The following is a 68,356-nucleotide window of genomic DNA, read 5'->3' on the forward strand; positions in this document are numbered from 1 at the left end:
TGGGAGGGACATTTCAATCGTATGTGAAATATCCTCTTTGGGGGTATAGAACCACTCTGTGCACCCCACTTCTTGGGTGCCCTTTCTTCCTGCAGGAAGAAAGGCCCTGGGCCATGGTTCCTCATAAAGCTTTGTTTAATTTTCTCTTGCTTTTCTGTCTCATGTGAATTTAATTCGTTCTCCGGCCAGACGAGTCCACATTTAGGTAGAGGATGTCTTCCTCCCCTACATTTTTTTTTTCTGCTTTATCTCCCCAAACCCCCCTGTACATACTTGCATATTGTAGTTGCAGGTCCTCCTAGTTGTGGGATGTGGCACGCCACCCCAACGTGGCCTGACAAGCGGAACGCGCGAACTTAACCACTCAGCCACACAGCTGGCCCTGAGAACAAAGTTTTAATTTCTTTCCAGAAAAATATTCCATTGTGTGAAATATTTGGGGATAGCGGAGGAATGGGATTGGCAAGGGGAGGGAAGGGGGTCCAGGAAACAGTGAGAGTGACACAGGCCATGCTTATTTACTGTGGAATGTGGGTAGACACACGGAGGAGCACAGCACGCACCCCGCCCAGGATAAAGAGCGTGACTCAGACACCACGTGTTCCCTCCACGGTAGCCCACGTGCTGATCTTCTTGCTGACCTTTCCTTGCTTTTCTTCTGGTTTTATCACATGTGTATGTGTGCCTGTGTGTATTCTTAAAAACACATGGTCTAGTTGTGAAAAGCAAAGTGGCCAATGCAGATGTCACCGGGTGAGGAAAGGGCACTGTGGCCACTGTGGGGTGGAGACTCCCAGAGAGGGGCAGTGGAACGGTCCCTGGGCACAGTCTGGCCCATCTCCCTGAGAGCTGACGGCAGTGGATGCCTGCTGCTGTGTGACACTGTACCCCAAAACCTGAGGCCTGAAACAGCAACGGACACTTAGCATCTCAGGGTTTCTGACGGCCGGGCTTTGGGAGTGGCTCTGCTGGGTGGTTCTGGTTCAGGATCTCTCATGAGGTTGCAGTCAAGAGATTGGCAGGGGCTGCATTGTCTGAAGGCTCCACTGGGGCTGGGTGGCGCACTCATGTGGCTGTTAGTGGGAGGCCTCAGCGCCTCACCTCAGGGGTCTCGCCACGGGGCTGCTTGGGCGTCCTCACGACTTGGCAGCTGGTTTCCACCAGAGCGAGCAATCCAAGGAGAAAGCTTCAAGGCTTCTGATGACCAGATCTCAGGAGTCACACAGGGCCCTTCCAGCACATTCTATTCATGAAAAGCAAGTTGCTAAGTTCAACACACTCTCAAGGGTTGAGGAGTAAACTGCCACCTCTTGAAGAGATGGATATGAAAGAACGTGCTGACATGTTTTAAATCTGCCACCAGCCCTGCTGGGGTCCTGGGAAAGGCACTGTGGTCAGGGTCCCTGGTGGGGCTGCGGTTGGGCAGGGCCTAGACATTAGGTAGGTGTATAGTTGAGGGGGTGGGCAGAAGCTCTGAACACGACATGGCCTCACAGTGTGGAACCTTGCTGTAGGATGAGCTCGCTGGGCCTTTTGTTGGGCAACCCCCCAGGACCAGGACCCTTGTCCTTCTAGATTGGTCAGATTCAACAGAAGAATCTTCCCATCTCTTGTCTGGAGAAGAAGATGGGGCTCGAGCTGAAGAGGGGTGGGCCCCTGCATGCAGCTTTCTGCCTGTGGGGACCCAGCCACGTGCATCCCGTGTGGGACCCTGCTCAACTGTGGCACTCCTGGGCCCAGATGCTCTCCTTGCCCCCCCTGGAGAATAGACCTCTGACCTCGGCTGGGGTGAAGGAGGGGTTACAGGGATCCACCTGCTTCTCAGCCGGCCTGCCCTGCCCCTCCCCTCCTGCTCCTGGCTCCACCACTGCACGTCAGCCCCTGGACCTCGGGACCAGGCACGAGGCCTGAGCAGCAGGCAACGCTTGACCAGAGCGAGCCTGTGTTTGTGCCCAGGGTTCTTCTGCAAGGTTAGCTTGCATCTTGGGAGGCCCTCGTCCGCCTGCCCCGGCCTGGAACTTGCCCAATCTGGTCATCTGTGCCGGCTGCAGCAGTGTCCCAGATGCCTGCCCATCACCCATGAGGAAGCCCTCTTTCCCGGATCCCACCACAGCCTCGTCTGTCTGCTCCCAGCTCCCGGTCTGCAGGGAGAAGAACAGGGAGCGCAAACTACACAAAAGACGGTGACAGAGGAGACAGTGCACTGAACTCATGGAGAGGAGCCGAGGGCGAGAACCGGGAGCTCACCTGAGAACAGACGCATCGTTCATGTCATCACATTCCAGAACGGGCTTCCTCTGTCGGGTATTTCTCTGCCAGAGGGCAGGAGGCCTCAGCTGGGCCACATGGAGCACCTGGCTGCGGACCTGTCAGTCAGCCGGCAGCTCAGAGCCAGGCTGGACGCAGGCTGGAGGCAGGCTGGACGGAGGCTGGAGCCGGGCTGGACACGGGCTGAAGGCGGGCTGCTGCAGGAAAGACTGCAGGTGGACAGAGCGGCCGTCAGAGCCCCAGAGGCCTGGTCCCCACCGAGCAGCCCGCCCCGGGACCCCGTGGGACCCCTGCCTGTGAGTGCCACACTGACCTCCCCGAGGGGGCTCTCAGAGTCCCGAGAGAATTAAGGGAGGTGAGGCCTCTCAAAACTGTCCTCAAGGCCCCGGTTGACAGTCAGATGACTTGAGAGCTCCAGACACAGGGTGTGGCACACAGGGTGTGTGTTCAGCCCAGTTCAGATAACCAGCCCAAAGCTCCAGGCCGCCTTTGCTATCTTGAGTCTAATCGTGTCCAGAAATGCTGTCTTTTTCTGAGCCCACCGGGCACGTCCATATGCACCGGCCAGTCCCCCACAGTCCACCAAACAGGACCGGCCCAGGACTAAATGAAGTTCAGACGCTTGTTCGTAAAGTGTTAACGGTTTCAAAATAGTGTGGGCCTGTCAGTGAGGCCTTTGAAGTCTCTGGCAGATTAAAAGAGCTGATGTTGGTGTGATGGCCGATTCGTGTCGCTGTTAAAGAAAAAGGCATTCACAACATTTGTCAAGATGGTAAGGGACTTTATTCAAGGGAGGGCCCTGCAGTGGGGTTTGCAGTGGGGGAGGGAGGTCAGGATCAGCTCTGAAAACAACCCTGAGAAATGGGGATTTACGTCCAAGGAGCAGAGTGGGGTCAGTGGACGGGAAATTACTAGAGGAAACATGGAGGCTGCGGGAGACGGGGTGCGGCTGAGCCCCTTCACGGGACTCTGGCTGGGGGCAGGCCAGGAGGTCAGCTACAGGGGCATGAGGAGTGGGTCAGATATGGAGAGCCATCAGGTTCCAAGGACGGGGGATTTGCCCTAAAGCGACGCGAGATTCTTGCTAAAGCTGGGCTAAGTGGGCCAAGGTCAGAGCCCAAGGTCGGGCCCTCTCAGAGGAGCCTGAGTACATGTGGTCAGAGAAAGTCTTTGTCCCTCTCAAAATTCCCATATTGAAGCCCTAGTCCCAGCACCGCAGAACAAGACAGAGCCTTACAGAGGGGATTAAGGTAAGATGGGGTTGTTGGGGTGGGCACTGGTGTCCTTGCGAGAAAAGGAGATCAGGACACACGCGCACAGAGCGACGGCTATGTGCAGACGCAGGGAGAAGACGCCGTCTGCACACCAAGGGCAGAGGCCTCAGGAGGAACCAGCCCTGGGACACCTCCACCACAGACTCCCAGCTTCCAGGTGGAGAGAGAATTAATGTCCACTGTTAGAGCTGCCCGGTCCGTGGCACTTCGTCACGGCCACCTAGGAAGTGAGTCTGGTGAGGACCACGTGTTTCGTAGACCGGAACCGCTGGTATGTGACCGCGGGCTCCGTCCCACATGCACCTGGTCACTCGCCTGGCGGATAGATGACTCAGGGTGTTACCCAGGCAGACAAGTTCCAGGGCTGGACGAGCAAGACAAACATCCACCCCACCGACAGACAGACAAGAACCAGCCAAGGGACCGTCACTCACGAGCAGCAAAATCAAGCGGTGAGAGCTGCAGAAGGGCACGTCCCACTTTGAAGGTGGTTACTCTTGTCACTTTTAGTTGCTGTTTAAAATGCCAGCGGACACAGTGACAGCATGGGCGAGCCGTGGCAGGTAGTGGACGACCGGAGGTGCAGGCATCAGCCCCTCCCAGCCCCTGTGCCCTGCCTGGGATCCCGGGGCCTGCTCCTGCCTCCACGCACACCACACACAGGCTCTCATTCCCCATAGGATGGACCCGCCGCCTGGCAGAGGAGCCACAAAGCTGCGTGGCCCACAGTGGGGCCAGATGAAGGGGGACAGGGCTTCAGGGGCTCAAGTCCCAAAGAGGAGAAGCCTGAATTTGAGCAAAGGGACACGGGGTGCATTAGAAGGCACTGAGCACCAATGGGAGCGCTGAGCCCCAGGGGAGGCCCTCTGTGGGCCTGTCTGTAGCGGGATACTGATGAGGCCGGGGACTCCAGTCCCCTGGGCCCCCCAAGAGAGAAGGGCCCACATCTGTGCACCGCAGCAGCGGACTTCAGGGCAAGGCTGCATTCCAGGGGGCTGGCATCTGTGGACACCAATGGGCAGGGTGTCTGTGGTATCTGGGCTCACCCTGGTCGGCTCCCCAATATAACTTCCAAACTGGCGTGGTCCCCACCATGTCACTCCCACCAGCTTCTGCAAGCTTCATCAGCCCCACTTCATCCTATCAGTAAGGGGGCGGGCAGGGACAGTGGCTGGGCGTCAGCAGTGCTGGGATCCATAGGGGAAGGGCCGGATCTCGGGGTGGGGGTGGCTCCCTGCCTTCCTCACCCCTGCTCCAGGTGAGCGAGCCTGTGCCTGCTTGTGGGCACTCCCTCCCCATCCTCATCTCTGCTCTTTCCTTCTCTGTCTTTCCTTTTCCAGAAACATGGTCCAGCCTCCAAGCTGGGTGTCTCCAAGTGCATCTGGCTGCCACACTCCCTCCTGGCAGGGCTGTTCCACTGCTGTCTGTCCCATCGCTGCCGCCTGCCCCCGCCTGGCCTGGAACAGCTGCCTGCTCCCTCCTGCAAGACCGGCATCCACACCGGCGTCCACACTGGCGGGCATTTGTTTGTTTAAACAACTCCAGCAAGAGGCGTGGGGCACTTACCCCCGCCCTCCCCCCGTGGGCATTGGTCAGCCCCGTCCCAGCGCTGTCCTAGGTGGGCCCACCCCTCACCCGCCCCACCCCTGCAGGGGCTGCCTGATATGCACCCAGCAAAGGCGCAGAGGGTTGCCAGAGGGGCTGAGCGAGCCAGATGGTGCCCAAGAGGCTGAGGGCTGTGAGTCCTGAGCTGGGATGCCTGTTCCTGCTGTTGCTCCCTGGCTGGCCCTCCCTGGGTAGGAATGCAAACCACTGTCCCAAGTCAGCACACACGTCCCAGCTCTGTCCCCAACTCCCTCCTCAGGTCTCTGAGCCTCAATGTGGGACTTGAACCTCGGGGTCCCTGTGGGTGGGGGAGTTAGGACAGCCCTGCCATCTCCTTCCACCAACACTGACCCAGCTGTGCCAGGTCCTGGGGACGTGGCCGAGAACCGGACAGGGTCCCAGGTCTCCCAGCTGCCATTCCCAGGGGAGACAGACACAACTGGGAAAGAAATCAGTTCTGGCGTGGCTGCCTTTCTGACTGTGGCAGATGCTGTGAGTGAAATAAGGTCCAGTGCTGTCCACCAGGGCCCGCCGTGCCCACTCACAGGACCTCGCGTCTGTCCCACAGACACACCACGCAAGCTCCCATCTCCTCCCCCAAGGGGGTCCCCAGCACACTCCCACCCCTGGCCCTGCCCTGCTTCGTGCTTCTCAGTGGTTACCCTAGGGTCACCTTCCCCTTGTATGTGATCTGTCCCTCTCACCAGAACATCCCTCAGGACCCTTAATACTTAGAAAAGTGCTCAGCATACAGCAGATCCACAACAAAGGATTCTTGGATAAATGACTGACCGAATGAATGAGGAAGTGGCACCAGAGTGGAGATCTCATCTGAGAGAACAGACGTGCGAAGGACCAAGGAAGGAAATTCTAAGCAGAAGGAGCACCCAGTGCAAAGGCCCTGGGGTGGGGAAGAGCTTGGTCCTTTGAGGGACAGAGGAGGCTGGGAGCACAGCAGCGGGGAAGCAGAGGCAGGTGGGACAGACCACGCGAAGGCTTGGGGCCGGGAAGGGCTGGGTTTTTACTCCAGGGCAGCGGGGAGCCACCGGAGCGCTCCCAGCACAGAATGGAGCACACAGAATGGAGCCCGCCGTTCACTTGTGCGTGCCATTGCTGCTCACGGGCATTTCTCTTCCCATTACGGCGAGTTCCCCACCAGCCAGCTCAGCCTGCACTTCAGACACCAGAAATGCAGGGGGACAGACTCCCCCAAACAGAAACACCCCACTGGAGAGCATGTCAGAACCACAGAGAGAGATGTAATTTCAGCGACACGATAGCTTTGTCTCCCCACAAAGACGGGGCCTTGTGGACAAGCCACACGCTGACAGCACTTGGGACGTCACAATTCTTCTCGGTCCTAATCCAGATGGCCTCCGGGAGTGTGGGAGCCTGCCCCGGGTGCATCGCAGAAGGGAGTGGCTGCGAGCACAAGTGGGCACTCATTGGTGGCCGCTGACGCAGGGACGGGAGGGGAGTCCGCTCTCAGCTCGGCCAACTCCACAGGTGCCTCTCCTCCCCCGCCACGCTGCCCCGCCAGCCTAGGCCATCCTGGATCAGGAGGGGAAGGTGGGCGCCTCGGCCAGCGGGCGCGACATGCTCTGGATGGCCCACTGCAGGATGCCGTCGAAGGAGTGCTGCAAGACAGAGCAGAGGGCAGCGGCTCGGGGCCCTGGCCAGAAGCCCCAGGGGACAGCTGTGCTGACCCCCCACATCTGGCCACCCTGGCCTCCAGGGTCACCTGAAATCATAAACATTGTGCATGAAGACACCATCCAACCGGACCCTCCTATGCAGAGGTGGGGAAACCAAGGCCCGTGGCCTCACGGGACATGTCAGTCGAGGGGACTCCTCATCCAGTGCTCTTCACAGCATCCTATGAGCCCAGGGCACAGCCACCACGGCTGTTCTGCCTCCTGAGGTGGCTCCCTCCCAGGTGGAGAGGCAGGGTCAGCTCCTTCCCTCACTCTGCTTAGGGGCCTGACGATCCAACAGGACTGCAGGGGTCATGGGAAGACCCAATATTCCAAGAGAATGGGGGTGACTTGCACCCAAAGGGGCTTGTGAATCTGTCCCCCATTTCTCTGACCGTATCCGGAGACCCGGCCCCTCCCAGAGCTCCAGTACCTCTGGTCACCTCTTGCCCTCCAGGGGTCCTGGGGGCTCTACAGACACCTGCACTGACGGGGCCCACTCATGCACGGCCCGCCACACAGGGCAGGGCCCCCATGGTCAGCTGGGATCCCCGACGTGCCACACTGGACACCCGAGGAGGACAAGGGTTGGCTACTTGAGTTCTGGAAACGACTGGAGGAGTCTGACCTCCTATCAACAGAAGATGGGGCCTCTAAAAGCCACATTTTCTTCCCAGCAGCCCCAGTTGTCCATCTTAGGGTGGACGGGCCTGGGTCAAGAGGGGGAGTGAGAGATGTGCCAGGGGCAGAGGTTCGAGGCACCCACCCCACACCCGGGGACTGTCGTGGCCTCTGAGTCTGGCTTCAGTGGCCCCGGTGCTGGGGTTCTGCAGGGCTGGCCCCCCATGTCCAGGCCCCCAGGACCTCTAGGCTGGCTAGAAGGGGCCAGGGGCTCAGGGTCTCCCCTTGGCTTGTTTGCTCACACGTGGAGGGGCCAGCACCACCCTGGAGCGGTGTGGGCCTACTGTGCTCAGTATGCCCAGAGAGGGGGTCTCCTAGCCACTCCCGTGGCTCAGACACTGGCTGCTGGGGGCGGGGGGAGTGGAGGAGAAGGACCAGGTGTCACCCCCGCCAGGTGATGCATTACCTCGTTCAGGAGGGACTCCAAGTCATCCCTGTGCAGAACGGGCTCGTGACCAGCAGAATCGTCCCCCACCTGGAATCCGGGAAAGGGAAGAGGTCAACCCAACTTCCACAACCCCGCTGGGGACATCCCCATGGAAGCAGGACTCCCTGCAGAGGCAACAGGGCCTTGGGACCGGGTGGCCTGTGCCAGGGCAGTGGGGGAGCTGGGGTGCTTCTCTGGGCGGGGCCCTGGGAACTGAATTCTCACACCTAGCTTCCGGGCACAGAGCAGGGTAGGTGTGAGCAAGCTTGGGGCTGCCTGCCCAGGGCTCTGCCAACTCTGGAAGCTGGCTGCCCAAGACTCCCCAGGCCTGCCAGGCTCCAAATGCTGTCAGCAGCCCTCTGGGGAAAGCCAGGCGACTTAGAGAACCAGCTGGAAGGGACCCTGCCCCAGAGAGGCAAGTGCCTGGTCCGATGCCAGCCATTCAACCGTCCAACAAGCATCACCAGGGCCAACCGTGCCCCTGGGCGAAGAGCCGAGAAGGGAATGAGGCCCCAGCCTCCTCGGCTGGGAGGGAGAGAAGGCCACACTCAGTGGAACCACAAGAAATTGCAGGGTTTGTAGCTCAAAACAGGCAACTGTCAGCACTTCCCCCGGGGTGGGTCTGATAAACACAGGCCCTGCAAGGTGCTGCCAGCCCTGGGCGCCTGAAGGAGGAACACAGCTCCGGGGTGTGGGGGGCACTCAGGAAAGGGTCTGGGGGCCACACCCACATTCACTGACTACCCCTGTGGAAGGGGGCCGGGGAGGGCCAAGAGGGGCTGGAACTTTTTACTCTAAAATGACATTACATGTTACATCCAATGGACAGAAACGGATCTTTGCTGTTAAGAGAAAACAACCCAGACACCAAGGGAGGGAGCATCTTCTGGAGGGAGGGCCCCTCTCCTGGGAGCCAGCTCCACAAGGCTGCCTGCAGTGGAGGCACGTGAGCAGGCTTGGGCACGCAGTGCAGACAGTGGAGATGATGAGAGAGGCTTCCAGAAGGAACAGGATGTGGACAGGTGTGAGCCATGCCAGGTGGTCCACTGGAACCCCCTCGTGGGTAGGGCCTCGGTCAGAGGCTCATCCCCAGTGCCTGGTGCCCTGTCCCCACACAGTGTGTCCAGGGAGGATGAGGCAGAACTGGAAAGCAGGATGGGCATGCAGACGTCGTAGGACTAATCACCACCCCGGGCCCCCAAAGATTCTTGGGGGACAGGGACATCGTCAGAAAGGGCCCTGATGTGGGCAGTCAGGGCAAGACATGCCACCCTCTAGAAGCTCCTGAATGGGGACACAAGGGACCCCCCCCCCCATGTTCTGAGGAAGCCCCAGGATGACGGTGGCTCCCCAGCTGGGGCCTTGGCCCGGTTTCTTCCTCCACCAACACATGAGGACGGACTACCTCTCCTGAGGGGCTGCCGGCTGCAGGAAGGGGCTGGAGAGGGTCTCCTCCCCTGGCCGCTGGAGGATTGGGGGCCAGATTACACAGGGGTCACACTCGGTCATCCAGGGTGGGTGCTCCTCCCGGGTGGAGAGCCTCCTTCCTTGGCTCCCCTCACCCCCATTCATACTCCAGGGATCAGAGCTGGGGCGGGGGAGGGGGGAGGCAGCAGTTTAGGGGAGCTGGAGGAGGGTGCCCTAGGGGGCGTAGGGGAGCTCCGGGCATAGCTAGCTTAATTGTGAGACAGACCTGCATCCAACCAGGGGCTTCATAGCCACCATTGCTTCCGTGGGTTTCGTTTTTAAACAGATGTAAATTATCAAAAAGGAGTCGATTGAAACAAAGATACTGTATTTAAATCACCAACACACGGTCAGGGGGTCTGGTGCAAACCTGCGAAGCTGGACCCCCAAGTCTCCCCTGGAGATGGGCTCCGCCAACCCCACCCCGTGGGGCCACCCTCACCTGCGCACCGGGAGCCGCGGTAGCACCGACCTTGGCGGGCCCTGCAGCCGAGCGGGCGGGGCTCGGAGCAGGCGCCCCCTCCACCGGGGCCAGGGCGGGGTCTCCGGAGCACGATCTGCAGCGCAAGACCGCCCTGTGCAGACGGAGGAGAGGCTGCGGGACTGTCTGGGCTTGGCAGCGACAGGCACGGTGGGTTGGGGTGACCCACCCCCTCCGTCCCTCCCTCCGCCCTCAACCCTCCGCCGGAGCCTGGCGCTCACCCGCACCGAGCGCCCGCGGGGAAGTGGCAGCGCCAGTGGAAGGCAGCGGCGCAGTGCGCGCACCGCAGCACGTCCGCCCCGTCCCCGCACACGCCGCACCGCGCGCCGGGCGCCGGGCCCTGCGGGACAGACAGCGCGGTGACCTGGGGCCCTCTGCCCTCTGCCGCCCCCTGACGCCGCCGGGCTGGACGGCGGGGAGGGGCGCGCCGGTGGGTATCCGCAAGGTGCCTCGTTGTGGCCGCCAGACGGTGGGGCCCGCGATTTTGGGATCCTGGCCCCGAGGTCAAGGGCGCCCCAGCACCTTTGGGCTGCAGCCGGGGGAAATGAGGTGTCCCGACCTCACTCCCCCTTGGTGGGCCAAGTCTCCCTCCGGGAACAGGCTGTCCCAGAACAGGAGGGAGGGGCTGAGGGACCTGGGGACTTCCGAAACGCAGGGCCCTCCTGGCCCTCTTCACTGTCCTGCCTCTCTGAGGGGTGGGGTGGGTGGGGGTTTCAGGAGCAAGGAGAGAATCTGCTGGAGTTCCTCCAGGATGCCCTCCTCCCTCTCCTCCCCCACCTCCTGTTCTGGGCCTGCTCCTCACTGCACCCAGCAGTGACCCCTCCTCAAGGCCAGTCTGGTGACCCCTAACCTCCCCCCCTCCCGCCGGCTAACCCCTGTCCCCTTTCTCCCTGTGTGGCTCGCTGCCCTCCTGTTTCAGGTGCCTCTGGCTGCCCTTAGGCCGTGAGCATCCTGAAGACCGCCACCTCACCAGCCCCCACTCACCTGCTGCCCCTCAGGACCCACACACAGTAGGGGGCGCAGGGCCGAAGAGTCCAGCACCGGCAGGGGGGCTGCAGAAGGTGGGGCCAGCAGGTGCTTGTAGGTGACAGCAGCGTCCATCCCGGCCGGGGGCTCCTTGGGTGGTCCCCTCACCTCTTCTCCTGCCGACCTCAGTCCCAGGAGGACCTGGAACCAGAGGTCAGTGCTCAGAGGGGCCACAGGGCATCCTTGCCCAGCAGCATCCAGGGAGTTAGTAACCGTTGGGACCCTGGGAACCCGGGTGGGGGCTGGTGTTGTGGGAGGCATCCCACCCTGGGGTCAGAAAGGCCTGGGTGCAGGTGCCAGCCCCGTGGCCATCACGAGCTGTCAGAGTAAATGTTTGCCATATGCCGGGGCTTGTGTTGTAGCCCTCACATCTCTGCTGCAACAGAACGCTTAAAACAGTTCTGGAGAATATTATCAGTGGTCAAAGTGCGTCCCCATGTGGCCGACAGAGCCGACGCCCCCATCAGAGCACTGAGAAATGTAACAGCGGCTGGTGGGGGCTGGTGCCCCTCGGCCCCGAGAGAGAAAGCCACATAGATGTGGCCAGGCCGGGGTGGGGGTGGGGGCACACGCTTCCATGGCTTGGACAGGCCCGACCCACAGGAGTGGCCAGGGGCAGGACTCCAGACTGACGGAGGGCCTGGGAGGGGGCCTGTGCATACCGGGGTCTCAGCAGGCGGCTCCTGAGGCCGGGTCTCCTCTGCCTGGGCCAGGTCCCGCTGGGGTCTTCCCTGGAGGCAGCTGGTGCACCTCCAGGTCCCACTGCTCGCGTCGTCACCAGAGAGGGACATGCAGGGCAAGGCAGAGGAGGCAACAGAGTCCCAAACCCGTCACACAGGGGAGGCCTGAGGGCTCCTCCAGCCCACCCTTTCCTTTTATAGATGGGGAAACTGAGGCTGGGGCTGGGAAGTGGACAGAGCCCCGTGGAAGGGCCTGCCCGGCCAATCAGCAGGAGCCCAGGATGCCTGCTATTGATCCCTGGAGCTGTTCTGATACGTGTTCCCGAAACACGCAGCAGCCGGTGCCTGACTCTCACGGGCCTTGTCCTGCATGGAGGGTCTCCCTGGCTGGGGTGTCTGTGTCCCTGGGCCCACCCCACCATGTTTCCATAAAGGGGATGGTGCCCAGCACAAGGGGAGACGGTCAGGGCAGGAAGGAAGAGAATGGAAGAATGACAGGCGGTCAGTGTCCACCGGAGCTGACCCATGACCCTGGCTGAACCCTCTCATTTTAGTGGCGCAGCATCTGAGGCTCAGAGATGTGACCTGGTCAAGGTCACACAGCAAGCTGAGGCAGGGCCAGTGCCAGAACTCCACCCAGGCACTCCCCCACCACACAGACGACCATGGCCTGTGGGAGCCAGTGGTGGAGGGCAGGGCTTGGCGGGCCGGGGGTAGGGGCACCAAGACGCAGACTATGAGGGCTGGCGCTGCATGGAGGACGGGCACCCACTGGCTCTTGGCGGTGCAGCTCTGTGGCCTCTGTGCTCCCCAACCCTGACGTGGAGTTGGACCTTGCTGGGGGGTGGGGGGCCAGCTGCTAGTGGGAGTTTGGGCTGAGGAGTATGGGGTGAGATGGGACGCGATGGCCTTTCTTTGCCTTTGGCCTCCATTCTGCTTCACCACCCTCAGGGGCCCCGCTGGCCAGGCTGGGAGGACAGTGTAGCCAATGGGGAGGTGGGATGGGGAGACCCCAGGCCCACTGCCCAGCGACCTGAACCAAGGCCCCCTCCCAGGCGGGCCTCACTTCCCCATCGTGGAACGGAGGCTCTCTGGGCAGCTCCCACTCATGGTCTGTGGATGGAGGCAGCCCTGGAGCCGGGTGGGGTGGCCTGGGTGCTGCAGAGGTGATGGGTGCCAGGCTCACCTGGGGATCTCCTGGAGTGGTGGGGACAGGCAGGCCAGGTGGAAGGCCCGGGGGCAGCCATCGCAGCAGATGAGCTCCCCGCCATCCCGGCACACTGCACACTCGTCCTCGTTCTTCTGACGCAGGTGAGAGACATGTGCGCTCCGGGAGAGCCCGGGATGGGGTGGCGCCCCCCCCCCCCAGAGACCCCAGAATGGCTCCGCCCGCCAGCAGCAGTGTCTCCCAGGGGCACCCAAGCCCCTGAAATGCCACCTTGACTGCCTGCTCCCCAGGTCCCCAAGACCCCTTCCATCTCTGAGACTATTCCCACACAGACTGTTCCCAGCTCCGTCTCCCTTGAGACCAGGCTTTCAGAAAGCCTGGTGTCCCATGGGCACCTGTGACTGCACACGCACCCCCATGTAGCCCCCTCCTCATGGGGCAACGGAGCGCAGGCCCAGCCCTGTTTCATTGGCCCAGGGCACCTGCCGCCCCCTCTGCCGGAGGCCTTCACCCTGCTTGTGCCCCTGCCTGGACAGTGCCCACCCTGCCCCCCAGATGCCACCTCCTCCAGAAGCCCCCCAGACTGCCAGGCTGGATAGCCCTGCACAGCAATGAGCATGCTCATTGTAACTCCCCCCGGAGCCCGCCAGCCAGAGAGTTCCTGGGACAGGCGTGGTCCTCCTCCTGGTGCCCAGGGCCCAGCACCGTGCCGGGCACAGAGGGGTCAGGGTCTGCGGCTGGTTCTGTTCATTAAGAAACAGTGCTGGGAGCCCAAGGATGTGCTTGACGCTGGGGTTCCCAGCTCCCAGCAGGGACCACCACCCCACCCACACACGGGGCCAACACCCTGGTTTGAAAAGCCTGGGAGGATCTCACATTCTCTAACTTATTGGAATGGTTTCAAGAATTGTTCATTAACAGAAAAAAATAGTATTAATAAAAAGGCTCCACCCTGTGAACAGAAGCTCAGGCCTGTCACCCGATCGAGTGCCCTGTTCAAGGGGCAACGTGGCAGAAGGACCCAACCACGGACGGTGGGGATGGGGGCTACTCCCGTGGTCTGGGCGTTACCTGGTGGAGCTGGGGCTCACTGGGGAGGGCAGGAGGGGCCAGGACTCTGCCCTGCTGGCCTGCCCTCGGATCGCCTCCACCCTGCAAGAGGAAGAGGGAGGGTCACGTGGAGTGGAGGCAGCCAGCGCAGCGAGGAGCCCCTTCAGAGCAGCCCGCAGCCCCCAGCAGAGCTCCTGGCCCAGAGGCAACGCCACTCCTGCTGTGTATGCTGGGGGAGGGCGGGGGTGGGGAGGGCCTCCCCAGGGCGGCAGGGGCATCGCTTACAGGAGCAGCAGTCTGGGTCCCCTTGGCTCGGACCAGGGTCTTCAGGCCGCCGCTGCGAGTCTTGTTCTTCCCCCCACCGGGGTCTTCGAACTTGCTGGGAGTGTAAAACTCCCCCCCAACCTGGATGCACTTCTTGGAGCCCCCTGGGAGGAGATGCTGACTGGCCCCTGCTCAGCTGCGCTGCAGGCCCAGGCCAGCCCGGCGGGCCACAGAGAGGCTGCCCACTCCACAGCTTGCTCTTCCGTCTCCCCCAACCACCCGAGTCAGGTCTGGGGCCGGAGTCCTGGGCACAGGACTCTTCTCTGCTCGGGGCCTGTACTGGGTGAAGCATGTCCACCTAGAATCTCAGAAGGAGACCTGATCTGGAAGTAGGGTCTTGGTAGATGTAATTAGGATGGGCTCACACTGGCCCCTAAGTCCAATGACTGGAGTCCTTATGAGAAGAGGACACAGAGACACAGCGGGGAGGCCCTGTGAGGACGGAGGCAGAGGCTGGAGTGATGCCACTACAAGCCAGGGGACAAGAGTTGCCGGCTGCTGCCAGGAGCTGGGAGGCAAGGAAAGATTCTGCCCTGGAGCCTCCGGAGGGAGCACAGCACTGCCCGCACCTGGATTTTGGAATTTCTGTTGTTTTAAGGCACCCAGTTTGTGGCACTTTTTATAACAGGCTTAGGAAATTCCTGCAGGTGAGACCAGGACCCGCGTCAGCTCCCGGGGGGCCGGCTGGCCCTGGCTGTCTTCAGGGTCCCCAGCTGGTGCCAGCAGAGAGGGTGGAGGAAGGAGGTGGCGCAGGGGACAGGGAAAGAGAAAAGGGGCCGGGGCGGGTGCAGCAGGCTGTGCTGCCCAGAGGGTCCATCAGTCCAGGCCTGCCCGCAGACCTCAGAGGGTCCATCAGTCCAGGCCTGCCCGCAGACCTCAGAGGCTGTGAGCCAAGACCCCGAAGGGGCCCGTCCAACGGACGGAGGAGACCTAGATGTGGCCGCGGACCACCAGCCTCTCAGAAGGTCCAGGGCCTGCGTGTCCAGGCGCCCCCGCCCCCTCGGGGAGAGCCAGCAGAACTACTCAGGGGGATGCCGTGCCTTGTCCACCGTTCCTTGTCCACCGTCTGCTCTGGGGCCACCAGGGAGCTAAGGGGGGACGTGGACCCCTGGCAGCCCCCCTCCCCAGCACCGTCTACCTGACTCAAACACCTGCTGGATGAGGATCCCCTCCACAGCCCCACGGGCGCCCGGGACGTCCCCAGAAGACATGGCCACGGCTCTCTGGACCGAGGCGGACATGGTCTGAATTCCTGGGGAAGGGAGCACCAGACGGGGGTCCCCAATCAGGAACATGGCCCCTGAGCACCTCCGCCAGGGACGGCGGGGAGCAAGAGGTGCCTGGGTGCAGAGTCCTTCCTTCCTACCTCCCAGGGCACACAGACAGACAGACAGCCCACATGTACACGCAAAGACGGGCCGTGGGAGTGTGTGTGTATCTGTGTGGTGTGTGTGTCTGTGGTGTGGGGGGTGGTGTGTGGTGTGCGAGCCGACTGAACACAGTGGACAGGAATGAACAGGGACCCAGGGCGTGGCCCTGGGTTGTGCTGGGAGGAGGTGGAGTTCCAGAGCCAGCCCTTAGGTCAGCACCAGGTGACCACAGGAGGTCTCTGGGGCCCCATGCCCTGGGGCAGAGAGGGGACAGAAAAGGGTGAGGCTGCATCCAGGTGAGGGACCAAGGAGGATTCTTTGGAGGAAGCAGAATCTGAGCTGGCCCTAAGGGCGGGGACAGTCAACCGGCACAGGTGGGGTGACCCAAGGCGTCCCCTCCTTCCTGGTGTGGCTGTGCAGCCAAGGCTTTGGGGTGAGACGCCAGGCCAGCACGGTCCCAACTCCCACGACGTCCCCCTGGGGCCCCTGACCCTGGCCTCGTAGCAGGGGAGCACGGGCCTGACTCACCGTTGCCCAGCGGGAGGAGCTGGGGCTCTGCGTTGCTGTCCGGCTTCTTGAGGGGCTTGCCCTTCCCGTGGGAGCCTGCGGGGGGAGCTGCGGCAGCCTGGCCGTCGCTGCTGAGGGGCCAACGCCGGCGCCCGCAGGCAGTGGGAGAGCACCAGGGCGGGGTCTCCTGAGCCCCTGGGGTCCCTTTGCTTTCCCGGGCTCTCGGCTCTGATGTCCCATCAGTAAAAAGGAAGTAACACTCCCCTGCCTACTTTACGAGGCCCTGGGGCAACAAGGGGCCACAGGCTCCCTCAGGTGTCCATCTAAATACCCAGAGGGGACCTCTGCAGCCCCCACCAGGCTGGCTCCGGGAGAGGGTGTGCGACAGACGCTCCCGGGGCCAGCTGGGGAGGGGATGTGGTCAGGGAGTGTCAGGCTCCCTGGGGGGATCTGTGACCTCACCAGCTCCTCAAACTGGGTACCTGGGCTGGAGGTGCCCCTCGGGGACAGGGCGGTCGGCGGGGCGGCCCGCGGCTCCTCCAGGGCCTTCCTCTTGGTGGGGGGCCTGGGCAGCAGCACAGGGGCCTTGGGGCCGGCCGGGGGCTTCCTCCCCTTCCGGGGCTGGCTGAGGTCCACATCTGCAGCGCGAGCAGAAGCGGGGCGGGGCCTCATGAGCAGAACCGACACCGGGCAAAGAGGGCGGGGCCTCAGCCCTCTGCTCTCAGAACCCGGCATCCTAGGTGATGCCCAGGGGCTCCCCAAACCCACACCACCTCATCCTTTTCCTCCTACAGTCCAGCTGGGGCTCAGTAGGATGACTCCAGCGGCCCCAGGCCCCCGGAAGGGAGGCTGAGCCCTCAAGGACCCGGGCCCCAGCCCAGCCCCCACCTTTGGGGAAGCTGTCTAGGATGGGCTGCAGCCGGGCATATTTCTCCAGATTGAAGTCCTTGAAGAGAACCCTCCAGAAGTCCAGGATGACGGCTGCGTCTTGGGTCAGGAGCCAGGAGAGGAGCGCATGGAAGGCCTGCGGGCAGCCCTCCTTCTCCTTGAGACGCAGAGTCTCCTGAAGCAAGAGCGGGCAGTAGGGGGCTCCCTGCCTCCTGCTTCCCCGGTACCCGAATCCCCGCTCCACTATGGGACTAGAGAGCAGATGCCAACCCAGAGGGGGCTGCTGGAGACATGGGCACCCATGTCCATCCCTTTGGCTTGGGCCAGGCATGGGGGTTCTGGGGTGTGGGGTACTTGGAACTCATCTCTGGGGATCATCCCCTGCCTTAGACGGAGGGTTGGGGAAGTGGATTGAGGGGGGCCTGGGACTTGTCCCGGAGACCATCGCCTCGTCTTGTGGCTGGGGCCTTGGGGCCAGGGGAGAAGCTCTAACTTGTCCTGGGGGCCCATCCCCCTGGTTCGTGGGCGGGGCATAGCGACGGCGTAGGGGCGACCGGGGCGGGGAGGGGCTTTGGGGGCGGGAGAGTCGGGAGGGGCGGGGCGGGGAGGGTTTGTCTGGAACAACTCTGTCGGGACCCTGCTCCTGGCTCCTGGGCACCGGCTTGGCAAGGCTCGGGCGCGTTGGGGGTCTGGATTGGGGCCCACCTGGAACTTGTCCTCGGGGACCACGTCGTGGTCGGCCAGAGCGTGCAGCAGCGGGAAGGCGCTGTCCACGGCCACGGCGATCTCGGTGCGGTGCAGCCTCAGGAGGCGGCGCAGCGACGCATCCCCGCCGGCCCGGGCCTCGCTGGCCATCGCGGGTTCTGGGGCGCGGCGCTGGGGGCCCCCTCTCCCCGCCTGGGGTCCCGCGGCCTCTGGGTGCCGCTGGATTTGCGGGTGTCTGGGCCACGTCTGCCTCCTGGCCCTCGCGCTCCTCCTGCCCCGCCGGGCACACCTGGGCGGGCACCTACGCGGGGCTGAGCAGCCAGGCCCGGGCTCTGATATACCAGACTCCCCACGGAAAGAGCAAAGGGCGCGCTGCCCTCGAGCCAATCAGGGCCGGGGGAGCTTCCGGAGGGGCAGGAAGGGAAACTTCCCTGTAACTGAGTAAAGAGAAGGTCTCATCCACCCGCCAGCCCCCATTCGGCACCTGCCAGCAGGCTGTCGGCTTTTCTTTCCTTTGTAAAGGAAGCTTCTGATCCCTCAGTGAGGTGGCTGGGACCCCTCTCAGTTCCCAAAATGTGGTCCTGGCCTGCATCCCACAGGGCCCTGTTCAAATGGGGGAAAGCCAGGACAGATGCCCTTAGCCTCACCCAGGCCAATGTCTTGGGCACCAGAAGGGGTTGTCCGGGTGTCCGGCATGTCAGAGAGACCAGGGCAAGAGGCCACCATGGGACTGGGTTTGGGCAGGGTCCCCGTGGGGGAGTGGGCACAGCCCCTGCTCAGAGTCCCAGGCCTGAGGCTGTAGGCGGGTCAGACAGAGGGGTGCTCTGCCGATGGAGGACGCAGGCTTGACTAGCATGTGTCAGTGGTACAGCACTGGGTGCTGCCTGGAGGCTGTGTGAGGCTGGGAAAGTCGTTTCCTTTCTCCGAGCTGCAGTCGCCTCACCTTTAAAATGAGCACGTTTGCTGGGGGACCCCAGTGCAACCTACTCTGCTTCCTCCAGGTGTGTTAGAAAGTCAAGCTTCGAGAAGGCAGCGGACCCCATGGGCAGACATGCCTGTGTATCAGCCAGGGAGCTCCTGTGTTTGTGGGGCTCACAGCCCGGGGAGAGGCACCCCAGGACCCTTCCTGGGGCCTAGGCTGGGGGATGGCCTAGCCTGGAGGGTCAGAAGCTCCCGGGGGAGGTGGGGAAGGCTTCCCAGAGGGAATTGCAGCAGAGGTTCCCAGGTCCACGTGGCAGGAACAGCATCCTGGGCAGAGCATGCGCAGGCGCACAGGACCCAGGCCTCCGAGAATGCTGAGCCCGTGGTCCAGCAGGGTGTGGCCTGGGGGCAGGGGGCTGCGCAAGGGCCACAGAGGGAAGGCCGGTCCATGGGGTCGGGCAGGAAGTGATCTGGTGAGGCTTGTGTTAGAGAGAGAAGCTGGGTGCCTGTGGATGAGGCTGGAGGGTGAGTGCTGGCTGCAGGAGGCCTGGGGACAGGGGCAGCACTGGACTGGGATGGGCCACATGGGGCAAGGGGAGGGGAGGCCCGATTGGACCCATGACCAGTTCATGGGAGTGTCGTCAAGATTTCTCATGTGTGTAGCCCTTTATGTTTTATACTGAAGTGGGGGTTCATGGTGGGGAGCTGAGGGTCCCCCCTGACATGGGAACCCTGTCTTGGTTTCTCCCCTGCCTCCAGGCCTGGGTTCCCTGAAAGTTCAGTTCTGGATTGCTCCAGGGGAGCATTCTGGGGGTGTTCAGAAGCAAGCCTGGGGAGGGCATTGACGGAGGGGGAGAAGTAAGCTCCATCAGCCTGGAGTCGGGGACAGGGAGAAGAGGTGAGGGCCCTGGGAGGTCATCATCTCAGAGAGCCTGGACCTGTGTGTGGAGCTCTCAGTCAATGCAGAGTCAGAACAGGCTGGCTGTCCCACAGAATGTTCTGGGGACTCTGACCCAGGGATGGGACCCTCGCGCTGCCTGCCTCTGGGGCTCCGAGCCGGCTGGCTGCAGAGCTGTGGGTGGTGGCCCAGAGATGTGTGACTTGGGGGCCTTCCCAGCCCGTCCTGCACTGTGCCTCCTGCAGACACCCAGCGGGACTCCGGAACGGGACTGCCCACTCAGAGTAGCATCCTCTCCCCTGCCCAGGCCAGGCAGCTGCCTATCGACCTGTCCTGCTCTCTCCTGCAAGTGTGTATCTTCTGTAAAAAGATGAAAGGAAGCGCAAACCAAAATCACTCCTAAACCCCATGCCCAGCGGGCTTCCGGCTGTTGGGGAGTGCCTCCAGTCTCCTTGCTCATGTGGGCAGGGGTCCCACGAAGGTAAAGTCACTTCACGTCACGTCTAAAGGCCAGCAGGCTCTGAAATTCCCACACAAAAGCACCCAGGGGTTCCGGGGAACCGTGCTTCTGGCTTTAGGGGGTGGCCAGTGAATGCTGCTCTCCCCTGGCTCAGCGACCCTCTCCCGTGAGCCTCGCTACCTCCAACGTCACTCTGCGCCCAGTGGAACTTGTCCCCTGGGTGGCTGAGTGGTCATCAGGGGATGCCTTAGCCCCAAGACGACTGGTCAAAGGGAACTAAAAACTGCCCAAAGATCAAAGTCTTTGCTTCACCTGTGTAATCCTCGAAATCCTTGCAGGTGTACGTGTGTCGCCGGCCACGCCTGACCACTGCGGCCATCACTCAGCCTCTCTGCAGATTAGCAAACAGGCTCCTGTAGAATTTCGGACTTTCCGCCAGGCCGGGGGTTTCCACGGCAGCCCCTCGCTGCAGGCGCCCTGGAGCTGCAGGGATGCGTGGAGGTGGCCTTCGAGAGCCACGGAGGGGCCGAGGGTGAGGGCCCAGCCGGCCTTCAGCTGGGTCTCTGCCGTCATGGGGTTGAGTCTCAGTTCCTCCAAGAGGCACTGGGCATAGCGACATGCTTGCCACTTGGTAGGCCACCTGTACGCCTCTGTCCTCACCTGCAAGGGAGCGAGCACAGTAGCTCTTCTTATTTACACATCAGACACCACAAGCCCCACCACGCACCAGGCCCTGTTCTGAGTTCTATGCAATTGTACTCAGTCTCAGAACAGGCCTGTTAGGTCAGTGTTATTATTCCATTTTACAGATAAGGACACTGAGCACGGAGAAGTTAAGGAACTTGACCAAAGTCACACAGCTAGTAAATGGCGTTGGATGGATGGTGTCAGGTCCATGCTCTCAGCACACAGGGCTCTCTCCTGGTGCCCAGCGTACATCAGTGTATCAGCTTGCAAAGAGGAGGAAGTACTTCCTGTGTGATGTGCTCAGAGGTCAGGGAGGAGCAAGGTCCCAGTGGCAGGGCAGGGCAGAGACTGGAGGGGGCCTGCTCCTCAGCTGCTTGGCCTTGGCCCCCTCAAGGAAGCCCGGGCGCTGTAATCTTCTCCCCTTGCCCCAGATGGAGGCTTCAGTCTGTGCAGCTCCCCCAAAGAGGCGGGGCTCCCAAGTGTCAGGAGTCCCGAGTCAGGATAACCTCGGGGGACTCAGGACACCAGCACAAGCCACAGCTCAGGGACTTCCCAGGTGGTGGGGCATCATGGGAGGTGCGGTTTCCTGGTGACGCTTTACGAGAACTTGAGCACCCTCTCTGCCACCAGCTCGCTGTGTGACCCTGGCTGCCAAACATCGCTAATCCTCAGAGAAATGCAAATTAGGACCCAAAGAGAGACCACTTCACACCCACTAGGATGGCATTATCAACAAAACAGAAAATAACCAGTGTTGGCAAAGCTGTGGAGAAATCAGAACGCTTATACATCGATGGCGGGAATGTAAAAGGGTGCAGCCACTGTGCAAAAAGGTTTGGGGGTTCCTCACTAAGTTAAACAGAGTTACCATAGGACCCAGCAATTCCACTCCCAGGTGTACACCCCAAAGAACTGAAAACAGATGTTCCAACAGAAATTCTACACGAAGGTTCGTAGCAGCACTATTCACAACGGCCAAAGGATGGAACAACCCAAATGTCTGTCTACAGAAGAATGGGTACCACAAATGTGGTCCATCCATACGACAGAATAGTATTCAGCCAGAAAAGGAAGGCAGTACTGACACATGCCACCGTGTGGGTGAACCTCAAAGACATTGTGCTAAGCAAAATGGGCCAGACACAAAAGGCCACATATTGTTTGATTGCATTTATATGACATACCCAGAATAGGCAAATCCATAGAGACAGCAGGCAGATTAGTGGTTTCCAGGGGCCGGAGGAGGGGAAAGGAGGGGTGACTGCTTAATGGGTATGGATCTCCGTGTGGGGTGATAGAAAAGTTCTGGAAAGAGACAGTGGTGATGGTTGCACAAAATTGTGGTGCTCTAATTGCTACTGAACTTTGAACTTTCAAATGGTTAAAATGGTAAATTTTATGTCATGTGTACTTTACCACAACAAAAATTAATTCATTCTAAAAAGTCAGTTGGGCATATTTGTGTGGGTCTATTTCTGGGTTCTCTGCTCTGTTCCTTGATGTACGTGTCTATCCATCTCCAGGACTGCACAGTCTTCACCATGTAACTGTGTAATAAATCGTGAAACCCCGTAGACCAGTTCCTCCCATTTTATTCTTCCTTTTCAAAATTGTTTTAGCTGTTCTAGTTCCATTGATTTTCCATAAAAGTTTTAGAATAATCTTGTCTCTGTAAAAAAATCTTGCTAGCATTTTGATAGTAATTACATTAAACATATATATCAATTTTGGGAAAATTGATACTTTTGTTACATTGAGTCTTCCAATCCATGAACATGAAATGTTTCACCGGTTATTTAGAGCTTCATTGATTTCTTTCATCAATGTTTTGTAGTTTTCAGCATACATGTTTGTTAGACTTACACGTAAGTATTTAATTTTTTTTCCTTTGATGAGGAAGATTGGCCCTGAGCTAACACCTGTTGCCAATCTTCCTCTCTTGTTTTTTCCTCCCCAAAGCCCCAGTTCATGGTTGTATATCCTAGCTGTAAGCCCTTCTAGTTCTTCTATGTGGGACGCCACCACAGCATGGCTTGATGAGCGGTGCCATGTACACTCCCAGGATCCAAACTGGTGAACCCCGGGCTGCTGAAGCAGAGTGCACGAACGTAACCACTCGGCCATGGGGCTGGCCCCAGTATTTAATTTTTTGAGCAAGTGTAAATAGTTTTACAATTCTAATTTTGGTGCCCAACATTTATTATTAATATATGGAAATACAAATGGTTTTTTGCATGTTCATCTCATATCCTACAACCTTACTGAACTCAGGTTATTAGTCCTAGGAGTGGTTTTGTTTTGTTTAGTTATAGAATCTTTGGGATTTTCTACAAAGATAACCATGTCATCTGTAAATAAGAGGGTTTGATTTCTTCCTTTCCAATCTCTATACCTTTCATTTTCTTTTCTTGCCTTATTACACTGGCTACACCCTCTAGCACCATGTTGAGTAAGAGAGGTGAGAATGGACAACATTGCCTCATTCCTGATCTTGGGGGAAAGTGTCCAGTTTTTCATATTAAGCATCATGTTAGCTGTAGGGGTTTTGTAGGTGTTCTTTATCAAGTTTAGGAAAAGTATAGGAATATTTCTATTCCTATTTTTATGAGAGTTTTTATCATGAATGGATGTTGAATTTTGTCAGATGCTTTTTCTGCACTGATTGATCTGATCACGTGGCTTTTCTTCTTTAGTCTGCTAACATGGTAGATGACATGGATTCATTTTTGAATATTGAATCAGCCTGGCAACCCTGGAATAAACTGCACTTGGTCATGGTGTATAATTCTTTTCATATATTATTGAATTCGATTTGTCAATATTTTGTTAAGGATTTTTATGTCTATGTTCACAAGGTATATCAGCCTATAGTTTTCTTTTTTGACTGTCTTTGTCTGGTTTTGGTATCAGGGTTATAGGGTTATATTAGCTTCAAAAAATGAATCAGGGCATATTCTCTCATCTTTCATTTTCTGGAAGAGATTGTGTGGAATTGGTATTAATTCTTTTTTAAATCTTGATAGAATTCCACAGTGAAACCATCTGGGCCTGCCTGGAGATTTCTTTTTGGGGAGTTTTTAAATGAAGAATTCAATTTCCTTAATAGTTATACGCTATTTAAATTATCTATTTTATATCAGGTTGGTTGGGGCAGTTTGTGGTTTTCAAGGAACTGGTCATTTCATCTAAGTTGTCAAACTTATGAGTGTACAGTTGTTTGCAGTATTCTCTGATTATCCACTTGATGTCCTCAGGGTCTGTGGTGGTATCTCTTGTGTCATTTTTGATATTGGTAATTTGTGTCTTCTCTCTTTTTTCTTTGTCAGTCTTGCTAGAAGTTTGTTGATTTTTAAAAAATTTTTCTCAAAGAACTGATTCTTTGTTGCATTGATTTTTTCTATAGTAATAAATTTATTGTTTTCAATTTTATTGATTTCTGCTCTTGTCGTTACTATTCCTTTCCTTCTGCTTGATTTGGGTTTATATTTCTCTTCTTCTTCTATGTTCTTGAGACGGGTGTGTAGATGATTGATTTGAGACTTTTCCTCTCTTCTAATGTCTGCCTGAGTGCTACAAACTTTTCTGTCTCAGCACTGCTTTAGCTGCCGCCTACAACATTTGATATGTTGTGCTTTTATTTTCATTCAGTTCAAAGTGTTTTATGAGACTTCCTCTTTAACTCATGGATTATTTAGAAGTGTGATGTTTAATTTCAAGGGTTTGGAGACTTTTCTGTTACTTTTCTGCTATTAATTTCTGGTTTGTTTCCACTGTGATCTGAGAACACACTTTGTATGATCCCAATTTTTAAACATTTGTTGAGGTTTGTTTTACAGCCAGCATAGGGTATATCTCGGCATCCATCTGTGGACCCTTGAAAAGAATGTGTATTCTGCTGCTATTGGGTGGAAATTGCAAATGTTGATTAGATCCTTTTGGCTGAAGGTGATGCTGAATTTCTCTACATGCTTGCTGGGTTTTTGTCCATTGCTGAGAGAGATGTTGGAGTCTCCAGTTATATTGTGGATTTGTCCATTTCTCCTTGCATTTCTAATTAGTTTTGCCTTACATATTTTTCAGCTCCATTGTTTTCTGCAAACACATTAGGTTTTTATGTCTTCTTGGTGGACTGACTGTTTTATCGTTATATCATGATAAAAGAGTCAATTTTCATTGCTCTGGTCATTTTCTCTGCTTTGAAGTCTACTTTATCTGGTATTAATATAGCCACACTTGCTTTCTTTTGATCAATGTTTCATGTGTATCTTTTTCCATCCATCTTCCAATTACCTTTCACTTCCAGTCTACTTCTGTTGTTATACTTGAAGTGAATTTCTTGCACACAGCATTTGGTTGGGTCATTTTAAAAAGTCTACTCTGACAAATGCTGTCTTTTAGTTGGTGTATTCAGACCATTTACATTTAATGTACTTATTGATATGGTAGGGCTTAAATCTGCCATTTTACTTTGTCTTCTATTTGTTCTGTTTTCCATTTCAGTTTTCTTTTTCCTGCCCTCCTGTGGGTTACCTGAACATGTTACAGAATTCCATTTTGATTTATCTATCGTGTATTTGAGTGCAACTCTTCTTACAGCTTTTTATTGCTTTCTCTAGGTATTACATTATTCATAACTTATTGCAATCTACTGGTGTCAACATTTCACCAGTTTGAGTAAAGTATAGAAAACTTACCTCTCTTTACATCCTTTAGGCTTCCCCCATTTATAATTTTCTTAAATATTTCTTCTAAATACATTTAGAACTACATCAGACTGTGATGTAATTTTCGCTTCCGCTGTCAAATATAGATTTATAAAACTCAAGAGAAGAAAGAAAATGTATTTGCTCCTCCTTTTACTCTTTTCTTTCTTCTTCCTTCCTTCCTAACGTTCCAGAACTCCTTCCTTTACCATTTCCTTTCTGTTTAGAGAATTTCCATTGGCATTCTTTTAGGGTAGGTCTGCTGGTGACAAATTCTTTTAGTTTTCCTTCATCTGAGAAAGTCTTGATTTCTCCTTCCTTCCTGAAGGATATTTACACTGGGTACAGAATTATGGGTTAGTAGTTCTTTTTTGGCACTTGAAAAATGTTGTGTCACTTGTTTCTGACCTCCATGATCTCTGAAACTTGGTGTCATTGGAATTGTCTTTTCTGTTACAGGTGAGAAGTCAGATCTCCTCCACTGTATTCAACAGTTTTCTTCATCTTTATTTTTCAGAAGACTGAGTCTCGGAGTGAATTTCCTTGTGCTTTCCTATTTGAGATTTGTCCAGCTTCTTGAATCTATATGGGTTTATGACTTTTGCCAAAATTTGGAACTTCTCAGTCATTATTTCTTCAAATACTTTTTAGCCCCATCCTCTTTCACCCCTCCTTCTGGGACCCCAATGACACAGATCTTTTGCTATAGTCCCCCAGGCCCCTTGGGCTCTGTTCACTTTTTTTCATTCTATTTTCTTTGTGTTGTTCAGATCGGGAAATTTCTCTTGTACTGTCTTGCAGTTCATTTATTCTTTCATCTGATCCCTCCATTGAGGTTTTTAAATTTTAGTTATTTAGTTATTATTTAGGTATTGTATTTTCATTTGGCTCTTTTTTATATCTTTTATTTCTTTGCTGACACTTTCTATTTCTTAACTGAGACTTGCTGTTTTTCCATTTGTTTCTAATGTCTTCATAATTGCTCATTGAAACATTTTTATGCTGGCTGCTGTATTAGTCAGAGTTCTCCAGAGAAACAAGACAAAACCAATAGAATATGTGTGTGTGTGTGTGTGTGTGTGTGTGCGCGTGTGTGTGTATTTATGAAAAGGAATTGGCTCACATAATTATGGAAGCTGAGAAGTTCCAAGACCTGTAGTGAACAAACTGGAGACCAGGGAGAGTCAATGGTATAAGTTTTAGTCTGAAAGCCAGCAGGCTGGAGACCCAGGAAGAACCTCAAGGTTTCTGATGGGGAGGGGGGACCTCTTCATGGCTCCACACTCAGAGCTCCCGCGTCACCTCTGCCCCTCCCTGGCCTGCAGAAATTCCTCCTCGCACATCCTGGACCAAGGTTGAGTCAGATCTCTGCCAACACGCCCAGCGAAGAGGGCCAGCAGGTTAGAGGACCACCGATGTTACAGGTTCCAGCTCTACTCCTACTCAGGGGTCTCCAAGGACTTTATGGAGGGGAGTCAGTCCCCTCCTTTCCCCTCTGCATCTTCCCTCTTCCCGGCCAGCGTCCACCTGCAGGGCCTTCCTGTCCAGCCATGACCCTCAGTGGCCTCTCTGCCAGGCCTTTCATCCAGAGCCAAGAGGTCAGATCGGCAGGGCACCAGGAGGACATCGCCTCTAGACCCCACCCCCGGACATGGACCCTGTCAGAACCAGGGTTTGTAGCCACAACTCCTACTACTGAGGCAGTAAAAAGCAAGCCCCAAACAGCTGGCATCGCGGAAAAGCCCAGAAGGAGAAACACTAGGCACTGAGCAAAGAGGAGAAAAACTCTTTGGAGAGTCTGGAATCCTGGCAGAGGCTTCTCACATCCTTCTTAGCTAGGAGGTGACAGACAGAGAAGGGACAGAAGGACACAGCGATGTTGAATCCAGAATCAGACACTGGTGCCTGCACTGTGGAGGCCAAAGGGGCCTGGTGACCAGAACTGGAACCAACAGAACCAGCACAGAATGCCCGGGGGAAATACATCGCCTGACCTGCTCGCAGGCTGCCTTTGCCCAGAGCATCCCAGGCACTGGCCCTGGCCCTGCTGTGACCAGCCCTGCCTGGCTAGACTGTGAACACAGATTTCTCAGGGCTGCACTGACTCACTCGCATCGTCCCCAACGAGAAGAGTCCCTTCACAAATAGGAGCCTGTGTTCAGAGGGGCCTGAGCGACCTTCTCTGCTGGTAGCCCATCAGGCAACCCTGGGTACCAGAAGCAGAGCCACTATGTCCTAGTCATCCTCCAGCCCAGCACCACTCCTCCTCTGAGGCCCAGCTCAGCCCCACATCTTGGGCTCTGAAGAACCCCAGCCCACATGGTCACAGGCTGCAGCCCTGCCAGCCTCTGCCGGGCCTGTCCTGGAGCAGTCAAGACACGCTGGTTGAGTGGATGGGAGGATGAGCCAGGGACAAGGGAGCCAGCTCAGGAAGTGCTGATGGTCTGGCGCTGGGAAAAGTGCCACCCTGGAGGACAGGGCCAGGGCGCTCCACAGCATGAGCGCAGAAATCATGTGAGGGTTTGCAGGTCAGAGAGCCTCTGGCGGGCACCCCTGTACCGGCGTCCTCAGCCTTCCTGTGGTGGCCCTGAGCCCCTGGGCAGGCACCAGCCACTCGTGGGCCCTGCAGGACCTCTGGTGGGCTGAGACCCTGGGCCACAGAGGGTCGTGGAAGCATGCATGAGACAGGGTTCTCTGGCAACATCCCTTCCTGAGCACACTGCATCCCCACCTGCCCCCGTCCTGCTGAGTGCGCCGAGAACAAAGGAGAAATGTGGCCTGCTCCGGGCTTGGAGGGGAGTCCCCTGCAGATGGCGTGTGAGGGTGAAGGGACGGAAACCACCCAAATGTCCCTCAACGGAGGCAGGTTGGAGGCCAGACCTAGCACTCCATGGATGACGGACCAGCCGCATGGGGGAGACGGGGCCAAGTGCGGGACCCTGCACGGCGTATGTCATGTGCTGCCAGTTGCAGTACACTGCCTGTTGGGCGACTCAATTATTGCAAATGACAAAAGAGAAGAAAGAAAACCTTTCCATCTGGGAGGATCATAACAGGCGTGGGCCCTGGGGCAGGGGTGGGGGTTTCACGGTTTAATCTGTATGCTTAAATATGGTTTGAATTGTAATAATATGCATATCTTGGTTCTTATATTAAAAACAGGAAAAAAATATAATTGAAAATGCTCACGATACCCATCAAAATGTCAGCGGATGCGTCATCGCGGTGTTCTCAGAGACCCTAGCACAGAAGCACCACCATGAACGCAGTGGCCCCACCGTCAGCCCTGTTCCTGAGGATCCCCTGCGGCGGTTCTGGGCCGGTGCCGTTGGGAGAGGGCACGGTTCTGGGACAGGGTGTCCTGAGGAAGCTCATCCAGAAGCAGGAAGATGCAGAGGTCACCATTCTAGCCAGGAGAGGGGGCGCCTGGTCTTTCTTGTGGGTGGCATATGTCTTGTTTTTGTGCTCACACACAGCTCTGAAGGGTCTTGTCTTTTCCACTCACATTTCCACGGTCACAGAACAGCAGGTCCAAGGCTGTGCTCTGGGAGGTCATTGATGAACACCAGGAGCACACCAAGACCTGGCTGGGAGGCCGGGTCAGCTCTGAGAGATGGGGGGCTGCCTTCTCCCTCCATGTTTAAAGCATCAATTTCACTATGGTTGGGAGAGCTGCAGGCTGGGTGTGGGGCAGGGAGAGGCTGCAGACAGACAAGAGCCTGAGGACCAGAGGGTGACTTCGTGGTCCTCTGGCTCAGGCCCAGCACAAGGGCTGGTTTCTCTTTTTCTCCCACAGCACTTTGTTTTTGGGAGAAGAATGAATGTTCATTCGTTCTTTCATTCATTCATTCACCCAAGGGGCATCACAAAACATCACCACTCCGCTTAGGTAGGTGGTCACATGACTTGATTTGGTCACTGAAACGTGGGTGGGCTACCATGTTCCTTTCCCCTGCCATGGCTCCACATTCCAGAAGGAAGAGAGCACTGTCCAGCCAGGAAGTCTGCCCCACCAGTGCCCCGGGACCACTATGGTCAGAAGGAGTGGACAGGACATCAGCTTCTGTTGCTGCAGCCTAACCCAGCCCCGCCTGCCTGATGCACTCAGCTCTGGCCAGCTGCCGGCAGCTTCTCCTGCATTCCAGAAGCACGGTCTCGGGAACAGGGCGCCACGGTCAGATTGGTCTGGGACACACTGCGTACGCATACCCCACCCGGAGGTTCACGACTTCCATCACCATGTGAATTTTCTGAGAAGTCCCCACGAAAGATGCCCAATTAACCCTTCATTTCCCCCAAATCTAATTCAACAAGGCTAGTTCCCTTTATAAACACTGCAGGCGAAACTGTGTGCATGAAGCTCGGGTTTGGGAGACCAGCTCCAGAAACATCACGGACTGAGCCCAGCCTCTCCCCAGGAGCTTGTGTGCAGCAACAGCGTGAAGGTCTGAAGTCAGCGAGCCCACTCAGGGTGGGGGGCCCTGCGCATTGCAGCCCTCACCGCCCCCCACCCCCCGCCCACAGCCCACGGCCTGGGAGGGGCTGCTCAGCATTGCTTCTGCCTAACGATCTAGGAGCAGCCAAGAGCCCACGCCTGACGTCTAGAGAAAAAGAAAAAGGACCTGACCTCCAGCCCCCGGATGGATGCTCGCACTCTTGTCTCCTCCCAAAGGCCACTTTGGGACAGTGGTCCCCATCATCCCCCCGGGCTGACGTGTGGTCCGGGTAAGGCACATCGCTATACCTGCTGCCAGATCCCTCTCTGCTTCACTTGCCTAAAAATCCTTCCCAGTTGCCTGATGTGTGACCCTGAGACCCTCCGCTCCACCGAGGGCCACCCCAGGAACATGGAAGGACAGCACGAAGGCTGAAGTGGGGGGGTGTCTCTCACCACTGCCAGGACACAAGCATGAACCAGGCGGACGGAACGTGGCTGGTGCCCCAGGAACCAGGATGGGATCTGCCCGGCTACATGCAGCCACCCCCAGACCCTCGGGCCCAATGGCATCTGAACCCAACTGGGATCAAGCCGTGGGTCACCCCCTCAGGCCAGCAAACACAGCTCATCAAGCCAGGATGTGAGGGTATCCCACATCGAAGAACTAGAAGGATGTACAACTAGGATATACAACTATGTGCTGAGGTTTTGGGGAGGAAAACAAAAAAGAGGAAGATTGGCAACAGATGTTAGCTCAGGGCCCAGTTTCCTCACCAAAAAAAAAAAAAAAAAATTAACTCAAAATGGATTCAAGACTTGAGCTTAAGACCTGACACCATAAAACTCCTGGAGGAAAACATAGGCGGTGAGCTCCTTGAGATAGGCCTGGGTGATGATTTTTTGGATTTAACACCAAAAGCAAAGGCACCAAAAGCAAAGGCAACAAAATCAAAAACAAACAAGTGGGATTACATCAAACTAAAAAGCTTCTGCAGCCACAACTAGAAGGACCCACAACTAAAATATACAACTATGTACCGGGGGGATTTGGGGAGAAAAAAAAGCAGGAAAAAAAAAAAGCTTCTGCACAGCAAAGGAAACCATCCACAAAATGAAAAGTCAACACACTGATTGTGAAATGGGCAGAGAGCTTCCGGGCTGGTGGACATGAGGAGTCTGGAGGGAGGGGTGTGCTTGGAGAAGGTCCGTGAAAGCTCTGTGTGCTTTTCCCAGACCTCGCCCTACACATCTCTTCCAGCTGACCGTTCCTGAGTTATATACTTTTATGATAAACCAGTGATCTAGTAAGTAAAATGTTTCTCTAAATTCCAAAACAAACAAAAAAAATGGGCAGAGAATCTGAAAACACATTTTTCCAAAGAAGATATAAGATGGCCAACAGGTACATGAAAAGATGCTCAACATCACTAATCATTAGGGAAATGCAAATCAAAACTACACTGAGATATCACCTCACACCCATTAGAATGACTATAATTACCAAGACAAAAATAACAAATGTGGGGGAGGATGTGGAGAAAAGGGAACCCTTGTGCACTGTGGATGGGAGCATAAATTGGTACAGCCACTATGGAAAACCGTATGGATGGCCCTCAAAAAATTAAAAGTAGAACTAACATACTATCCAGCAATTCCACTTCTGGGTATTTATCTGAAGAAAACAAATATACTAATTTGAAAAGACACACGCACCCCCATATTCATTGCAGCAGTATTCACAGTAGCAAGAAATGGAAACAACCTAAGTGTCTGTTGATGGGTGAATGGATAAAGAAATTGTGCTATATATACAATGGAATATTACTCAGCCATAAAAAGAAAGGAAATCTTGGCATTTGCAACAACACGGATGGACCTTAGGGGCATTATGCTCAGTGACAGAGAAAGACAAATACCATATGATCTCACTTATATGTGGAACCAAACAAACAAACAAAAACCCCAAACTCATAGATACAGAGAACAAAGGGACGGGTGGTTGCCAGAGGCGAGGCTGGGGGCGGTGAAATGGGTGAAGGGGGTCAAAGGGTACCAACTTCTGGTTATAAAGTGAATAAGTCCTGTGGATGTCACGTACAGCATGGTGCCTATAGTTAATAATACTGTGTTGTAAAAAAAACTATTTTAGAAGAGTTTTATATTTACAGGAAACTTGTGAAGCTAGACTTCCCATATAGCCACCTGGTTTCCTCCATCACTAAGGTCCCGGTCAGTGTGACAGCTTTGCTGCAGTTAGGAACCAGCACTGATACGTTATCACAAACTGAACCAATAAGCCGCAGTGTGCTCAGCTTTCCTCCGTATTCCCCTAACGTCCTCTTCCTGTCCCAGGACGCCACGTGACATTCCGCCGTCAGGTCTCCTTAGGCTCCTCCTGGCTGTGACAGCTTTTCAGACTTTCTGTGCTTTTGATGACCTTGACGGTTCTCTCGAGTACTGGCAGGTATTCTGTAGGGTGTCCCCTACTGGAATCTTCTGGTGCTTTTCTCATGGGTAGAGGTTGTGGGTTTGGGGGAGGAAGACACAGAGGTGAAGTGCCCTTCTGCCACCTTGTAGCCAGGGCGATCCTGTCAACAGGACATCACTGTCGATTTCGACCTTGATCACAGGGCAGAAGGCATCTCCCGGTTTCTCACTGCGAGGGTCCCCCCACCTCATCTTGCACTTTGACAGGGCAGTCCCCAGACCCAGCCCACACCCAGGCCGGGAGGGGGTTATGCCCCACAGGGTCTTCCCCTCCCTTCTGCCCAGCACTTTGTTCTGTGGTTCGGCCCCTATCCAGTGGTTAGAGCCCCTGCCAGGCCCCAGCTGAGCGTCCCCCTCCCCACCCCTCCTTGTACCGCCTCACTGAGCACCCCTGGCTGTGCCACCTCAGTAAAAGCCCCCTCGCTCCTTTCTCCTCACCCCTCACCTCCACCCCCACCCTGGACGCCAACCCCCAGCTCCCGAAGCCCCCATGGAACTCCCTCCCCCTCCCCGTCCCTCTTGTCCCCTCCTCCCCGAGCCCCGCCTCCTCCCCAGCCCTGAATGCCCCGCCCCCACCCCACCCCTTCATCCCCCCACTAAATTCCCTAGCTCCTCACCCTGCCCTGAGCCCCACCCCAATCGCACCCCTCACTCAGAGCCCCTTCCCTGAGTCCCCTGGCCCCGCCCCCCAACCCTCCTCCCGCACTGAGCTCTTAACCACCCCCAGGGAGGGGGGAGGGCTCTTTTCCCCTCCTCCCCCCTCCCTGGACTCCCTAATGCCCGTCCCAGCGTAACCCCCCCCACCCAGCATGACCCCCTAGGAGCTCCTCACCCTCCCACCCAACACCCCCCTCACAGGAAGGGCTTCCCTGGCCCCTCGTCCCGCCCCTCCCCGCCCCCGCACATCACGTCAGGCGGGGACCCTGCGTGCCCCCCACCCAGTGTTCCTGAGCGGCCCACTCCCCTGGGCCCCCAGTCCTTCCACCTGACCCCCTTCCTGCAGGTTTCTGGAAGGCCCCTTCCCCTGGTTCCATGGCCCTCTCCTCCCCGGGGACCCTGAGCCTGGAGACCCTGGACAGCTGGGACCCTGACGTAGCCGGGCAGTTGGATGAGGAGCGGTGGCAGCCATCCTCTGAAATCGGTGAGGCCCTTTTTCCTCCTCCCCAGGCTCCTGCCTTTGAGGGTGTGGTCAATAGGGAGAGACCACAGGCTGGGGTCTGGGGACACTGCGGGAGGAGGGAACATGGGCATGGACACAGATGGAGGCAGGTGCATCGGTGGGCATTGGCCCCTCCACCCCTCTGAGGCCCCCTGCCCTCCCATTTGTGGGGAGTAGCCCACCTGAGCCAACAAGGTGGCAGGGGCCCTGAGCAAGGAGGGACAGGTCTCAGGGGACACACCAAGCCCCATCTCAAGGTTGGCACTCACCACCCATCTTCCTGCCCCTCGATCCGGGTTGGGAGGGGTGAGTGTCACCGTGGGAGGTGGGTGGTCTGCTCGTCCCTCATGCTGGGGACCAGGGGATCCTGGGCACAGGCTGACCAGTGATTTCCTGCCTGCTCATATGTGTCCTGTCTCCCGGTGGGGTGTCCCATGGCGGCTGCCCCAGTTCTGGACCTGGAGGAAGAGCCCAGCATGGACATCATCCTGGTGGACTCCAGCGAGCTGTCGTCCCCGCCTTCACCGGGGCCCTCCCGAGGTGGGGGCTCCTTCAAGTATTGGCCCCATCACTTAGGATGTCAACTCCAGGCCTGGGCAGTGGCTAGGGTTCCAGACTTCATTCCGATGCTCCGGCAGGGGTGGGAGGGCCCCACCCTGAGGCTTCCCCTCAAGCTCCATGTTTAACATGCCAGCAAAGGTGGAAGGGAAGGGGTGGCAGGGGTGCTCTAGCTCCCGTGACTTCAGAAGGTCAACCTGGGGTGCTCACTTCCTGGCCATGTTTAAATTAGAGGTAGGCAGAGGAAGCCACTTCTTATTTTCTTTTCCAGATCTTATTGAGTATGAAGTCAAGGTTAACCAGCGAGACATAGAAGGTGAGTGCTTGCATACTGGCCTCTGCTTAGGTGAAGCGGAAGGTCAGCCAGCTCGGGAAAGGCTTGCTGCAGCCTCACACCGTCGTCCATCCCCGCAGAAGGCAGTGGATGGGGCTGGAGGCCCTGCTCGTCTCTGTCCCCCAGCCCCAAGGCTCCTGAGGCTCCATCTAAAGTGTCCAGTTCCGTGTCTTCAGTGTATTCACAGAGTGCACCCAACACCACAGCCTGATTTTAGGACACTTCCATCACTCCAGAAAGAAATCCCATACCCATTACCGTCACTCCCCATCCCCTTCAACACTAGGCAACCTACGAGTCCACTTTCTTTCTCGATGGATTTGCCTCTTGGGGGTCCCTTGCGTTTCCATATGCATTTTAGGATCAGTTTGTCAATTTCTGCAAACAAAAACCGGCTTGCATTTTGAGCGGGATCTGTAGACCACTCTGGCAGGCGCGCCATTTCAACACCATTCGATGTCCCGATCCATGAACATGGGATACCTTTCCATTTGTTTAGATCGTCTTTAATTTCTTTCAATGATGTTTTGCAGTTTTCCGTGTACGGGTCTTGCGCTACTTTTGTTAAATTTATTCCTAAGTCTGTCACTCTTGTTTGATGGCATCCTGACATACATTGCACCTTGGATGTCCCCTTAGACATGTGCATCTGCTGTGGAAGTTTCCAGGTGCACACACAGCACCCTCTGTTTGAGGGAGGGATGTGCGCTGCCTGCAAGGTAAGCAGGGAGGTGCGGGGTGGCTCCCCGAGGCTGGAGCAGAGGAGGTGCCAACCCGCCTCTGCCCTCCCCAAGGACAAGTTCCTCAGCTGCCTCTTCTTGTATGACGACGACGGGAACCAGTCCTACTGCTCCATCTGCTGCTCCGGAGAGACGCTGCTCATCTGTGAAAACCCAGACTGCACCCGGTGAGGCGAGGGGCCCGGGGTGGGGGTCGGGGGTGAGAGTCTGAGGAGTCACTGCCCATGAGCGTAGGAAACTCCCATGATTCTCAGCCACGCATCCTGAGTGTGGAGGGATTTCCCCACAAAAAGATAAATTTCTCCAAAGCTTTCCGTTTCCAACTCAAATTCTCCATTTGGTGACAAAAGACTTGCATTTCCAATTTTTCTTTCATTATTATTATCACCAAGACATGACTGTTCCCTCTATGGTTACGTAGGGCAGGGACGGAAACCCCACATCCCCGGGTGCCCTGCTGGTCACAGCAGGGGACAGGCAGGGGCGTGTGGGTTCCCTGTTACATGCCAATGTGAGCTCCATCTGTAGTCCCCTCCCTCTGCCCTTCTGGACTGTCCTTGTATTTACAGCTCCTCCTCCCACCCCAATTCTCCCCCCTCTGTCAGCTGGAGCTCCTTCACTTGGTTTGCTGGGAGAACTGACCGGTTTCTGCAGGCTCCGACGTTTGGGGGCTGCTTTGAAATCTGTCATTGTCCTTAAATCCCCTGCTGTTTTCTGCAGACCACTCTGTTCCTGTGGCTCTAGGTGCCTAAGAGGGACCGTTCCCCATTCCCCGGGGCCACAGCCTCGCCTTGCATGGGCTGCAGAGACCACAGGGCCACCCTTGTCTTTGCCTTGAGCCCGAACGTGCTTCGATCGATGGCTCCAAAGCAAGGACCAGGCTCTCCTCTGCCCGCAGACCGACATACCAACTAAGATTTCACCTGACGCCTGAGGGAATGTCATGTCAGTCCCTGTGGTTTTCTGTTTGACTCTAGCTGCTACTGTTTCGAGTGTGTTGACACCTTGGTCAGCCCCGGGACCTCAGAGAAAGTTCAAGCCATGAGTAACTGGGTGTGCTTCCTGTGCCTGCCTTTCCCACGCAGTGGGCTGCTGCAGAGGAGGAGGAAGTGGCGGGGTTGGCTGAAGGCCTTCTACGACCAGGAGGCGGTAAGAAGCCGCTCAGCTTGGGGCAGAAGGATGCGCAGCGGCCCTCACTTGGTTGGTTTTCTCTGGTTACTAGTTGCAAAGTGCCCATCTGCTCTGGTAGGTGGTGAAGTCAGAGGCTTTTAAGCGAACGGGCTTTTCTCGTTTTCCTCTTTGATAGCAGGCTCCACGAGGCAGTCTATTTTTTAAGAATCCCTTTAGCATGGCGGTTTTGTTTCTTCCAAGCCTTGGAATGAGGCGTCTGTAGTGGGTGGGAGAGGGGCTCAGCCGAGGTGGGCTTCTGAGTCCAGCAAATGGGAGCAGACACCGGGCCGGGGCACAGACACGGGACCTCTCGAGGGTCCAGGAGCCACGGGCTAGGCAGGAGCTGTGGCCTCATCGAAGTGGGTTGAACTGTGTCCCCCGAAGGACATGGCCAAGTCCTAACCCCTGCTACCTGGGACCGTGACATCTTTTGGAAATCGGATCTTTGCCGATCTCAGGATCTCAAGATGAGCTCATCCTGGATAAGGGCAGCCTGAAACACAGACCTCCGTGACAAAGGATGAGGCTTTATGGTGTTCTTTGGAAAACGAGGCCTGTGAACACCTTCTAGAGCCTTCTTTCAGACACATTGAGTGGCAGAAGCCTTTCTGTCTCAGTGTAGAAAGACGCCATGCTGGCAAGTTGCAGGAGGATTTTCACTCAGAAAGAAAACAGAGTTGAGACTCAGAAATGTCCTTAATGCTGGCCCGGTGCTGGAGCACAGCAGACAGAGAACAAGGACACGCATCCCAGTGTCTGTCAGAGCTGCGCCCGTGCTGGGACCGGCCCCACCCTCCTCTCCCGCTCACCTCCTCCAGGCAGCCCAGGACTGCCTGCCTGCCCCAGGCTCACGGCTCGCTCACTCACTGCCTATGCTGGGTGCTGTCGCATCTGCTAGAGCCCCCGTGCAGGCAGACCCCTGCTCAGGCCTGGACCCCTGCAGTCGGAGACCCCACGCCCTGCTTGCCAGTGGCCAGAGACCCCCGAAGTGCAACCTCCTGGGGGGAGAGGAGGCTCTGGGGGTGCTTGTTTGACAAATGAATCAACCGAGCCTCTGTCCTAGAAGACAAGACAGGTATTATCCACCGGCCTCCCCACGACCTTTGTCCTCAGCGTGCCTCCTTGGTGGCTGAACTTGGGGTGCTGGCGTGCTGGCTGGCTCTTGGCCCAGCAGGTCTCAGTCCTCAGCCTGGGAAAGCCCTCACGCTGGCAGCTTTTGGGGGGGCCGGAAGCGTGGGGCCCACCTTCGGAGCCCCCGGTGGGGAAGGAGAGGAACAGGGTGAATCCCACTGCTGTGCGTATTCTGGGTCCCCCAGATTGAGACTCTAGCCAAGAAATACAAAGCAAGTGTCTCCTCTGGGATCCGGATCTCCCTTCAGTCCCGCACCTGCCTCTCCCCTGCTGGGTTGGGGGGAGGGGGGTGGTCAGGTGGGAGACCTCAGCCTGGGGGGCGGACGGAGTCTTCGTGGGGGCCCGAGGGGAGGGGTAGCGTGGTCAGGGTGGGGCAGCCGACCCTGGCAGGTGTGTCTCAGGTGTGTCCCGGTTCATCCAGGAGAAACGCCTCCGCTGGGCCAGAAGGAAGGTTCCCTGTGACTGACGGGCTCTGTAACCACGTAGTTGTCAGAATGTCCTTTTTTTTCTTTAATAGGAGAGTCCCCTTGAGATGTATAAAACTGTGCCTGTGTGGAAGAGAGAGCCAGTGCGGGTGCTGTCCCTTTTTGGTGACATCAAGAAAGGTGAGTGCAGTGATGTCCAGAGGACTCACGCTGGAGGGTGAGCCTGCCCAGAGCCAGACCCACAGAGGATCCGATGTGTGTGTGTGTGGGCAGTGGGGCAGAATGTCCTCGCTGTCTCGCTCGCTGAGCGTCTGGGGCTGAGGGCCGAGAACGACATGCCTGTCATTTTCGGGAGGCAGGGGGTGGGTGCAGTTGCGCTGGGCCGCCCTTCTGCAGAAGAGAGGCCTTGGGGGAAAATGTGAGAAGGAAGCAGGATGGCGGGTGTGAAATGTGGTTGATGAGGCCACCAGGCCAGGTCTCTGCCTAGGACGGCAGACCAGACCAGGCCTTGTGCACGGCCACCAAAAGCCAAAGTCCAGTTCAGATACCTCCACACGCCTGACCGCCTTGCAGGGTGGCCCTGAGCCCTCCTTCTCCTCCCAAATCTTGGCTCACCCAGGCCGGCCACGCGCCGCATTCCAGCCTTGCCTGAGTGTCCCGCCCCTTCTGGACCCTGCGCTCACTCCCAGCTGTGGGCGCCTTTGGAAATCCTGTGGATTCTTCTGGGCCCAGCAGCCGCAAGAAGAATCCATGAGAACGCTCCTTAGTCTCTGGCCAAATGGACTCTGGGGATCCGCCCCGCTTCCGGCACTGTGCAGCATGCTCGCTGTGGTGTCACAGTGGCCTCACAGGAGCCCATGTCACAGACGTGGGGCCTGAGACACCCACAGAGTGCGTGGGGCTTGCCAAGTTGCTGCCGGGGGTGCTGAAGGGACCCAGGAGTCACTGCCTGCGGCCGCCCAGCCTTCACCTGCCTGCCCAGAAGGTGCATCCCGTCCTCCGCCTCGTAAGGTCCTCTCTGGGCTCCTCTTCCTGTCCCCAGGCTGCAGAGTCTCTGAGGCCAGTGCAGGGCTTCTACAGCCCACACCCGTGTCACACAGCCTGGCCGGGTGACATCAGCGTGAACTCCACCACCAGGCAGATTTCCTCAACCGGAGCACGCTGCCGCAGCCCAGGAAGGCCTGGTTTTGCAACCAGTGTCTTGACTTTGTAAAATCGCTTCTCAGTGCAGTTTGCTTATGACGCCACACACGTCCTCATCGTTGGTCCGGGCGTGTCGTTAGGAAGATAAAGTTTGCTCTTGGGTGACGGGAGAGCTTTATGATCAGTCGTTGGCCTTGTGATTCCGTATGGGGTCAAAGTCAACGCTAGCCCTTCTGTGTCCTTGCTTCTGCCCATCCAGAGCTGACGAGTTTGGGCTTTCTGGAAAACGGCTCTGACCCGGGCCGACTGAAACATTTGGACGATGTCACCAATACAGTGAGGAGGGACGTAAGTACAGCTCGAGTGCTCCAGACGCCACGGTGAGAGCAGAGACCCGTCAGGGGACGCCGTGGGCTGTGGGAGGAGGCTGAGGAGGGGCAGCTGACGCCACACAGCTCTGTCCCAAGCCAGGGCCGATGTGGGGGTCTCGTGGGAATTAGCACCTGCTGGCACAGTTGCTGGTAGTCACCCCGCAGTGGGAGAGGTGACAGGGGCATTTTCATGGCCCCCATGCTGCCCACAGCCCAGAGCAGAGTGAGAGGCCAAATCCCCTGGCCGACATGTTGAAGTCCAAGGGGCAGTCCCACCACGTGTGGATGGTGCTGCCCAGGAAGGGGTCAGCCCCCACAGTCCTCTCAAGGAAAAGCGCTGAGTCTTGAACTAAACATCCGCTGATGAAACATCCTCTGGACACTGCGACAGAATGTTCTGGCTCCCTCGAAGGCTGCTTCCTGCTGCCCTGGACAGTGACCTTGGAGGAAGTGCCTAAAAATGACTCACCAGCACCAGCTTGGCCATGGAAGAGGGCCGGGAAGCCTTCTCCTGGGGGCCGCCGGGCAGGGTACCCTGGTCTCTCCCGCCAGCACTGGCACACAGCCTCTCGCACTAGCAGAGAAAGGATTCAAGCCCATCGTCCTGGGGGCCCGACAACGACGGGCAGAGGGGCTGGGGGGCTTGGAGGGCTGGCCGTTGAAGGGGCAGCAACAAGGAAAAGGCCAACATGGGGGTCCGCTCTGTCACCCCCAACCCCTCCTACTGGCCAGGGCCTCACAGTTCTGCTCCCGGTCTGGCCAGGGAGCCCATGTCTGAGGAGCTAGCCCTCCTCTCTGGTGGTCATCCAGCTCCATCCAGGGGGGGTCCCCTACCCTGAGGCCCAGGATAGGTCTCCTTGTGGGGGAGGGTGCCCCTCACACGGCCTCGAACCCCACACCCCTTGAACTTCATCACCATGGGCCTCCCCCGAGACGCCATGTCTCACCCCCGACCCCTTCAGACGCCCCACAATGGAACATTGCTGGAGCCCGCACGCCTGCCCCAGGCCCTCAGGGCGGGAGTCCTCCCTCACAGGGTGGGACGTTCGAGGCACACGATGGTGACATGAGTCCCACACATGTGGCTGGGCTGCAGGAACGTATCGGACGCAGAGGGGATCTCCCTGGACGTCCAGGGGTGACCGTCTGATGGAGCTGCTGTGTGGGTGCCGTTGGGGCTCGATGGGGAAGAATGTGGCCAAGCTGTTAACTTCCAGCTGCCACGGTCATGTCAGGGCACTTCTTGTATTTTCCAGCAACACACAAAATCCGTGAGGGCCCTCTGGGGCCGGTGTGTCAACCCTCCTCTAAGGGCACCACCTGGCGCAGAGGAATCCTCTGATCCCCAGTGCTCTGTGAGGGCCGGCTGCTCCTCAGATGACCAGAGCCAGGCTCTGTGCGTCCCCGGGGCTGGTGGTGACCAAGAAACCACAGTGTCAGGTCCAACCCATTGGGCTTCACTGCCTCCCCTGCGCCCGGGACTCTGCGGGGCAGAGCGGGTCAGCTTTGTCGTGAACCTTGTGGTCAGACGCACGAGGTGCCTTCGGCCCTTTTGTGACCGCCCAGCCCTCATGAGCCTCCGGTGCCCCTGGCCCTGCAGGTGGAAGAATGGGGCCCGTTCGACCTCGTGTACGGCTCCACGCCGCCCCTCGGCCACGCCTGTGACCATCCTCCCGGTAAGAGACCTCGGTCTGCTCAAACCCCTGGCCCTTGTGTCCCTCCCACCCTCTTCATTGCCACCCTAGCCCTCCTCAGGGAGGGCAGAAAGAGCAAATTGTCTGCATTTTTAAAAATAGCTTCATTGATGTACAGCTGACTCACATAAATTGTCCGCATTCAGCGTGTGTACTTGGTGGGTTGGGACATGCATATCCCCCGGGAAGCAATGGAGAAAGTGAGTGTTTCCACCCTCCCCGGAGGCTGCCTCGCGCCCTCTGATCCTCCCCACGCGCCCCCGGCAGCCTCTGACATGTGCTTGGTGTCTCCGGAGCACGTCTGTTTCCTTGGAATGGAATTATTTACGGAAGAAAGTGGCATGTGCTCTTTGCCAGCTGGCTTCTCTCGAACTTGCATTGTTTTAACGGCTTCTGTCCCTTCTTGACACCAGGGCGCACTGGGTGAGGCTGGGGTCTGTGCTTGGGGTGACGTCAGCCCTGTGCCCTTGAGACCCATTTGCTGTTGGCAGGAGCAGAAGCACCCTGGGGAGCAGGCGGATGCCTGGGGTCCGGGCCAGCCACTCTGGAGCCAAGCCTTCCGTGGTCCCCCTGCCCCCACCAGTGCCCCTCAGCCCTGCCCTCGGGCCCCGTGTCCGTGTGCCCGGCCCAGACCCACCCAGACGCCCTCCCCAGGGTGGTACCTGTTCCAGTTCCACCGTGTGCTTCAGTACGCGAGGCCCAGGCCGGGCAGCCCGCAGGCCTTCTTCTGGATGTTTGTGGACAACCTGGTGCTGACAGAGGATGACCGGGCCGTAGCCACTCGCTTCCTGGAGGTGCGTGCAGGGGCTGCCGTCCCGGGGGTGCTGGCCAGGCCGGGGCCTCCCCGAGGGACGCTTGGGCGTCTTCAGGGGTGGCACAGCTTGGATCCCGCCGCTGAGGCCTGGGCTTTCAGAGCTCACAGGGCTGTAAGGCAGAGACTGTGGCCTGCCTAGCAGCCTGGAGGCCGTCCCTTCCGTGCCTCTCACATCTTCAGGATACCGCCTCCTCTCTCCCTACCCCGCCCCGCCCCCCCATCTACTCGCAGGCACACATGCACAGGTGTGCACACTCACACTACAATACACAGTCACACACTCACAAAGACGTATGCACACGCATACATACATCACACTAACACACCACACACACACACAGAATCACACACACACTCACACGCTCACACGCTCACACCACGCTCTCCGTGTGTCTGAATCCTGATCATTTGAGCAGCCACTTCTGGACTCAGCAATGGGTCCGTCCAGGCTGACCAGGCCCGGGTCCCGCCCCGCTCCCCTCACACACACAGGACAGCCCTGGCTGGGCCTGGTGTGCCCTCCTCTCGAGACATCTCCCCCACGTTTCGAAGTTTAGAAACTTATAGCAGAAAGTCCCCTCGCCAGCCTGACCCCACCTGTCCCCACGCCCTAGTCTTCAGTGTCTCCGTTACCGCCAGGTTCCTTTACACAAATACGAGCAAATCTACCTACGCTGCCGCCTGCTGCCGCCTCTTTGTCACTTAACAATCGCCTTGCTTTGCAAAAGTACCTTCCTCATTCTTAATTTGTTTCTTTCATTTTGTGCAGTTTTCATTGGTACAGACATAAAATAACGTCTTTGACCTGTTCCCTGGGGATGGATGCCGGGGTTGTTTCTGATCTTTTGCTCTTACAAACAACACTACGATGAGGGAGCGTGTGTGGGACCACCTGTGGGATCGGTTCCAGTGGTGAGACTGCAGGGCCCAGGCTGGTCCACAGTCCTGCCAGCAGGGGATGGACGAGGAGCCCTTTCCTGCCTCAGCAGCAGAGGGTCCCGAGCTCTCTTGTACGATTCATGTTAGGGTCATTCCCAAGTCCCACCTTTGTTTTCCCTCGGATGGCAATTGGGATCTTCCATTTTATCATCTAACTGGTTTTGATTTGTGTACACGAAACTCTTGATTTCTACACATTGGTTTTGCTCCTGCTGTCTCACGGGACTACTTTCTGGATTATGCTAGTTTTCTTTTGATTGAATTAGACTTGCTGTGTGTTTGAGCAGATCGTCTGCAAATACTGACAGTCCTTTCATTCTGATTTTACACCTGGGACATCCTTACCATGTTCCTCATGGTGCTGCAACGTCTTGGACAGTGTTGAATCCTGGTAGCGACAGGCATGCCTGTGTTGTTCTGACCTTCATGGGAATGTTTCCAGAATTTCCCTATGACCCTGAGGCTGGCATGGAGGTTGAGGTTGATATATTTCACTATGTTAAGGAAGTTTCCAGAAGTTTCCCTCAATTTCCTTTTTTTTTCTTTTTTGAGCAATTTCATCAAGAATAACTGTTGGATTTTGTCAAATGTTGCTTCTGATGTCTGTTTAGATAATTAGATCATTTTCCTCTTTAGGTCTATTAATAGGATATAATACACTAATAGATTTCCTATTAATGAACCATCCTTGCATTCCTGGAAAAAACCCCTTAGTCGTGGTGAATGGCTCTTTTAACGTATTGCTGAATTCTGGTGAACAGCATTTCATCTAGGATTTTTGCTTTGACAAGCACGAGAGAGGCTGGTCTGTAGTTTCTTTGTTTTGTGCGATCTTTCTTGGGCTCAGATATCCGTGTTAAACTGGCTTCACAAAAATAATTGAAAAATTGACAGAATTCTCCTGTGAAACTGTCTGGATTGGTGGTTGTTGCTGTTGTTTTAAAAGAGGAGTAGCTCTTCGGTGGAAACAGCTGTCTTAAGACCTTCTATCTTTTCTGAGATTAACTTGGTAAGTTATGTTTTCCTAGCATGTCATCCATTTACTTATAGCTATGGAAATCACTTTCACATAGTTGAGCAAAGTGGCCTCATGGTTCTTCTTTCTTCTGTGTCTGGGGTTATTTCTCCTTCTTAGAAATCTGGAATTTTAAAAATACCAGCATGTCGTCACATAGCAGCCAGGACCAGGTTTGTAAGCTGCGCTATTTATAAAAAAAAAATTCATGAATAAGTTATTGTGGGTCCAACCAAAAAGCTCGATTTGCAAACCTAGGCGTCAGTCATCCACACACTCGGAGGACAACAGAAATGCTGACTTCTGATCGTTTTGTGCACACGTTTCATAGATCAAACTTTACCCCAAATCAGAAGTAGGCAAAAAAGGGAACTTCTCATATTTTCTGTGACTGCTCCTGTCTTGCTGTGGAACCTTGCTCCTGCTGCTGGCAGGGAAGAATTGAGACCTGCCACATATAGGTACTGTCTCTCCAGGCTCTGGCAGCTGACAGTACAGCCGGTGTGAGCCTCTCCCTGCAGCGAGGTGCCCGGACACAGGAGGAGGCTATGTGTCCAGGGAGGTGGGGCTCGGGAATGGTCCACATGGCCATTCTGCTGGCCACCCGAGTCCAGGAAGGTGGAGTCAAGGCCACCTTGTGCTGGGTATCAGGGACCAAGTGGCCTCTTGCCTCAGTTTCTCCTCCATGCCTCTCTCCCTCCTGTAGCTTCCCCTCCCTATGTGGGAGAGTCCATCTCGCCTTCCTCCTGCTCCTCCCCCATCCTTCCAGAGCCTTCTAGGGAGACTGTGACCCCAGGATTCCAGGCAGCCTGCTTGGCTCCTGATGGGCACCATGAAACTGGCACTTTAGAAAACTCCTCTTCTGCCAGCAAAGCCTCTTACCTCCCTGACAAGACTCGTCTTGGCTCAGTGACCAAGACCTGCTTCATCCTTGTGGACTCCACCTCTGTGCTGGAGCGGCTGGGGACTCCCTGGGCCACGTGACCTGTGGGAACGCAAATCTACCGGTTACAAGTCTAAAAATAATATCTTGGATTTTTTTCCTTCCTAAGGTGATTTATAAGAAAAACGATGTGACTTGTAAGCAATGTCAACTGGGAGACATTGTCAGTCTGAAAGGCTGTTGACCGTATTCTGAGGCCAGATGTGGTTCCCACAGTGGCTGAGGCCTGCGGGCACGGTGGGGGGCAGACGTCATTGTGCAGGCGACCTAATCCACAGCCGATATTTCCGTGTCTCAGACTGACCCGGTGACCATCCAGGACGTCTGTGGCAGAGCTGTCCGGAACGCCGTGCACGTGTGGAGCAACATCCCGGCCGTGAAAAGGTATTTCCTGTGTGTTCTAGTCCTTTGGGAGTTTGGAGGGACCCTGGCCCAGCGTCAGGTTTGCCAAAGAAACAGAAGCCAGAGAGAAGGGGGAGTTTTCTAGACAGCCACGCCTAGAGCAGCCTCTGTGCCCAGGTCGGGGGCTGTGTCCAGTGGGCCTTCAGGCCACCTGGAAAATTCTGGACACGCTCAAGGTCTGGAATGCCCCCTTCCACTTTGGGGACCTGCTCCCAGCTTTTGGCACCAATGCCATCTGAGGTTCTCATCTCAGGACAAACTCCTAGACGTGTGCTGCGTGGCCACATGCGCCCTGGCCCTGCTACCCATCCCTGGCCCTCCCAGGGCACCTGCCTCACCAGACACACAACAGACAGTCACACATCTGCTCACACGCCCACTCTCACACTTTCACACACCCACACCCAGGCACACTCATTCACATGCTCATACAAGCCCATGAACGCTCACTCTTACTCACACACGTGATGCACTTTCGGTCCCTCAAACACGCCATGCCTTGGGCCTTCACGCATTCCCCTCCTCTGCCACCGGAACATCCTCGTGACTGTTCATTCTCATGAACATTCTCTCCGCCTCACCCCCCTCCACCCCACAGCCCCTGGTCCGGCCAACCCCGCTCCTCCAGGCAGCCTTTCTGCTCCTGGGACAGCTGCCCTCGCTCTCTTGTCTTCATTCAAACACTGTCCCCCCCAGAGCCCTCGAGGAGATGGCCACCTCCTGCCCCTGCCCCCCCACAGCATCTGGCATGTGCCCTTGTGTTGAACTGATGCTGACGGCATCTTCTGGGACAGCTAAGTCATGTCTCCCCCTCCTGACAGTGAGTTTCTGGAAAGTCCTTCCCATCCACCTCCCAACTCCAGCCTTCTCCCGGCTGGCAGCGTGGCGTGAGCCCCCCACCGCACCTGCCAAGGCCAGGGTTTGGGTTTAGGTGGAGCTAAATTGCAGCAGCTTTCCAGAATGTTTCCTTTTCGGAAGCCTGAGAGTCATCCGCCTTCTGTGTGCATCTCCCCTCCCCCCCACCCCCTCGTTCCCCTCCTCCCCGCTTCACCCTCTTGAGGAAGGTGCACGGGGAGCGGGTGGGCGGGCAGGCGCCTCCTTCCCAGAAGCAAAGCTGGAAGCCGCTTTTTCTCAAGGGCGTTTTCCCTTCCGGCTGGGCTCCTGTTGTCTCAGCAGCGTGGAGGGGGACCTACACTCGCGGAAAGTAGGGGTCATTCATCGCCAGCAGCCGCCCGATGGCACGGTCAGCCTCGGAAGGTCGAGCTGCCCGGGAACTCACCGGGAGAGTTCCTGGAGGGGCCCTGCAGTTCTGGCACCTCATTTATAAGCTGAGACACGTTCCCCGACTCCAGGGAGGTGCCAGGGAGCAGGAGAAGTGGGTGCCGGGGGCCACGTCCTTGAAGCCTCCTCCCCACGGGTCACATCAAATTGCAGGCTGGGGCCATGTTCTCCCCACCCACCTGTCCCACAGGCAGGGCCTCCGCACAGGCAGCCACAGGACCCTGGGGCCGGGCCTAGCGCCGTGTCGGGGCTTGGGTACAGCAGAATGCCTCAGAACAACGTGCAATGGGGTTTGCCAGCCTTGGCCCGCAGAGTCCCGCCCTTTCCTCTGCGTGGGTTTGCTCCATGATGGTTTCTTCACACTGAAAGTGGGACCCACCCACCTGGGCCAAGGGTCTGTCCCGGGGGACCCTCTCTGCCCCCAACTGCCCTGCCTGCCTCTCCCAGGACTGGCTCCTCCAGGGAGGAGGCGGGAGGCGTGGGGGCCATCTGGTTCCCTGCTGCCCAGGACAAGCTTGTCATTCCACCAATGGGCAAATGGGAGATGGGTGGGGGGTGCTTATCTCAGAGACCTCGGGATAATCTAGCGAGACTGGCACCAGCTGGCCTTCCCCGTGGGAGCCCCCTCCCCGCCCACCGTCCTCCCTGGACCCTGGGGAGCCCAAGAGTGCTCGGTTAGTAATGAGCCCCCTTCTCTCCCCACAGCAGGCACTCGGCCCTGTTTTCCCAGGAGGAATCGTTCCTGCGGGCTCAGGACAGGCAGAGAGCAAAGCCCCCCGCCCGGGGGCCAGCCAAGCTGGTGAAGAATTGTTTTCTCCCCCTGAGAGAATATTTCAAGTATTTTTCAACAGAATTCACTTCCTCTTTGTAAATGAGTCATTATACCTTGAAAAAAAAAAAAAAGACTTTTCCTAGAACAAAGATAACTTTCCTTATATTGTTTCTTTTTTCCTCTTTAAATTATTATTTTATCTGCTTGACTGTGGATTTTCCATGGTTGCCACAGACCCATCTTCCTTTTGGGTCTGGAGACCAGGGCCCTGACCCACCACACCCTTTGCGGGACGGGGGGACATACCCCACGTCTAACCAGAGACGAGATCCCGATGTTACACAGCACAGTGTGCTGCTGAAAAGTTTGTGTGTGCCACTTGAGAAGTTAAAAATATATTTATGATGATGAGTTACTGGTCATTTTTTGGTGGTGTTATGTATAACACAGTCTTTATTTTCCTCCCTGGGACATGGGGGTGCCCGGGAGGACAACGAGCAGGTCACGTTCTTATAAGTGCTTGTTACATGTGCTCCCTTTGGACACGCAGCTGATGCTGTCACACGACTGCCATTTGCTGTGATCGTCAAAACCACTCGCCCTGATTATACCACACGAAACATCCCAGACCTTGTCAAAGCGTAGACTGTCGAACTTGGAAAGCGGGGAGAATGGACTGAATAGATGGCACAGAGACCAAGACCAGACCCACTTGCGAACCGTGCAGGCTTTTTGTCCTTCTTAACCCAGACGGACCCGCTTGCAGAAAGCAGGATTCTGCTCCCCCCGGGCTCCTAGGAGGATAAACCCAACGGAGAGCATTGAGTTGAGCTGGCTTCAAATCACATGTAGTGAATCCTAAAGGGTTCTTTCCAGATTAGCCAGAAAACCCCCAAAAGGGATCTAGACTACGTAAACAGACTCAGCTCGTCCTGGGCACTACCACCGGGCCTTGGGGCCCCCCTGGCACCAGCGCGGGTGCTGTAAGCAGTATGTAAAACGCTTTGTGGAGGAAAGGTGGGGTTCACATTGAAGCTTTTGAAGTTTTGAAAAAAATATCTTAAAGTAGAATACAAGTTGTGATGGTGAATTTTATGTGTCGACACGGCTGGGCCACAGTGCCCAGATATTTGTCCCAACATTATTCTGGATGTTTCTGTGGAGCTGTTTTTTTGGATGGGATTAACACTTACATGGTGGACTCTGAGTAAAGCAGATCACCCGCTCTAATGTGGGCGGGCACTGTGGTCTGAATGTCTGTGTCCCCCTCCAAATTTACCTGTTGAAATCTGAACCCCCAGGGTGATGGTTTTAGGAGGTGGGGCCTTTGGGAGGTGACTCCAAAAGGGGATTAGTGCCCTTATAAAGGGGGCCCCACAGGGCTCCCTCACCTCTTCTGCCACGTGAGGATACAGGAAAAGTGTGCAACCAGGAAGAGGACATACGCCACCCATGCTTCACCCTGATCTCGCCCTTCCAGCCTCCAGAGCCGTGAGAAAGACATTTCTGTCTATAAGCCGCCCGGTGTGTCATATTTCGCTACAGCAGCCCGATCAACTGAGACAGCCTCATCTAAGCCACTGTCTTGGACGCAGGCCTGAACAGGACAGTGGCGGACCTCCTCTGAAGGAAGGAATTCAGCAGCAGGCCGCTGTGCACTCCAGTTACAGCTCTCCCCTGGGCCTCCGGCCAGCCAGCCCACCCCACAGATTTTGGGTTTATTCAGCCTCCAAAATTGCCTGAGCCAATTCCTTGAAATAAATTTCTCTCTCTTTATATACATTCTCTTGGTTCTGTTTCTCTGGAGAGCCCTGAGTAATACAGACATCTTCATCGCATCCACAGGAACCTTCTCTCATGGCAGGAATGGAGAACAATACTGGGCTCTGACATCACAGATCTCATGCCCAGAGGCTGATGTTGCAAGATCTGTAATGAAACCGAGATCATGCAGCCCCAGAAAACACGGAGGAAGTGGAGATGAGGGCATCCCAGCCCACATTAAGACCTTCCTGGGAGGCCAAGCTCTGGATCTCTGGATCCAAGCTGACCACAAAGACGTGCACCCATGGTGGCAACTGACAGGTCAGGGCATCATGACGGCTGTGCCCTGGCGGGCTGACTCCAGGCTGCTTCTGCCAAGGTAACCGACACCATGGGGGCGTGTCCCCACCTCATGTCCACTTTCTATCAGACTGCTCCCAAGCAGGGGCCACAGCTTTACATCTTTAATTCCCTCCCAAACACCTTGAGATTCTCCCTTTAAGTATTTTAATCCCACCCACAGGGCCCTTGTTTGTGACTCCCTGCGGTTGGCTGAATAACGACCCCCAAAAGATGTCCCCATCCTAGTGGCCTGTGAATGTCACCTTATAGGGAAAAAAAGGACTTAGCCGATGTGCTGAAATCAAGATGGGGAGGTTGTCCTGGACCATTCAGGTGGACCCTAAATGTGATCACAGAGGTCTTTACCAGGGGAGGCAGAGGGGGACTTGACCTCATACAGAGGAGAAGGCCGTGACCCTGGAGGCAGAGATGGAGGGGCAGCTGCAAGCTAAGGGATGCCTGGGCCCCCAGGGGCAGAAGCAGGAAGGCCCCTTTCACTGATTTCAGACTTCCAGCCTCTGGAGCTTCGGGAGAATCCATTTCTGCTGTTTTTAAGCACAGAGGCAACTGACACGGCCCCTAAGAGAAAAGGTGGGCTTCCCGGGACGAGGGATAAGTCAAGCTCCGAGCAGCAGCTGACGCCTGCGATGTCACAGCATGTGGCTGTGCTGGACCTCTAGTCAACTGGCGGGAGAAGCGGAGGGCAGGCCTGGGCCTCCAGCGTCAAGGTGCACGCTCCTTGCTTCCAGGTCTGCTCCGAGCTTCGAATCCCCAGCATGAATACAATTCCTGCTTGGTTCTAAGGTCGCCTAGATATTCCTCTGGACGAGCTTCTCTCTCCACACCCCCTGACCACCTGAGAAACAGTCATGGTCAAGGGGAAGAAAGGAAGACCTTCCTGAAAGGCAGGAAGCCTCCTGAGGGGCGTTCTTTTCTCATGTGTTAAAATCCTCTGTTTGTAACCCACACACCAGTGTTGGTATGAGGACTCTGTGTTCATTAGCTCACAAGAACCACATATTAACTAGCCTACTTTGTGAGGAAGGTGTTATAATATCCCCCACTTCAAAAATGGGACAGAGGGGTTGAGTAACTTGCCCAATGTCACACAGCTCCTGAGAAGCAGAGTTGGGATTTGAACCTAGCACACACTTCTCAGGCTGAGGTTCCTGGGGCTGATCTTGGTCCCCCTCCTGGGGGTGCCCCTGCCTCCATGGCCCTAGTCCCACGTGGATGTCCCCTTCCAGCCCAGCGGCACTTCCCTGCCTGCTCAACAAACAGAGTACCACTCTTGGGTGGGCCTGGCAGCTGCGCTTGGCCTTCTGGGGTCTGGGGCGCCGGCCAGCTCTCCCGTGTTAGCCCCTTCTAGACCCCTGCCCTCCACATCTCGCGGTGGGGCAGTGTCCGGACTGAGATGAAGGGCTTCGCTTCCGGACCCAACGGACTGGGCACCACATGAGAGGGCACCCTGTGAGGGGGACTTAACCTAGGCCGGGAGGTGGGTGGGGGAGGGTGCTCTCCATCCCCCAGCAAACCTAGAGATTGCACGTGGGGCCCATCCCTCCCTGCTCCCCATCCAGGCGGGCGGAGTCAGGATCCTCGTGGGAGCCTCTGGGGGTGGTGCGCAATCCAGGCGTCAACCAATCAGCGCAGCCCCTCCCCTCTCCGCCTGCCCAATCACAGAATCCCGGGATTTGTGGGCGGGGCTGGACCGGGAAGGCTCGGGAGGTGGCCGCCCTCCCTCCGCACCTGCGGGTGATGCTGGGGCTGGCCGCTCCCAAACGCGGTCCTTCTCTACCAGCTGCTGCCGACCCAGGGGGAGAGGATCCAAGACCAACAACATCACGCCCCCTCCAGCCCCTCTGGGTCTCAGCCTGTGCCCCCTCGACTGTACCCCTATACTTTTTCAAGGTGCGCATTGGTTTTCTAGCTCCGGGAATGGGAAGCGTCCTGAGACTCCCTCTCTGAATTAATTTATGCCCACGCCCTGCTCTCCTAGCCAAATCCTACCTTTCCTCCCGGCCCCCACACCGTGCCCCTTTCACGACGCCCTCGCACCCCCAAGTTCAGACTGTCCTGCCCTCACGAGACCCTGGACCCTGAGCCCTGGCCTGGACCCCCGGCCCTGCCCTTCCGGCTAAAAGGGAGGGTGGCCACCTCTTTAAATCCCCCATCCCAGTCCCCTAGCCTGACCAGGGAGGAATGAAGCCCGGCTTCAGGACTGCATGCCCTCCCTGGCCACCGTTTCCCCGGCAGCTCCGACTCCTCCTGCGTACTCTCAGGAGCACGTGTCCCCACCTCCCGGCCCGTCTCTTTCCTTCCTAGTCTTGTTTGTTCGTGTCTCAGGAATGTTAACTTTCACGGGGCAGATAGTCTGTCTTTTTAAGCTTTCTCCTTAGTGCTCACATAGGACCTGGCCAGCACTCGAGCGAGAAATCTTTGTTGGATGAATGACAGCCTGGGGAGGTGACTGGGGCCAGGGAAGTCCCCCTTGGCTTTGCCCTCACCTTACCGGCTGCCCTCTTCTGACCCCCAAAGGCCAGCCTCTGCCTCCCCATCAGCCTGGGCAGCAGGACCCACCCCTCCTGCCTGTTCCACCGGACAAGAGCTTCCAGACCTGAGATGGGGTGCCTGGGACCCCGGGCCCTTCCAGGGAGGCCTCTGCAGGGGGGGGGGGCACCCTATTCCCTCGTGGCCCCACCTCCTTCACCTCATTGGCACCTACCCAGCCGGTGCCAGAGGGTGGAGGGGGAGCACTGACTCAGCTGGGCCGAGAGAGGAGGAGTGGGGGGAGCTGGGCGGGGTGGGGAAGGGAGGAGATGGCTCCGAGCAGCCTTTCCCACAAAACAGGGTGCCACGCCCCAGAAGCTTAGAGGAGCAAAGATGAGTGGGTTTCCAGGCGGTGGGCTTCTTAGGGCTTTACTAAGTAAATATGCCGCAGCATGTGGCCCAGGACCCCGTAAAGGACAGGAGAACAAAGTTGTCGGGGGAGACCCAAGGCTGGACTAGAAGGTGGGACCTGCCTGCCTCCCCTCCTCCCCCACTTCATTCATTCGTTCCTCAGCAGTCCTGCAGCGCTCGCTTTACAGAAGACCTGGAGGTCCCGACACAGCCCCGCCCGCCCGGGGCAGGGGCGCGCGGCCGCATTGGCGGGGCGCAGGGGGCGGGCGGAGCCAGGGCGCTGCGGGGCGCGGACGCCCTGCGCCACCTTGGGGGCATCACTTGGCCCCTCACGGCCCCTGCAGCTGCGCCAGCCCAGCCGCAGCACTCCGGGCCGCCCTCCTCCCCGGTACCATCGCCCCCGCAACGTCCCGGGGCACCTCCGGCGCTCAGGCCCCCGACTGGCCCCGTGGGCCGCGCAGGCTCCCAGCGGCCGAGCTTCCGCCGCGCCGCACCCGCCCGCGGCCGGGGCCCGGGAGGAACTGGGCCGGGGGCGGGGCGGGGCGCGGCGGCCGGGGCGGGGCCGGGGCCAGCTCTTGCGCCGGGTCCGGCCGAGCGCTCAGTCTAGGCGGGCACGCGGCGGGCGCTGGGCTCCCGCGCCTGGAGGTCTGCCGGGCCCGAGGGCTGCCGCGGCCTGAGGTCTCCCGCGCTCCGAGTTCTCCGCTCCCACCATGTGGCTGAGAAGGTGAGCGCGCGGGCGGACGGGCCGGGCGGGAGCGGTGGGAGCCGCGGGGGCGCCGCGGTCGGGCCGGGGCTGGGGCCCAGCGCGCCCTGCTGTCCGCGGCCGGGGTCCCCGCTCAGCTGGCGGGGCGGCGGCGGGGAGTCCGCTCGGAGGGTCGGCCGCCAGGGAGCGGAGCGACATCGGGCGGGACGGGCGGGCGACGCGGTCACCTGCCGGCAGGTGGCATCCGCCCAGGGGAAGGCGCGGGGAGGGCCGGGCCGTGGGGGTGGACCGCAGGGCGTAGGTGTGCTTGGGGGCGGGGTCCCTGCGAAGGGAAGGGAAAGAGCGAAAGCTGGAAGGAGGCAAGACGCACCGCACACATGCTCACTACCCCCTCCCCCCCCCCCCCCCCCCCCCCCCCCCCCCCCCCCCCCCCCCTCGCCCCTGCTCATCTGGGATTCCCCCCTCCCGCATCAGCAGAGCCGAACTGCCTGGGCCAGCCCAGGGCTCCTGGCTTCCTCCCGGCCTGAGGGGGTGGTTGACGGCTTTGCTCCCAACGTTTTGCCAAAATATCCCCTTCAGGGCATGTTGTAGGGGGGACAGCCTGTGTCCCCCTTGATGAGCTGGTGAGGCACTCCATCCCTATATGTCCCACCCACACAGCCCAAAAGCCTGCCCACACTTGGGTCCCCATGCCCAGTCTTCCCAGTTAGAAATAGAGGTAGTTAACACTGTTCCCTAAGAGAGGAAAATAAAACTACTAGACTATCACAGCCGTCCACACCCAGAGCCAGGGGCAGGGGCCTGGGTAGTGGGGGCCAGGGTGGAGGGTGGGACGGGGCCAGACATGACAGCAGGGTGGGAGGAGGGCCAAAGGGGCGGTACCTGGGGAGCAGCCAAACTGTTCTCCCTGCTAGAGCCCAGAGCAGATGCTGGTGCCCTCCAGAAAGCCCCCAGAGGCCCTGAAGGGCACGTGCTCCCTGGACCCTGACCAGAGACACAGTGGGCCTGGTGAGCACCCACTGGGTGGGCGCCATAGGAGACCAAAGCCGGCCACAGAAGGGTTTTCACAGCTTTGTATTTTGGAAGGTTGCTCTGGCTGTGGGAAAGACGGCTGGTGGGGTTAAGACTAGGTGGAGGTTTTGGAAGCCATCCCTTCAAGCAGAAATGGTGGCCCCAACGGGGACAGTGAGAGAGGCCACGCCCACTGGCAGGCTGTGGCCTCTCTGGTGTGTGGGCGACCCCCTGGTGGCCCTGCTTGGCATAGGCAGGACAGCAGTGCATGCCCGATGTTGCCTGCATGGGATGTGCCTCCATGCAGACTCACATGACAGCTGTGGGGGCAGAGCAAGGTTTCTGTGGGTCCAGAGCTCAGGGGACATGGCATCCTGGGAGGCCTGCTGGAGGGGCTGGCTAGGCGGAGGCATGCAGGGCGCAGAGCCTCCCAAACTGAGGCTGCTAGGAGCCTGGGAAGTCACGAGAGGGGTTTGCTGGCCTCCGGCAGCTCGGGAGGAGCCGTCAGCTTGGGTTTCAGAATGATCATGTTCCTCCAGAGGGTAGTCCCGCAGCTCACCTGCCCCTGCCATCGGTTGTCTTAGATCTTCTCTGACTCTCCAAATTTAGATGAAGCTTTGGATATAAATACCTTGAAAGTGTTTTTTCCCGATTTTATAGAGTTTCTTGGAATGCATCCCCTGTGAGGCTGGGCCACCAGGGAGTGGAAGGCCATGGCCACCTTTTATCATCACACTCTCATCATTGTTTTACAGGGGGTGGGGGCTGCTTAACTCAGGAGCTGGCCTGGTGCAGGGCTGCCAACCCCTAGGGACGTGCTGTGCCGGGCCGGGAGGACGTGGTCCTGGCTCCCTTCCCTCAGCTCCCAGGGGGCCTAGGCCGAGGGGCTGGCTGGCTGTGGATGTGTCACATTTCCGTGTGGGTGGACCCGGCTCCTGCCCGGGAGCAGCAGCCTGCCAGTGGGACTCATCTGCGTTTCTGGTTGTTTCTTCCAGTCTCAGACTGCTGCTACTGCTGTTCAGCGGCCTGCAAGCTGGTAAGTTCAGACGGAGCTCTTCCTGGGTGTGAGCAGCAGCGAGACAGCTTTCCAGGCCTTCCAGTCTGAGCAGTGAGGACCACAGGATGCTGACGTCAGCAGGCTCCTCACCACAGGGCCCTTAGGAAACAGCCGGGCCCCCAGCTCCGGGGTGACGTGGGGGACTGAAGGCCACAAAGGGGAAGGCTGTCCAGACCCGGGAGTCCTGTTTTATGTTGTGTTTGGCGTAGGTAGAATGCACTTCCTCCCACGCGTGTCAGCCCCTCCGCTTTCCAGATGAGCCAGGAGCCCGGGGCTTCCTGTTTCTCCCGGCACCTTCGTCCCAGTCAGCCCTGGGGAGCCCCCAAAGCCACCAGCTTCCAGAAGAGCACAGAGCAGGGATGCGGCACTGCAGCCAAGACCCAGGCCTTGCGGGGCCCTCCATCCCTGAGGGTGGCAGGGTCAGGGGACACGGCCACCTTCCCTGCAGGCATTTAAGTGGCTGTGCGATGGTCAAACCACTGATACGTTACATGAGCCTTTTCAGACGTAGTGCAGATGGCATTATAATGCTGTTGTTGAGAAACTGATGTTTTCTTTCAAACGCTGAACTTTAAAGAAAACCTTTTTATTTTGAATTCATTCTAAACTCCCAAGAAATAGCAAAAATAGTGCAGAGGGGCCCAGGCCCCCACTTATCCCAATGCTAGCCTCCTACATATGATAGGAAATAACATCGGACGATACGTTGGGGCAGCTTATTGTAGGTGTCTGAATTTCTAAAATATGATTGCATTGCTACGTGTATTTTTCCCCTCCCCAGAGCCTCAGTACATAGTTGTCTATCCTAGCTGTATGTCTTTCTAGTCCTTCTATGTGGGCCCCGGTCACAGCATGGCCACTGACAAATGAGTGGTGTGGTTCTGTGCCCAGGAACTAAACCCAGGCCACCAAAGTGGACTGTGATGGAACTTTAAGCACGAGGCCGTCAGGGCCGGCTCCCTGTGTGCGTCTTTATACATGCCTTTTCTGCAGAAATGAGTCAGACTTAGTGTTTGAGTCTTGCAACCAAGAAGCTACCTACCCGACCCCCTGTAGAGTGAGTTTGAAGCCAGGAGCCACCCTCTGAAAGCAAATTTTGTACTTTTTGAATCGTTGCAGATGTTCAAGAAAAAGAAGTCAGAGCGATGGTCGGCAGCAACGTCAATCTCACCTGCATTTACCCAGAAAAAAACAGCTTTGATTTAAGTGACCTTTTTGTTTATTGGCAAATCAGTGTCCCTGGCCAACAGGAAACCGTGGTCGCTTACTACCTCTCTGGGAACAGCTCCACCGGCCACCACGATGACCACTACCGGCACCGGGCCCGGCTGTCGCTGGAAGGCATGAAACAGGGAGACTTCTCTCTGCTTTTGTCCAATGTCACCCCCCAAGATGCCCAGAAGTTTAAATGCCTGGTGTTCAGGAAATCCTTAGGACCGATGGAGATTTTGCAAGTTGTGATCACGCTGAACGTGGCAGGTAAGGCCGTGCGGCTGACAGAACGGATTTCATCCCAGCCTTACATCCTGGAAAAAGATTCCTAAGACCCTTTTTCTGGCTCAGTCACCTGTTTTTTCCCATAAAGAAAATCCTATCTCTCGTAGCGGGCTTCTGCTGAACTGTGTGTGAAGGTGAACTGGTTAAAAAATTGTTCGGCTCATAAGCGAGGTTTCCGTAACCTCAGGCGGCCTGTTTCAGAAGAAGCCCTCATCTGGCTATCTTTGCCTCCAACTCTCCAATTCAACTCCAACTGGATTTTTTTTTTAATGAAATTGGGAGAGAGCGCGCTATAAGGCACTAAATGAGATCAGAATTTAGGAAGAAAGTTAAAGTTGCTCAGCCCGCTTGCTCGGGGCCCCGTGCAGAGGAGAGACGGGCTGTGTCTGTTTCAGATGAATTACAGAGTCTCTGTGTCACTAGATTCAGATGAGGCCGACCTTCTTGGAGAGGGAAGCAGCTTCCAGTCACTGCCCGCCGGGCTCAGGAGCCTCTTGCTGAGGGTGAAGGGGGGGACTCCAATGGTCTGTGCCCACTGCCCAGACCACAGCCCTGGTCCTGCCTCTCCACCAGGGTCAGGGGCACAATGGGCCACCTCCCTGTAGCCTGGCCTTCGGTGCCGTCTACCCCTCCATTTCTGACCTTCACAACCTGGGGTCCCTCACTGCCCGTTTCTCTCCCCTGCAGCCAACTACAGCATGCCCGTGGTCAGCATCCCCAGCGCCCCCTCCCAGGACAAGGAGCTCACCTTTACGTGCACGTCTACAAATGGCTATCCAAGGCCGAATGTCTACTGGATCAACAAGACGGACAACAGCCTGCTGGACGAGGCCCTGCAGAACAACACGGTCTCCTTGAACGAGAGGGGCTTGTACGATGTGGTCAGCATCCTGAAGATCCAGTGGAGCCCCAACGTGAACGTTGGCTGCTGCATAGAGAACGTGCTTCTGCACCAAAACCTGACCGTCAGCAGCCAGACAGGTGAGGTCCCCGGGGTCTGCACCGCCGCTGCTGAGATGACAGGTGGAAGTGGGAGGCGAGGGGCCTCTGGGATGGAGTCTGTGGGCCCCGCCTGCTGCAGCAAGGGGGTGCCGCCAGCAGGACCCTCACATAACCTCTCCTGCACTGCAGGTGGGATGTAAAATGGTGCGGCCGCTGGGGAGGACAGTCTGGCAGCTCCTCAAAAGTTAAATGTAGGGTTTCCATGTGATTCAGCAATCCCACTCCTAGGTGTGTGCCTCAGAGAATTGAAAACGAGACCCAAACAAATGCTTGTACGTGAGCACTCATGGCAGCACCATTCACAATCGCCAAAAGGTGGAAAGAAGCCGTGCCCGGGGTCGGGTAAAGGAGTAAACACAATGTGGTCCGTCCACGTGGTGGAATAGCGTTCAGCCGCAGAAAGGAATGCAGGGCAGACACACGCCACAACGTGGATGAACCGTGAAAACATTGTCCTAGTCAGAGCAGCCAGACGCAGAGGTCCCACATCGTGATTCCTTTGATGTGAAGTGTTCCGAGTAGGTAAACCTGTACAGACAAAAAGCCTCTTAGAGGTGGCCGGGGGCTGGGGGCGGGGACGGGGAGTGACTGCTGATGAGTGTGGAGGTTCCTTTTGGGGTGATGAAAAGTTCTGGAACTAGGCAATGGTTATGGGTGCACTACACTGTGAATGTACTAAATGCCACTCAATTTTCGCTTTAAAAAGGTGAATTTTATGTGAATTCCACCTTGATTTTTTTTTTTTAAAAGCCAGCAATAAAGCTAGAAAAAAATTAAATTCGGTTAAATTTTAAAAGTCAGATGAGTCTGATGCTGCACACCCCTCCCCAGGCGTGGAGGTTTAGGCTGGGATCACAGCCACACAGGCAGGTGGGGAGACTGAGACCCCTGGAGAGACGAAGGCTCCCCCTGAAGTGAGAACCCTTCTCCGTTTTGGGGTTCACAGCGTGATGCCAGGGCAGCTCTTTGGAATGGCTATGTCCAGTGCTCCCTTCTTCAGGATGGAAAGAGACCCCCTTCCTCCTTCCCCTTTAAGTCTTGGGTTGTTTTCCTCTTTCTCATAGAAATGCTCACTGGGACCAAGGACAGCATCACAGAGAAACCCACCGAGACCCACGAGGAGAGAAACAGAGCCCTGTTCAGCATCCTGGCCATCCTGGCCGTGGCTGTGGCCGTGGCCACAGGCTGGATGTGCAGGAGCAGGTGCCCCGGGAGAAGCGGCACAGGTACCCGACGGGCGCGCGAGGTAGATGGCGGATGTTTCTTCTGTCAGTGTGAGCGTTTGCCTTTTTCAAAGCAAAGCCCTGTTTACAAGCTCCTCAAGATGCTGCTTTCTTACGAAGGCAGTTTTAACGGCGTTAACATTCGTGAGCGTCAGCAGCCCCCTAGCTCCAGGATGTGGCTTGGAAGCCCTGACGCCTCAGGCTGCACATTCCTGAAACGGCCTGGCTTCCAGGGGTGGGATGGGAATGACGGACTCCGACTTTAGACGTGAGGACGCACTTCATTGCTGTGGGAGCTTAGCCGCCATCAATCCTAACAAAGGCTGTCTGTCCAACCCCAGCCAAACCCAAAGACAGATCCATTGAGTCTGGGTTTTGATTGTAAACCAAAGTAGCAGAACTCACAGTGGAGGCAGAAGAGCCCAGAATGTGGACACGGTGACGACCCCGTGTCACAAGACAGGCCTGCAGGGCTGGCCTGGGGGCAGAGGTCGGTGGGCATCCCCAAGGGTCCTAATACAAAGTAGGGCTCTTCCTGGGCCCCTGGGAGGGTGGGGACAAGGGCAGCGCCTGGATAAATGGACCAGTTGCTGCTGGATTGAGGTAGCTCACCGCTGGAGCCCTCCCCGATGGAAGGAAGTTTCCACGTCCCGTCCTGGAGTTTCCAGTGTGTTGCCAATTCCATCATCCCAGAAATACTTCCCCCACCCTCGGCCCCACTGCCAATCTGGCCAGGCCGCAGAGTGTCTTAAAGGGTCTCCCTGCACTGGGGGCGCTGGGGTCTTTAGAGGGGCCCCTCCCTGCCTTTGCTGCCCATCCTGAGCATTTGTGGTTTGCTCTGCAGGTGCCTGGCAGCGAGGCCCAGGTAGGAGCTCACCGGTGAGTTTGCCAAGAGGGGAGGAGGCTTGTGGAGAAAGCGGGCTGGTTACGGGGCCCCGGCCAGCCTGGCTCTTGGCTTCCTCTGCTGTTTGCCTTTTGGCACGAGCAATACTTGATGACCAGGAAATAGATGTTTCCATTTTCAGAGACTCGGTGAAACCCCCAGTGAGGCTTAGGGTATTTCCTACTGGCTCCCTTTGGCATGGGTCCTGTCCTTGTGTATACCCACTGACATACAGACATTCCGAACACACACAGAGCCTGGGACGCTGACCCCCGGGCACCTCCACCCAGCTTCCATTCTCCATCCTCACTGCCTCCGTGCGCCCCTCCCTGCAGGGGACTCCAGCGAGTCCAGATACCACGTCCTTGTAATAGAGCAGTTAGCTGGTGTCTCCTGGCAGAGGCACGCACCCCACAGTCCTGGGAGCAAAGGTCGATGTGATTCTCATCCTGATTTGGGGAAACATTCACACGGGGTCCCCGGTTTCCAGCAGCAGGTGTCTTGGGCTGCTAGGGGCCAGGGCTTTGCAGTCAGGCTGGTCCGGCTCCACTCCTTAGGCAAGTGACCGCACCTCTCTGAGCCCCATTTCTCCACCTATGAGCAGGAGTCCTCCTGGGGAGGGGGGGCCTGAGGTGTGCACAACCTGCAGCACAGTGCCTGGCCCACAGCACCCACCACAAGTGGTCCCACCTGTGCAGCTAGGTCACGCTGACTGACTTGCTGCGGGAGATGCACTCCCCAGGCCCGCGTGAGCCCATTTTGGGTGACTCTGGGGCACGGCTCGCTCAGACATCTGGGCTGGCCTGTTCCTGCGGAGTCAGGCGCTGTGCACTGCTCACAGGCAGCTGCTTCTGAGGCTTCAGCCTCGGTTTTCACCGTCCTGAGTCCTGAGCACCCCACCTCTGCCCCCCAAACAGAGGTGAGCAGGCCCAGGGCTCATCCGTCTCCCTTCTTCTCTCCTTCCAAGACCGCATGTGACGAGAACTCACCCCCCGAGATGTGGACAGGGCTTCTGTGAGATGCCGCGGGGGGACGTCGGACGGCAGCTTGAGAATTGACTCGGGTGTCTGGTGACAAAAGGGGACTTCATGGACCTGGAGCCTCTGCGGCCTGGAGGGGACATGCAGGGGCTTCTCCTGGAAGGACCACGCCTGAGTGCAGGGGGGACATGCTGCATGGTGTCCTGATACCAGAATGAGACCCTTTCTAAAGGGTCCACAGCTCTGGGACACGCATGTCCCAAGGGAGTGGGCTCCTCGCCTTCGCTGCTGAACCCAGAAGGGGAAAGGGGCCTGGGACGGCTCCTCCCCACAAGCCGTGAAACTCTTCTCAGGATCCCAGACACGGCCAGGGGACAGGGGTTTCTGAGACTGGAGGAAGCACGTCCCGTTTGCAAAGAAGAATAGGGGCACCCACCCTCTTCCAGGACGACTTCTGCTGGGTGGAGGTCACTCGGGCATTTTGGGAGACGGAAATGCAGGGGCTCACTGTGATTCTGCCATGAGGACCCCACCCCACCCTGAGGGCAGGAACCCACGTGTCTGTGCACGTGGGTGTGTCCCAAATGCAGGAAATGGTCAACACCGAAAAACCCCTGGAAGACTCCCCCGGAATTCACTGGGAACTTGTTGGTTTTGGTCAAAAGCTAGGTTTCCCTCCTAAAAAGCACAATGAGGTTTCTCGAGAAGAGAGTCTGCCGCCGGGCCCCACCTACACGGGACACAGGAGCCTCTCGGGCGCTCGGCTCTGCCGCGGGAGAAGCAGAAACACTGCCCGGACAGGACCGAGGACACGCACCTCCAGGGGACACGGGCTTGGACATGTGACCATCGATGTCCTTCAGGGTGGCCACGATGTGGCTGGAGAGGGCACGCCCCCAGCGGCCTCTCAGAGTGAGTCAGTAGGTCCTCCCGAGCGCGGGGCGGGCAGCTCCTTGCCACTCTCTGCGCTGGTCGCCCACAGCCCCCCGCCTGACCTCCTCCCAAAACCTGCACGGTCGAATGGTGGCCTCTGACTCAAATGCCGGGGTCCTCGGAGCCCAGCAGGCCCCCCAGGTGATGGGAGCCGGACAGTGGCCCAAGTCCACACAGGTGTGCGGCCCGTGGCCCTGACCCTCCCCGGGCAGTTTCCATGTTGGTGCCTAGAGTGGACCTAGCAGTTTGACCTTTCCAGCAGGTTCTGCAGAGGAGGCTCTGGGTACCCAGGTGTGCAGCCCCAGGGGAATGGGGCCTATTGTTCCGCCCGGGGTCAGGCAGCACTGACACCATGTAAGGCGTACATCCTAGACCCAGATTTGGAGCCAAAGTGAGGACGGGCGTCCATGGGGAAGCAGAGTTCAATACTGCTATAGGAAATTGTCTATCTGTTTTTGTACCAGAAAGCCCTCACACGGCTTTTAGATGAGTGTGATGAGGGAGGTACCCAGACTTTTAACGTGAAAGCATTAGAAGACGCTCGTTGTTTCTAAAAGGACAGAAATGTTGCCAACTGGCATCTGGAGCGAAGAAGCCCAAGGAGCCGCTTGGGGTGCCTGACGCCAGGACACACGCCCCACCCCACCCCAAGCCTGGGCCGAGGGTCCTGCACCACCCTGCAGCCTCAAGGCCTGGCCTGCCATCCCCCGCAGACCCTGAGCGGCCCCTGGAGACCCTCGGGGTGGCTGAGGCCGTGCTCTCCACACTGAGTCATCATCTTCCCACTGGTCCCAATGGACCCTCGTGGCCTGGCTCCCTCTCCCTCACTGCTCCAGCGTGCCCCTCCAGGGGCCTTGGGTCTGGGGAAGACGGGCGTGCCTCTAGAGGGGACCGCAATGCACTTTGGTGTCTGCGAGGCTTACACAGGTACCCTTCGCCCTTCCAGCCTGAGCAACCGCTGTTCACTCCATATGCTGTGTTGCAGGCAGGCTGAATGCCAATATTTTGACATCTGTTTCAGAAAACTGACATAAGCAAATACAGGTATAAGCTGTGCCTATGTCCAGTGGCTTCAGTCAGCACAGCGGGTGGTGCCCGGTCATCTCAGTTCATCCTCACTACTGGTCTGGGGCACCTGCCTCTGCCCCAGTGGTTCTCACCCAGAGGCGGTTCTGTCGTCCAGGGGACGCTGGGCAAGTCTGAGACATTTTGGGTTGTCCCATTTGGGGGTCGCTGCTGGCCTCCACTGGGTAGAGGCCGCTGGCACAGGATGGCCCATGGCAGAGAAGCATGCCACCCACAAGTCGGTGGTCCCAGGGTGAGGGCACTTGCCCATGGGGGGCAGGGCGAGTGGATCTCCTCCCTCCTGTCCCCATTGCTCTGGGCCTCGGGAGCACTGCCGCCTGACACGGTGGTTCCTGCCCACGGCTGGCTGTGGCACAGGAGAGGTGACTCATGGTTGACAGGGCCAGGCCTGGGATGTTCCAGGTCAGGGTCGTCAGCCTCCTTCCCACCCAGCACAGCCCCTGGGTCTGACACCCTCGGTCAGAGGCTGGAGCCCACTGTCCTCCTCCATGTCCTCCCTGTCCCCACCCCACCACTCGGGCTGTGGTCCGAGCACCGGGCTCCGCCCTGAGAGTGTGATTCATTGCCACATGTTCTGGGGCCTCCTGACCCCGAGGTCAGCCTGGAGCAGGTGCCCAAGGCTGCCGTGTCACACCCGAGTGGGGGTTCCCCAGGCAGGGACGGGGCTGTGAGGGGGGGCGTGGTCGCCCAAAAGGCAGTGGGGTCTGCGCTCCGAGAGGCAGCGGGGTGACCTGGGGAACCGAGGACTGATGAAGGAGCAGTTTCCCGGAGAGCACACTTCCACACGTGTGGTTCAAAATGTCCCAAACGAGTGGACCCAGGTGCGGGACGAGGGGACAGTGAAGACCCCTGCTCTCAGCAGACCCAGGGAGGGCCCCCCGCCGACATCTCCCTGAACCCAAAAAAACCACCATGAGGGGACAGGAGCAGACACCACAACTCAGCAAATGCTACGCAGAAGGCTGCTGGGCCCAGGAGCCCAGGGCCCCGGACAGGGAGGGCGTGTGTGCCATGTGTGCAGTGACGGGGCCAGGCAGGGCGCTGGGGACACACCCGCTGCAGAGGCTGTGAGCCGCGAGGGCCCTGGGCTGCCCAGAATGCCAGGAACCCACTCTGTCACAGTCTGGAGGCTGGAGGTCCAAGGTCAAGGTGTCGGTGGGGCTGGTTTCCTCTGGGGTGGACACCCTGAGGGAGGGAGGACCCTGCCGTGTCTCCGGCAGCTTCTGGTGGCTCCAAGTGACCTTTGGCGTGGGGCTACACCCCTCGGTCTCTGTGCTGTCCTCCGTCTGTGTCCTCTCCTCCTCTTACAGGACACCAGTCATTGGATTCAGGGCCCACCCTGACACAGGGTGACCGCCCCATAACTAATTACATCTGCAGGGATCCTATTTCTAAACACAGCCACGTTCGGAGTTTCTAGGACACTGTTCAACCACAGCTTGCAGGCACTGTGCCGCCCTGCCGGGTTCGCCCTCGTGGATGACTGTGCACGGACACAGCCCAATTCACGCCTCCCCTCCAGGGAACACCCACCACGTGAACCCAGCCCACCCCTGCTAGTCAGGTCCTGCCCCTGCGGGAGCATCTCCCCACGCAGTATCCCAGCAGGAGACCGTGGTTCCCGCTGCACTGGGCACTGGCCCTGGTGCCCCGTGTCAGCCTCACCGTGACCCCAGCTCCCCCGGCTCTTAGCCAGCCTCGAACCGGTGGGACTTGGGTCGGGCTGGAGTCAACACCCGAGCATGTGACGGTGAGGAGAGGAGGCAGGCTCTGCCCGCCCACTGGCGCCGCAGCCTGGGGAGGGGCAGCCCCGGGGACCCCCACCTTCCTCTGGGCCTTCCTTGGGGCCCGTGCCCCCTCCCCACTGGGTCAGACCCCTTCAGGTGCATGGGCAGCCCCCTAAAGGATGTGCCCTCTGGACGCGGCCTGTCTTCAGTCTCAGGAAGGCCAGGCGTGGGCCAAGTCGAGGCGGGAGGAAGCCGGGGGTGGAGGACAATGCTGGGGGATGGGGGAGTTCTTAGAAAGAGAGGTGGCCGACCCTGAAGGTGTGATGGGGAAGATGCAGTGTGTGGCCAGGGCTGCCAGGCAGGGGCCCCATGAGAACAACAGGGTTCAGGCCCAGGACTCGCCAGGCTCTGGAGGACCGAGGTCCGGCAATTGCCGTTTAGCCCCAACATCAGGCACTGTGTCCTCAGTGGCTTCCTCGCCCCTCCCCGTCAGCCAGGCCGGGGCATCGCTGCGAACGCCCCTGCCCTGCAGGGCCCCGGTGCCCGCTGACAGGGAGCACGATCCGTGCAGACCGGCCGTCTCCTTGGCCCAGAGAGAAAAGTCGCCAATGAAGATTTCAGTCCAGACTCCAGAATCAAGAAGCATGAGAGCCCCACTTTAGATTACAGGGGAAAAGGTTACTTAAAAAAAAAATCACTTCCTAGAAAAGAGGGTGGTAGAAATTGTAGCACCTGAACCTAGCCTTTTTCCCTCACCTAGCCGCGAGCGATGCATGGCACGCCAACAAGATCCAGGGCCTGTCTCGGGGAACAGGCCTGGCCGGGAAGAAGGCAGCCAGGGTCTGGCGTGTCCCGACTTCCAAGATACTGCAATTCGTCTTCTGGAAGTGGTGCAGTCCATGTAAGGGACACCAGGACAGGCCATCAGCTTTGAGGGGCCCGGGGCCCTCTCGCCTTGAGGGATGGTGTCAGCGAGCGTGATACGCAGGGGGATGGGGCAGGATCCCACAGGAAGGTACAGAGTCCTCCGACCCTGCTCACCCCTGCCCAGGAGCCTGCACCCAAGATCGGGAGGGACTTTCCACATCTGCCCTCCACTACTCGACCTGCTGGGGCTGTTTGCACAAGGGTGTGCGGCATCTCAGACTTCTGGGAAAATGTTCCGTTTATTCCTGGCCTGCAGTCATGATCCCGGAGCCCCCTGCTTTTCTTTCATAACTGATGGAGTTCTCTGCTCGTCTTCCAATAAAACCTCCAAATTTGAAAAAGATCACTTCCTGTGAGTCTAAGCAGACTCTTTCGGGAAGGAATAGAGCTTATCTCACCTCCTAAATTTAGTTTGTCCCTTGAGGGGGCCAGATGGGAATGGGCCAATGAGGGGGCAGCGCTGTCCAGGGTCAGGAACGGGGGTCAGGGACTGACTGGGAAAAGCTGCACTTCATGCCTTGAAGGACAGTGAGATCCCATGAACTTGGGAAGGATTGTCCATAAAACATTACCTAATGATGGAAGACACCCAGGAATGCCTTACCCGCTGTGAGAGAATAAAGCACCCAGGACGGATGCGGCGGGTCCTGGGGGCTGGTCTGCAACAGGCTTTAACCATCGGGCACATTCCCTGTGGCCAGGGGCATCCTTGACAAAGTCGGCCAAAAGCCGCAGGGAGAATTGCAATAAAACCCAGCCCAGTTAGAGGAAAAAGCAACAGATTTTTAGTTAAAATTACCTCCCTGAATTTCCTGTCTGCCTGTAGGGTCTGAAAGAGGAAGTAACACTTTCATAGCCCCAGAAGTCAAGTCAGAAAGGCCCCTTGGAAGCACGTAGGATTTCCCAGAGCCAGCCTGGCACTCCCTCGAGACCAGGGAGAAATGTGGGCGCTCCCTGGTTCCTGCAAAGGTATGAGGGCAGCTTGGTGGCCACCGCTCGGGGCCAGGGCCTGAGATAGGGGTGCCAGCCAGGCCCCTCTACCCACTGTGTGCTCGGCCAAGTGACTCAGCCCCTTTGTGCAAAACGCAGGTGTGCCCCGTGCTCTGCCCAGCTCGGGGGTCTCTGTGAGGACAGCATGAGAAAGGGTGCATGGTGTGTTGGAAAATGACAGGATGCTATTAGGATGTTAGGTCTGCCTTTGACACTGCTGTCCTTCTCCTGACCAGGAGCTTTCTCTGCAGGGCTGGGGCCTGCCGTCTATGAAAAGGGGCAGCATTTTCCCATACTGGACTGTGCTCCCCCCGTGGAGACAGGAACAGGTCTGCCCCAAGCCTCCAGCTGTCGTGGGGCTGGAGCAGGAGGTTGGTGGGGGAAGGACCTTGGAGGCCCGGCCCACAGAGGCAGAACCCTCTAATCAGAGTGAGGAGTGACTGTCCCTGTTGGCCCCTGGGATCCGCTCCATGCGTGCAGCTCAAGTGAAACAGGGACTCGCGTTCCCAGAGATGTGCCCAAGTCACGGCTTTCAGCCCCTCCGAGCTTCCCAGAGAGGCTGCAAGGTGTCCCATACGAGGGTGAGACCAACGAGGTCAGGGGAAGGGGCGTCAGGTCCCTCCTGGACCCCTGCCCACTGTGGTCCTTCAGAGGAAGTGTGCCTGGGGCTGCCCACTGTGCGGGCCCAAGAGACGGCCTCTCCAGGGCCGCTGGCCAGTCAGGATGTGCACCCATGCTCCAGGGTCTGTCCCTCTCAGGCGACAGGGACACCCTGAGCCCTGTGCATGCCAGCGGGCGAGGTTTACCATCTCATGTGCAGATGTGCGTCCCTGCGGCAGGTCATCAGGGAGGCGCACACGGGGGCCACGGGCCACGCGGCCACATAGGTTCAAGTTTAGCCGGGAAACCACGGCCAACCAAAGGATGTGATTAGGCAAATTCCCAAAGGAGTTTTTAAGTGATTTATATCAAATTTCAAAAAGACTGCAATTTCTTTCTGGAAAAATTCCAGAACAGCTGGACTCACTCCTTCAGATTCGCAGGCTGATGACCTGATGTCACTTCATAGAAACAAGATTGGGCTCATTTATTCAGACAAGAACATCTAAGAGATTGTACCCAAACCCCAGGGGCCTCGGATGTCTATTGGTCCCCCAGGACCACTCCTGGTCCAGCCCGTGGGGGAGGGTGGGACGGAGGGAGGGAGAGGGAAGGGAGGGGCGTCTGCCCCAGCTCGTCCTGAGAGGTCAGGCTGTGCCCCGATCAAGGCCTTGATCAAGATGGTGGCTGCTCCGGGCAGGTGCTCACCCACTGGCCGAGGTTGTCACACTCTGTCGCTTGTGGGCGCCGACACCCCCGGCTTTGAAAACAAGCCTCCTCCAGTTAGCCTATTGTCTTCTTCCTCAAGCCGCAGCACAAACGACTAGCATTTGCATTGCACGTTAGAAGTCACAGCTCGTGGGTCTTTGTAACAATACTGACATGCGGGTAGGACAAGCACGATCGCCCCTTCCAGCGGCCAAGAAGCCGAGTGTAACCCACCGCCCATCACACGGCTAATGGGAGAGTCTGCCGGTTCCACAGAGGGGCCTCTTTCCGCTGTGCCCAAGACATGCCTGCTGCACCACCCGGGCTCCTGCGTGTGCCCCCAGCAGATTAAATTGCTGATACACACCCGGGGTCACGTTAGGACGGCCTGGGAGCTTTTAGCAAAGTTCCATCCCCGGCCAATTATGTCGGAAGCTCTGGAGAAGACCCCAGGCATCGCATTTCCAAACCTCCCAGGTTGAGAACTGCTGGTGCACACGCTCCAGGAAGCAGCACTGAGCCTGGCTCCTGGGACCGGGGAGCGCAGCTTATAGAGGCAGCAGAATGAGGATTTTGCTGAGAGAAGACGAGGCCCCGGGGCTTTGTGACCCAAGGCAGTAACTGAGTTGGGCCCAAGCCTAAGGTGCAAAGTCTAAGGTGGCTCTCACACCCGGGGGCCGAGCCTGCTGGAGCTTGACCAGGGAGAGTGCCCCTGGTGGCTTGGATCTCTGGGCCAACCCCACCCCCCCACCCCCGCCACAGACCTGGGCACAGGGAGACAGTGACTAAAGATTCAGGAATTTTGCAGCCAGGAGTGAAAGGGCTGGTGGCTTGCAAATGGCAGCAGTGACCGTAAGGGGTGTTCACACTGTAGAAGTTGGCAGTCGCTCGCTCGTCAGGGCTGGGTGTCAGCTCAGTTCTG

The 68,356-nt window shown here is 57.4% G+C and overlaps 3 protein-coding genes across 6 annotated transcripts; 2 read left to right on the top strand and 1 right to left on the bottom strand.

Moving 5' to 3' along the window:
• Positions 1 to 6,703: 6,703 nt before the first annotated feature.
• Positions 6,704 to 17,951, bottom strand: LOC124234376 (autoimmune regulator-like). The gene is made up of 14 exons (XM_046651738.1): positions 17,616 to 17,951; positions 16,911 to 17,085; positions 16,505 to 16,660; positions 16,044 to 16,118; positions 15,284 to 15,397; positions 14,107 to 14,249; positions 13,843 to 13,923; positions 12,790 to 12,905; positions 11,586 to 11,685; positions 10,882 to 11,064; positions 10,119 to 10,237; positions 9,859 to 9,991; positions 7,929 to 7,997; positions 6,704 to 6,784 (listed from the first exon to the last, which is right to left on the bottom strand). The coding sequence occupies exons 1-14, from the start codon at positions 17,763 to 17,765 to the stop codon at positions 6,704 to 6,706; spliced, it is 1,695 nt and encodes a 564-aa protein (XP_046507694.1). The 5' UTR covers positions 17,766 to 17,951.
• A 12,242-nt stretch (positions 17,952 to 30,193) lies between these two features.
• Positions 30,194 to 47,455, top strand: LOC124234377 (DNA (cytosine-5)-methyltransferase 3-like). Its single transcript, XM_046651739.1, has 13 exons — positions 30,194 to 30,362; positions 33,213 to 33,350; positions 33,819 to 33,908; positions 34,198 to 34,242; positions 34,900 to 34,979; positions 35,055 to 35,167; positions 35,978 to 36,149; positions 37,819 to 37,906; positions 39,129 to 39,217; positions 40,841 to 40,916; positions 41,589 to 41,728; positions 44,944 to 45,029; positions 47,034 to 47,455. The coding sequence occupies exons 1-13, from the start codon at positions 30,194 to 30,196 to the stop codon at positions 47,197 to 47,199; spliced, it is 1,452 nt and encodes a 483-aa protein (XP_046507695.1). The 3' UTR covers positions 47,200 to 47,455.
• Positions 47,456 to 52,135: 4,680 nt separating this feature from the next.
• Positions 52,136 to 62,452, top strand: LOC124234339 (ICOS ligand-like). 4 transcript variants are annotated; one of them, XM_046651671.1, is made up of 7 exons: positions 52,136 to 52,831; positions 54,817 to 54,857; positions 55,998 to 56,357; positions 57,063 to 57,356; positions 58,442 to 58,623; positions 59,445 to 59,479; positions 60,451 to 62,452. In XM_046651671.1, the coding sequence occupies exons 1-7, from the start codon at positions 52,818 to 52,820 to the stop codon at positions 60,539 to 60,541; spliced, it is 1,017 nt and encodes a 338-aa protein (XP_046507627.1). In that variant the 5' UTR covers positions 52,136 to 52,817; the 3' UTR covers positions 60,542 to 62,452. The 4 variants fall into 4 exon arrangements, with proteins under 4 accessions (XP_046507627.1, XP_046507629.1, XP_046507628.1 ...); XM_046651672.1 differs by having other exon boundaries at positions 52,412 to 52,831; positions 58,442 to 58,603; XM_046651673.1 differs by lacking the exon at positions 59,445 to 59,479 and having other exon boundaries at positions 52,409 to 52,831.
• Positions 62,453 to 68,356: the final 5,904 nt, after the last annotated feature.

Source organism: Equus quagga, unplaced genomic scaffold (genome assembly GCF_021613505.1).
Source record: "Equus quagga isolate Etosha38 unplaced genomic scaffold, UCLA_HA_Equagga_1.0 73442_RagTag, whole genome shotgun sequence".
Classification (NCBI taxonomy): domain Eukaryota; kingdom Metazoa; phylum Chordata; class Mammalia; order Perissodactyla; family Equidae; genus Equus; species Equus quagga.

Coding starts and splice junctions, on each gene's coding strand:
- LOC124234376 (XM_046651738.1), bottom strand. CDS start 17,765: ATGGCCAGCGAGGCCCGGGCCGGCGGGGATGCGTCGCTGCGCCGCCTC. Junction 11,065..11,585: donor AGCCGCCTGCTGAGACCCCG/GTATGCACAGGC, acceptor CTCTGGTTCCAG/GTCCTCCTGGGACTGAGGTC. Junction 6,785..7,928: donor TGGAGTCCCTCCTGAACGAG/GTAATGCATCAC, acceptor TCTGTCTTGCAG/CACTCCTTCGACGGCATCCT.
- LOC124234377 (XM_046651739.1), top strand. CDS start 30,194: ATGAACCAGGCGGACGGAACGTGGCTGGTGCCCCAGGAACCAGGATGG. Junction 34,980..35,054: donor GGATGTGCGCTGCCTGCAAG/GTAAGCAGGGAG, acceptor GCCCTCCCCAAG/GACAAGTTCCTCAGCTGCCT. Junction 35,168..35,977: donor GAAAACCCAGACTGCACCCG/GTGAGGCGAGGG, acceptor GTTTGACTCTAG/CTGCTACTGTTTCGAGTGTG.
- LOC124234339 (XM_046651671.1), top strand. Junction 56,358..57,062: donor GATCACGCTGAACGTGGCAG/GTAAGGCCGTGC, acceptor TCTCCCCTGCAG/CCAACTACAGCATGCCCGTG. Junction 59,480..60,450: donor GCCCAGGTAGGAGCTCACCG/GTGAGTTTGCCA, acceptor TCTCCTTCCAAG/ACCGCATGTGACGAGAACTC.